Here is a 72089-nt window from a genome sequence, read left to right as displayed (position 1 = left end):
TAACTTTAATAGTAGCTTTAATAAGTATCAATGTATAAATTATACAGTGAAGTCTGTTTTGTTTTATTTTCATATTTGTTCATTTAATTACTTTCTTCAATGCTACTGTTAAATACACCTGCTGTAGCTGAAAACATAAAGCACTGTTTATTAAATCTGTATATTAGGTTGTGTGTACGTGTAATGTGTATCTTTGATCTTAATATTTAATAACAAAGAACATAATGAGAACTTTTTTATCTTCGCCCCTGTCTGCCATTCTTTTTTGTTTTACATTTTGTTACCTAAGGCTTTGAGCATTACAACCAAACTAATGTCCATATTTTAAAAACAGCCACAAAATAGTAAAACCAACATAAAAAAGAATCGTGATAAAATCATTAATCGTGATTTTCCTGAAAAAAATCTTAATATTATGTTTGCCATATCGCCCACCCCTTTATAAAGCATTTCTTACGTATTCTTTAATTTTGCACCTTAATGTTAAGAGATAATTGTTAAGTGTTCATTCAGATTTTAGACAAATTATTTGAGTGAGTGTTTTCCATGGTCGTGTTGACATTTCTGCCTTTATAACTGATGGGATTATAATCAGAAAGTTTAAAATAAAAAATCTTTAAATGTAATGTATTTGTCTCCTGGACTGGTCCTTATTTTAAATATGTCATAAAAAATATCAATAATTATCGATATCGACCGATATGAAACACTTATATCGTGATACAGTTTTCAGCCATATCGCCCAGCCCTAGTTAGTGTAAAGATATGCTTTTGAATACTGATACTTTGAATTTGTCTCTACATTGTCTTCATTTATGGAATAAAATGTCTTTTAATGTTTCCACCAAAGGTCTTGACTATAGCCAAACTGTTTCTAGACCGCTCATAAGAGACAGTTGGAGCGACAATGGAGAGAACAGCTTAATTTGGCTTCAACCTAGATAGATTAAAAATAGATCTTATGTAAGACCTTTATCAGTTATATAATTTTACTCATACTCGCGCTCAAATGAAAGTTATCTTGGCCCCAACGCTTTTTGCAAAACTGAGCAAAGCCAGTTCCTTTATTAAAGTGATCCGTGAGCACTTTTAAATGTGCATACACAAGAAGAAAATGTGCTTTAGAGCTTGGTATTAGTGCTATTTACCTCCATCAGCAGATAGAGAAGTTCAATTACAGTGCCAGGCTTTTGGACACTCTCGGTCTTCATCTTGGACTCTTTGAGGTATTCATTGTGTCAAACTGATGTGCGTGACCCAACTTTATAGGGTATTTCCCTTCCTGGCCCATTTCTATGGAGGAAGAGCTTAAGATGTGGTTAGTTGTTGTCTAGATGAATGAACAATGGAGGTTTATAGGCCTTCTTTCATGCCTGGGATTTCCCCTTCGATTTTGGAAAAACTCTGAAAAGAAAAAGTCTTTGGTGGACATTATAGTAATTTTATAGTAATTTATTCCTTTTCAAAGTTACCTTGTTCTAGTTGTTTGAATTTAAGTCTATTTTTGAACTACAGTAGAGTGCTTTCTCAGAGGCCTATTGTTTATATAGTATTATATCATAGTATTTTATTATAGGGCTGGGCGATATGGCTGAAAACTGTATCACGATATAAGTGTTTCATATCGGTCGATATCGATAATTATTGATATTTTTTATGACATATTTAAAATAAGGACCAGTCCAGGAGACAAATACATTACATTTAAAGATTTTTTATTTTAAACTTTCTGATTATAATCCCATCAGTTATAAAGGCAGAAATGTCAACACGACCATGGAAAACACTCACTCAAATAATTTGTCTAAAATCTGAATGAACACTTAACAATTATCTCTTAACATTAAGGTGCAAAATTAAAGAATACGTAAGAAATGCTTTATAAAGGGGTGGGCGATATGGCAAACATAATATTAAGATTTTTTTCAGGAAAATCACGATTAATGATTTTATCACGATTCTTTTTTATGTTGGTTTTACTATTTTGTGGCTGTTTTTAAAATATGGACATTAGTTTGGTTGTAATGCTCAAAGCCTTAGGTAACAAAATGTAAAACAAAAAAGAATGGCAGACAGGGGCGAAGATAAAAAAGTTCTCATTATGTTCTTTGTTATTAAATATTAAGATCAAAGATACACATTACACGTACACACAACCTAATATACAGATTTAATAAACAGTGCTTTATGTTTTCAGCTACAGCAGGTGTATTTAACAGTAGCATTGAAGAAAGTAATTAAATGAACAAATATGAAAATAAAACAAAACAGACTTCACTGTATAATTTATACATTGATACTTATTAAAGCTACTATTAAAGTTATCAATCAAGAGCAGTGAATGATTTTCTCTTTGCATTTTGTTGTTTTATTAACATTAAAGGGATAGCTCTGTTTACTGTTTGGATCCACATTCTTCAAAATATTAATATTTGAAAATATAAGAAGGAAATTAATACAGGTTTGGAACAACATTAGAGTGCGTAAATAATGAGCGAATTTTTATTTTTGGGTGAACTATCCCTTTAAGGACAAGCGGCAGCGTGTTTACTATTACTATACTGTCTCTTTAAGAGCTGCGCGCGACGCGTCTAATATACACGCATTTGACAAGCAGATTTTCTCTCAATTTTCTCAAGTTTGCTTTCACTTTAGACATATCCGACTAGTTTATGTAAACCTTGTGTGTATATAACAGTATTAGCACAATAAGACTCGAAATACAGTCCAGTATCCACAGGCGCTGGTAGACAGAGTGCATGTGAGCTTCACGTGTACGCGCTGAGAAACGCACACGTTAAAACAGCTCATAAGCACGCGAATAACAGAGAAACTGACGATGGTCTTGCATAATTTGCAGACGACATGGTCTGACTACGGTCAGACTTGAAGTCAGGCGAGCTGACTTTTCCTGTTTTATCAACAATCGCTATATCACTACACGCCGGTTCTGTTACTGAAGAATCCAACACGAGACAACAATATTGCGCAACCATACTGACTGGCTGTTGCGTGTCACCCCCTACGTTGCAAGGTTACCAGATAGTTGAGTGCCTTAATTTGTTCATGCAACCAAATTTGCTTTCGCAACCTCTGGTTTCTTCCGACGAAGAAAAAAAAAAAAAATTATCGAACGTTTTATCGAACGCATTTTTTATTGATATTGATTACGTGTCTATCGCGATACATATCGTTATCGTTTTATCGCCCAGCCCTATTTTATTATATATTTCTGCATTATTTGCAAATATTACCTTTTTAAACGGTTTGTATGATCAGCTTGTCTACCATCGGTCATAAAACTAAATGAAAAAATAGGTATACAATACGGACTCATTTTGGCACTTGAAATTGTGTGGGCCATTTTGACTGACTCTTCATTATTGTGATGTGTATATCCTTGATTCATCAAATTTGAAGAATAGAATCAAATGGTATTGTTTGGATTGTATAAAGTGGGCATTGCAAATGCAAACTAAAACTGTTTTATGTGAGTGACAGGTTGCTGGAGAAGAGGGATTGAAACTTGTCTGGCCATTGGACACAACCTCTGCAGTCTTCTATCACTTTTATTCACACCGACGAGGTTTTATTGCGACTGTGATGAATCAGAAATGTTGGGTTGCGGTCCTACAGTGTGATGAAGAACCGCTTAACTGGTGATGTTTGATGCAGTGTGTTTGTCAGAGTAAGAGAAATCTTGCATTCTCAACATTGCCTCCTTCGCACTAAAGAAAAAGCAGTCCATGATAGATTTCTACAGAAGAGGATTAAGGGCCAAGCAATAATCAAAAAATAAAACCATCTCGAGATTAAAGTCATTATGCAAAATTAAACTCGTTAAATTTTGAGAGAAAAAAGTCGAAATACAATCTTGAGAATAAACTCATTAAATATCGAGAATAAAGTCGTTGTGTTTCGAGAAAAAAAACTCGTTAAATTTCGAGAATAAAGTCGCTGTGTTTCGAGAAAAAAAGTCGAAATGAAATGTAGAGAATAACGCATTTGATCAGTGTTCATTGCATTGCCTACTGACAGAGGACATGGCAGAGTTGGATCACTTAAGGTCTGTTCACAACGGGACAAATTTCGCGCGCGATATTCGCCGACGTTTAACGCAACGTGACTAAACAAAGGGCGCCAATGTGAGTGTGCACACCGACGCGAAAAACGCCACCCGTAAAAGCGTCATTTTTTAAAAAAACGCCTCGGTTTCGTTTTTTTGGTTTGACGCGCCTCGTCAAAAACTATCCGACCAATGAGATTGGCGCTTTTGCTCACGTGTCTGGAGCTTCTGAAGTTACAGTAAAACACAACTTGGGGGCGCTCAAACACAAAACGGTCTTGCCGAGCACACATACGTAACGGCGAAGAAGATATACGCCGAGTAGCGTCTACACTGCCGGGAAGAAATAAGACGAGGAAGATGCAAGGCAAGATGAATGTAGAGCTGCTGGTCTCATTGGTGTCGGAACATAAAGAACTATATGACAAACGCGACAGCGACTACAAAAATCTTGATAAAAGAGAACTGTTATGGAGTGGTATTAAGCGCCATCTAATGTCAGGGAATGAATTTGCATGTTCACTCGGCTCATCGTCAGCGAAAATTGCTTGGGTGTGAACACAAAAAACGTGTTGAAAAAAGCTGGCGAATAACGCGCGCCGATATTCGTCCTGGTGTGTACGGCCCTTTAGTCAAGCTATATTTTAGACTTTCTTTCAGTAACAAAGAAATACTATCAACTTTAGCTAATTATGACAGAATAATAATTAGCATACGAACTTTAAAGAGAATTTGCAAGCAGCTAAGTCCAATTTGCGCGATGTACTCACTTTTGTCCAACATGAAATGACAACCAGTGGACAAATGCAAGGTTATCGCTGGCTTCACCTACGCGCGATTCATCGAGGTTTCCCAGGATACCATAAGACGCATTATTAAACTTGTTGATTACGATTATTTTGACTTTCGACTTTTTTCTTGAAATTTAACGACTTTTTTCTCGAAACACAACGACTTTATTCTCGATATTTAATGTTTATTCTCAAGATTGTATTTCGACTTTTTTTCCTCGAAATTTAGCAAGTTTAATCTCGCATTATAATGACTTTAATCTCTAGATGGTTTTATTTTTTTTATTATTGCTTGGCCCTAATCCTCCTCCGTAGATTTCAGACACTGCACAACATATTATTTTTTTCATTTGAGGATTTCATAAAGTGCAGTGATTTATGGTGTCATTGTTGTCATAAGATGTACATCATAGAGTCACTGCTTTGACTTCTACCCAAGATCTCAAGGCAGGCGACCTGAAAAGCAACGATCATAAAGGACTATATAATCTCCCCGTGTACACGTGGCTTTACAAATGATATGACTGAGAGTTGCTGTGTGGGTGTGCTGACGGAGGTGAGAGGCCCAAACGGAGAGACGCACAGCCTGCTGAGAGCCGTTTGTTGTTTGGGCTGTCGACTATTCCCGCCACCACTAACACGATGAGATCCTGCAGGCGCAAGCACATGAGTCTCCATCTGTCTCCACCTACACAGATATCTGCTGTGGGGAAGCGCACTAACTAGTCCATATGAATGTTCCTCAGTTCATTATTTCAGCTCATGATGACGTGTAGCGCTCTGTGAGGTACAGTGAACCACAATTACTTTTTAGTAACTTCAGTTGCAAAAAGTTTTGCTGTGCCATATTGGGAAGGAGCGTTTGAAAGTTTACACGTACAGTAGCCTTATAAATGATATGTGTGTGTTATGCGGAGGTCTGTTTGTTTTTAGCGAGCTGCGCCGTGTTGCTCGTGCTCTCTGAGGGAGTCTGTTCTGTAGGGTTCTCCGGTGGAGACAGTCATTAGTTTTCTTTGGGTTGCCTGGCAGCAATACTGAGGGATATTGACATACTTGCCATTGACTGATTGGACAAGCTTTCAGCAAACAGCAGAAGCTCTCGGGAGGAAAACTCTGTGGCTGACAGACCAAGCATTTTAATGGATAAGTAATGAGATCCCCTAAATCTTTGTATCAATGGCCCTAGTTAAAGGTACCTTTTTACCCTTTAAGTTTAAAATATTGTCTTTTGTATGGAAACAGTATCATTACCATATCAGCTTTTGGCCTATATTCGAATTTTTAATTAATCAATATTGTGTATTTAATTGTGCCTGCTAATTTCCATGATTTATTTTTACATTTAGATTAACTTTAAGTGAGCATTAGATGACAACAATGGTAATCTTTAAAAGCACTGCTAAAAGTAATATTTAGCTTATGTCTAAAACAATATACATTTTTCCTTACTGTACATTATAATGTTTTGATCATTGTTATTGTTAACTGAAACTAAAACAATTTGAATTGCTTTTGGTAAGTGAAATAAAGCTAAAATATTGTTAGATAGTAATATAAACAAAAAATATGAAAAAGCAAATAAAATTAGTAGCTAAAATTAAAACTGAAAATATAAAAATAAAAGCTAATTCAAAATATGAATAAATGCTATAGAAGTATATAAATTATACTAAAATCATATTATACTAGTTATACTAAAAAAAAACAATGGTTGTGATGCCTAAATTCACTTGTTGCATTTATTATTTATAATTTGTAGTGTTTTATTTTTAAAGATGGATAAAATATGGCATTTATTTACTGCTTTAGCTGTTTTTAAGACATGCTTTCTCTCTGTCTTTTAGTGTCCCGGATCGGCATACCATGAGCAGCTCTCGCTACGAACCCAGCTGGGACGTGGACCTGGCGCCGCTTCTGTCCTGTAAACTGTGCCTGGGAGAGTTTCCCCTGGAACAGATGACCACCATCTCCCAGTGCCAGTGCATATTTTGCAGTCTGGTAAGGACTGTGTCTTCAGTGGCCACTCCTGTGTGTTTTTCAGCAATGTGTCAACTAGTGTTACAAAACAAATTGTAATGCAGTCTCTTTACAATGTGAGAATACAGCAGTAATGTAATGATAGATAGATAGATAGATAGATAGATAGATAGATAGATAGATAGATAGATAGATAGATAGATAGATAGATAGATAGATAGATAGCAGTTGATTTTGCCATGCTAATAAAGTTTTTTTGAATCTTGATATGTTCTCTACGAGCAGCTCTTGAATGTTGTCTCAGCATGCTGTGATGGTCTGATGTTGGCTTGACTACAATGAACAGCGTGTTTGTGGGTGGAAACATAACCACAGGCAGCAGTTGTCTCATCATTTTTTCAAAGATGAAAAATAAGAAATCTGTCTCTTACAGTGTTTGAAGCAATATGTTGAACTGCTCATTAAAGAGGGCCTCGAACCGGCTATTAGCTGTCCAGACTCTGCCTGCCCGAAACAGGGACATTTACTGGAAAATGAGGTAAGTTCACTTAAAATGTGTCACTTTTGCTAGAGACTAGAAAGACTATTGAAGTTTTAAAGTATTACGACAGTCTCTCTCCCTGTCATTTGCTCCTGTCTTGCTCATATACTCTGTTTCTAGATTGAGTGTATGGTGGCTGCAGAGGTCATGCAACGTTATAAGAGACTCCAGTTTGAGCGAGGTGAGTTTCCCTGAGAGATGCATAAGTGCGTGGTCCTAAATAGTTTCATTTTTTACACCCATCTCTTAAACTCATCTACTTAAAAGCTCTGTTTTTTGCTACTGTCTATAAGAAATGCATTGCATTTTTAATGAATATTAATATAGAGTTTTCTGTCATGTGTAATATAGTATTTTTTAAATGCTTAATCTTCAACATCAGCCTTTTTTTTTGCAAAGCCTGCATCAAATTTTGACACATTCATAAAACTTTTACACAGAATTGTTGTAGATGTCTGTAGTAGTTGCAGATCAGACCAAATGGGTCATCATTTCAAGCATGCTGTTTGTTTTTCCTTACAGAGGTTCTTCTGGATCCTTGTCGGACCTGGTGCCCGTCGTCCTCGTGCCAAACGGTGTGCCAGCTGAATGAAGCAGAGGTGCAGTTGCCGCAGCCGGTTCAGTGCCCTCAGTGCAGTCTGCGTTTCTGCTCTGCCTGCAGGGCGGACTGCCACACCGGCCAGGCGTGTCAGGAGAGCCTGCCAATTACAACCTTCCTGCCTGGGGAAAACGGGTAAAACCTCAGCATCAAATCATGTAGCATTCACAGCAGAGATATTGCTCCTGTGGGTGTACCCCATTATGTACAGATAATAACAATTATCTTATATTCCCCCTTATTTAAGTCTCTTGGCCTATTTAAAGTCTCCTTTTGTGTCTTTTGTTAAAGTCTCCAGCACTGCATCTGGTATTCATTTTGGTTACAATTCTGTTTAGAGTCCTTTTGATTTCAACAGAAACACTTTTTTACAATACAAAATAATTTTTTATAAAATCGAAAGATGAGAACCGATTAAATGCATCAAAATTGACAGTAAATACATTCATATTGTTACAAAATATTTATTTAGTTATTTTGAACTTCCTACTCAAAGAATACCCCAAAATATTAATCCTAAAAAGGCCACAACTGTTTTAACAATTGATAAGAACAACAACAATTGAACAGCAAATCAGCATATTAAAATGATTTCTGAAGGATCATGTGACACTGAAGACTGCAATGATGCTGAAAATTCAGCTTTGCCCTCAGGAATAAGTTCCATTTTAAAAATGTATTAAAATAATAATAATAATAAAAAAAAGTCTAATTAATTGTAATAATTTATCACTATTACAGTTTTTACTTTATTTTGATCCAATAAATGCAGCCTTGGTGAGCATAAGAGACTTCTTTAAAAAATAATAATAATAATTCAACTCCAAAAACTGTAGTGTTTATATATAACTGTGAAGTATGTTAGCAAGTTTTATTTATAATCAGACTTCATAACATTAGCAACATGTGTCTCTCAGACCCTAAACAGAACATGAAGCTCAACATCTCTTGTGTTTCATGTTCATCTCCCCGCTTCAGTTTCAACATCAAGAGCCTGGAGGACGAGGCTCCGATCAAACGCTGTCCTAAATGTAAAGTGTACATTGAGAGAGATGAAGGCTGTGCCCAGATGATGTGTAAGAACTGCAAGCACGCCTTCTGCTGGTACTGCCTGGAGTCATTGGACGTAAGTTGTGCATATGACTTATTATTATTTTATTATTTCTATTATTTAAAGGAGGCCAAAAAATGTCTATGTACCATAAAGGTAGAACGCCCATAGGAATGTCTTATTAACTGTGTTATTGCTCCACTACAGTCATGCTTGTTTAGACCGATATATTGTGGGAGTTTTAAAGTGCTGCTTCTCCATGTAACTCATATTTATCTTTATTGACTCTAACATCTTTCCTTCACTTCCTCAGGATGACTTCTTACTGATCCACTATGATAAAGGTCCGTGCCGGAACAAACTGGGACATTCCAGAGCCTCCGTCATCTGGCATCGGACACAGGTATGTGCCACATGAGCGCATCCCTCCAGACTGCAGATCTGAAGTGCTAAAGACAAGCTGGACCACACATTTCACCTCAAATAACTCCCCAATGTTGTAAAAGTAACAGAGCATGATCTATCTGTGCAAGGTTAGAGATATTTTATTGCAGGGGTGCCCAATCCTGCTCCTGGCGATCGACTGTCCTGCACAGTTCATCTCCAACCCTAATCAAACACACCTGCCTTTAATTTTCAAATGATCCTGACGTGCTCTGAAGACCTTAATTGGTTGCTTCAGGTGTGTTTGATTAGGGTTGGAGATGAACTGTGCAGGACAGTCGATCGCCAGGCGCAGGATTGGGCACCCCTGTTTTATTGTATTTGAAATGGAGAGAGAATGAGGGGTGGCTGATCCTCAAAAGCACAACAGGAGGCAGCGATGCCATTTTAAATCTGCTTAAATGTGTGTATGCATATGATGCGTCTCTTTATTTAGTGGTAGATGTATAAAAGCCCCCCCCCCTCACGTACTGTATGTTAATATTTCAGACATTTGATGTAGAGGGAACTACATTGTCTTAATATTTTGTCATCACAACTCAACAAATCATCAGTTTGATAATTCAGCACTTATCTCAAAACTAATGGGCTATTCCATCAATTAAAAATAGGCATTTTAGAATGAGATCATTGTTTTATATAAACAATGTATACAATATATACTGATCAAATGTTTGGTGTCAGTTCGTATTTTTTTGGCAAGTCTTTTATTCTCACTAAGACTTACTTATTTGATTAAAATACTGTACAAAATAAAATCGTTTATTATTATTATTATTATTATTACAATTTAAAATAAGTTTTCAAATTTATACAGTATATAGTTTAAATGTAATTTTTTCCTGTGATGGTAAAGCTGGATTTTCAACATCATTACTTCAGTCTTTAGTGTCACATGATCCTTCATAAATCATTCTAATATGTTGATTTGGTGCTCAAGAAACATTTATTATTATTATCAATATTGAAAACAGTTGTGCTGCTAAATATTTTTCAATATTCTTTGATTAATAGAATTTATAGCAGTTATTTAAAAAGATATCCTCTGTAACATTATTAATGCCCCATGGTCACTTTCTAACAATTTTAAAATATCCTTGCTTAAAGTTATATTTTTTTATTATTATTATTATTTTAGGAGGGCACAAGTTTTTTGTTTTTTTTTAAAGCCAAGTGTTTTGCATGTTTGCTTGTTGATTTTCCATTTTATTTAGACGGTTCTTTAACATTTTCAGAACTGGAAAGTTTTTACATTCTTGATGCTCCCAAAACTATATAGAAGCTTTTTTCTGGGAAAAAACTAAATCAGTACCAGCAGCATAGAATATGATTACCAAGAGCCATTACTGCCCTCCCGTGGCAGAATGCCTTCTGGTTTGACATGTAAGAGCATCACAGACCAATATCCGTTTCAGTTTATAAACAACAGGAATGTGTACACACATCATGTTTTCATTGTGATCTTTTCATTTGTGTGATCAGGTTGTTGGGATCTTTGCTGGCTTCGGTCTGCTCTTGCTAGTGGCCTCCCCTTTCCTTTTGCTGGCTACTCCCTTCGTCCTCTGCTGCAAATGCAAGTGTAAACGTGGCGACGACGACCCTCTTCCTACCTAGAGCTCAGTTTCAGCTTCAGGAGGCGACTTGCATCTCGTTTGGATCAGCTGTGATCCCACCTCACCTGATTCTCCTGAGCACACTTTGCAGGGGCGTTGGTGAAAGACTCGGCTCGTCTGTCCGTGAGACTGCACATCTCCGTTGCATTCAAATGTTGACTTGCATTGAAAGGTGTTATGGAGGAGCAGAGAAGGTGATTGGATAAGCCATCGAGTTAAAGAGATGTTTGGAAGCAAGCACTTTTGTTTCCTGTATGACATACAGCTGTTCTTTTGTTACACACTGTCTTGTACTCTTTTCTCATCTTCACTGTTTCTTCACTTTATGTGGTATTATGGTTAACTAAGCTTTTTTATGATGTTGTTTAACCTGGGATATAACAAAAGACAAGTTCTGTTGATTACAGACTTGACAGGAATACACTTCTTAGCACTGCTTTCATTCTTGTAGCATATTCACACAACCTCAAAATTTCTGCCAGTTTTTCTAGTGTATTTGCAAATGCATGCTGGAGGCAGAGGATGTTACTTCCTGCAGAAGCTCTAATGAGCCTCAGTCTGCCATTTGCTTCTGTATGCTTCCTGTACACTCTTTCTTAGGACAGGAAAACCTTGTTCTTCCATTTGAGTTTACTCAGATACTGCACACACACCCCAGACGTAGCAGACGTGCCACCTGATGCCTTCTCAAAGCTTGTGGGTTTGGGCGTTGCTGAAATATTTCTTATCCTTCTGGTATCGGAGAGTTGGTCACATATCGATCACTGTTTATAATCACAAACGTATCATTAAAGCAAGCTAATATTTTATTCACGTCGTGAATTGTGCCATCTACATGCATTTTGTTAATTTTAGCAGATATGTTGGCTTAACCCAGAAGGGTCTTATCCACAACCTGTTGAAGATCCAAATGCAACCTGCATTACCATGTGCCTGCCAATTTAGGTCAAAGTATTCAGGCCAGTGAGGCTTAACTTCTTACTTTTCAGGTCACTCTAGGAGTTGCGTATTTAATTCATTCATTTTTTGGAGTCATACTATTGGGAACAATTTGCCAAATGTGATGTGTGAGCCCGTGTGTTCACTGTCTAGCACATTAATAATTGGTTGATTACTAGGGAACACCAACTGTAGTTTTTGTTTTTGTTCAGTTAAATATACCTTTAATTTTTTTCTATGTTTTGTACATTTTTTTTTTTAAGTGTTAAAACACTTTTTGTAGCTAACTGTATATACTGTGTATTCACATGTTTTTCATGTTTAAATATATTATGCTGCAGTGCACTTGGTTGGCTTTTCTTTCACAATAGTTAAAAATTAATAATTTGGCCCATCTCCATACTGCAATGTTGTTAAGTGAGAACAACAAAGCATATTTGCATTGTCATTGATTGGACAAATGCAAAAAGCGGACTGGAGTCTAGCATTGCTCATGCTCGATTTATATTATATTGCCCCTTTTTAAGACTATAAAGCAGGGGTGCCCAATCCTGCTCCTGCCAATCGACTGTCCTGCACAGTTCATCTCCAACCCTAATCAAACACACCTGAAGCAACCAATTAAGGTCTTCAGGATCACTTGAAAATTAAAGACATGGTGTGTTTGATTAGGGTTGGAGATGAACTGTGCAGGACAGTCAATCGGCAGGAGCAGGATTGGGCATCCCTACTATAAAGGTAAGAAAAAAACAGTTCACTCATAAGCAAGTTTTCCGTCACCATTTGCAAAATGTCCCCTCAAAAATTCCCCATGAAATCAAAATTGAGTTTTTTTTTTTTTTTTTTTTTGGCTTTAAAAATGAATGTTAGCCTTACTGTTATCTAAGCTAGTGTGCTCCAAAACAACAACAGAATTCCTATTTAGTCTCTCACTTCTGCCAATATGGATCAATGAGTTTGATGACATCCCGCTGCACCTCAGCTTCTGTCCAATCCAATGCTCTCTAGAATCTAAAGCTTCCCGCCCCCTACACTATAAATCAGGAGTGTCCAAACTCAGTCCTGGAGGGCCACTGTCCTGCAGAGTTTAGCTCTATCCTGCCTCAACACCCCTACCTGGACGTTTCTAGAATGCCTAGTAAGACCTTGATTATCTGGTTCAGGTGTGTTTAATTGGGGTTGGAGCTCAACTCTGCATGACAGTGGCCTTCCAGGAGCAGGATTGGACGTCCCTGCTATAAATGGACACTGAAGCTGCAGCTACAATCGGTCACTTGTTCACACATTTACTGTTTTCTATATAGTGAATGGCACATAGTGCACTATATAGGGGATGGGGAACGATTCAGACAGTGTAAATATGCTTTCCATTGTTGTGAATAAAGTCTGGTTTGGTTTCACACAAACTACAGCAGTGCACACACAGTCGGCTTTCAAAATGTCAAAATGTATCTGACCCATTTGAATTCTACACAAAATGCTGCTATGTTTCAAACTGCAATATGGAGGAGATTAGGAGGAAACTGCGGCTTCACCGAGCTCAACGGCTGTGGCCGAGCTGTGATTTAATGGTGCGTTCAAGTCATCTCGTATAGATCGTATTTACGAGTTGAACGCACATGAACGCCACCACAATGTCGTAAATACCAGTGGGGAGCTCGGGATTTTCTTTAAGCCCCGATCTGTACGAGTTGGGGGCGTGTCAGTGATTAACATGGCGGAATACACAATATGTAAAGGTATTTAGCTGTGATATTGTCAGGCTTTTCTATTTACAGAGCAGTTAGCTAATCACCAAGACAGAATATGATAGTAGGCATATTATAACAATGCAACATATAACGATGAGCTGGCAGTGGCTTCATAAATTAATTAAAAACATAAGAATACAAAGTACACCTGATGCACATTTCTTTGTTCTTCATTTTCTACAACAAGATTTTAAGAATCTTACTGTATTTTTGTGTAATTAATTAAGAGAAAGTACTCCGCCATCTTGCTCCGACGAAAGTGACTTGAACGCACATGCCGTTATAAGCACGACTTCCCACCTCGTACGTACGAACTTCCCAGGAGGACTTGAACGCACCATAACTAAACTCTATTGGCTATTTTATAAAAGGGGAGGAGCTGTTCGATATGTCCCGCCCTGTCTTCCCGTTTAAATCTAAATTACCTGTCCTCAGCAGTCAGCATATTGAACAATGCTGTGTGTTTCAAGGCACTTTGCATGTGAATATGAGGCACGCAGCTGTCATTTGCTTAGCCGTAACATTCTAACACTGCATCGTTTTACAATGAACAAGTTTGGCACCAAAGCAGAGGGGAAACACCGCAAACGCTGTGGTAAATGGTGCTCCCGGATAATAATAAAAAAGTGGTGCTAACCCCGCTTCTGAATTACAAGAGCGAAACGTTCCTTTATCCTGGGTTAAGAACGCAGTGTGAAAAGCCCTTCTGTGTTGCTACTTCTCAAATGATTGCAAATTTTAACATAAATTTTCCAAACATCTTAAATTCTATTAAACATGTGGACGTCCATCTTTTGAAAAGCGTGAGAGGTTTAGCTGGGGTTCTTTTGCAGCATCTGGTGGGAAGCCGAAGGTCCGTGGCTGACCGGGCAGAGGGGCTCTCGCGGGGCCAGTGGGCATCTGCCTCGACCCGCTACACTTCACCCTCCAGCATCATATATTCATGCGCTGCTCCCCTCGCACCATCTGTGTCCACGCGCGCTCTGGTGACACGCAGGACGGGCAGAGCAGGGGAAGGGCATGGCCACGCTAGAGCAGACTGCGGTGCGCAACGCTGTGCCAACACGAATGGAAGAGAGAGACACGAGCACAGCTGTCTTCCTGTCACTACATTCGCTTGGATGTTAAATTAGAGTTGTGAGCATGTGTTCCGTACGCTATAGTTTATAAGTTTCAAGTTAATCACGCTTCTTGTGCTTTTTTCAGTTGCACTACATGTATTTAGCCACAAGATGGTGTGATTGACTCAAATTTTTTTTTTTTTACCAGGTTCTTCCTGTGAAGTTTATCAGTCTAGAGCCACGGCACACACTTATAATATTGCAAAACAGCGTGCTAGTCTTGGTTTTCTGCATGTGCCCCACTGCTTTTACAATCTCTGACCAGAGCTCGCGTTCCTCCATCGCGTGCCCCATCCGAGCAGATGAGGCCCAGCGGCCCGCTGGCAGGTGTTGGTCCTCCTGTCGGCCGCAGCTAAGGGAACTTCACTGGGCCTTTGTGCCCGCTTCAGCCTGGCTCTGCCGTCCCGCTGGCAGATGGCATCAAGCTGCGGGCGCCTCTCCCAACTATAATTACCAGCTTCAGCTACAGATGGAGACAAGCAGGCGCGATGGTCCCTGTATCCTCTGTGGCCTTCACAACCTCCGCAGTCTGCCCTGAAAAGCCTAAACAGGCCTGCTGCTATAGGACAAACCACCACACACTTCACCAACTGCTAAAGTGTCTCTGAGCTTCCTGCAGATTAATAATGTGTAGATGTTCCATCGATAGTGTAATAATATATCACAGCTGATGGATGGATGGATGGATGGATGGATGGATGGATGGATAGATATAGGCTACTGTAAAGAGATCAAGTTTTTCAATCAGACATTCAATCCACTTTCAGTCAGCTTGTTTTGCATTTCATTCGTGCAAAATACTAAACTCAAGGTAAAAAGTTTATCTTGAAGTAATAACTGACAGAAATCTTGCTATTTTCTTAACAAGCTGAACTGATCTATTTGAAATAGGATGATATTGTGATAGGACTGTATTAATCCAGTCACTGAACTACAAGGAAGTTACATCCTCTTCATTCAGTAAAACAAAAAATATGAAACATTGTATTCATTGATTGAAATAAAGCTGTAATAAAATAAAATGCTGATATTAGATGTAACTTGTTTCAGGTACAGTAGTCAACATTTGAAGTGGATCAAAAAAGTTAATCAAAGTTGCCCTAAGACAAGAACGGGTATTGTTCAAAATTCATGAATAACTTTGCTGAAAGGTTTTGATCCACTTCAAATGTTGACCACTGCAGTTCAGTTAGGCAACATTTATAATTTCCATGTTTTTTAAGTGTAAGTTGTAACTACTAAATTTACTCAAACTAATCCTGAAATAAAAAGGTAAATAGAAATAAACTTTTTTTAAATGGCAAAACTAAAATGAAAACTGAAAATATAAAACTAAAAGGTTATTCTAAATATTAATACATAGGCTACTATAAAAAAATAACACTAATGTAACACTGTCATCTGTAAATTGTGGTTTCTTCTATTCTCTTTAGACCTTTTGTCTCCACCAGAGAAAGGTTACCATTTTAAGGCATCCTAAAATGTCTATGCTTATATTCCTCCAAGCTAAGCGCTCGCCACTCCATCTACTTCCAGTTTCTGTTGAAGGTCACGCAGTCATCAGCTCCTGGTGCATAGAAAGCACGAGATCTGTCTTTAATGACCAGCTGACCTTCACTGATCACACTGCAACAACTGCCCAGTCCTGCTGCTTCATCCAGGACACGGTATTTCCAGTTTTACTGCAACCTTATCCCATCTGACGTATTGAGGATTTGTTATCTCATGACTAGCAGGTTGTTATTCACTTCTCACTGTCTGCATGTTCGTTCAATCCCTGGATCCAAAATGCAGGGCTGCATCCCAATTCTTGGACACTTAAACTCTTATATTGCTGATGGGAAAGTCTGTCATTTTTGAATGTATAGAAATACAAAAGGTATACTACCATGTCACAAAATTGTGTCTTGATACCACATATTGTTTTTGCATTAGCGTGCAGCATTAGCATTAACAGTAGCCTACCTTTCTGTTTATTATAAGTGCGCTGCTGCAGTCATGTCTCCTGCTGAGCTCTTCAGAGTCATGTGGATCCTGATTGGCTGTCAATGTTTTTAATCGTTCATCAGCTGGAGAAAAAAAAACAATCTGAAAGTGATTCCAGTGATATTGTGTTGTTACTATAGTTGTGGACGACTCTTCTCATAGAGTCAGAAGGATTATTAAAACTTTGTAGTTAAAGTTTTCATTATAATTATTGTTCTTGGTGTGAACAGACCATGACTTAATCCAGTTTGGCAAACTGTTTTCTGGGTAATACTACTACTAATTATAATCTTAAGTTAAATTTAGGATGCATTTATGAATTGTGCACATGCTTTTTCTTGGGGTCTCACCTTGAGCTTCCTGTTGCAGCCAGAATCAGATTCAAGATCTTGTTTCTCTTCAAAAATGGAGCCAATGAAAAGGCACCTACGGTTATCTACAGGCCATGTACCAACCATACACCCCAGCTGGGCAACAGCGATCATCTAATTCTGGTAAGAGCAGCGTTTTCTTTCCTCCACATTTTATTAGTAATCACGCTTGTTAACCAAATCTGGTGGTCCTTTCTGATTATTTCCAGCTGTAGCGAAGGACTTTATTTTATATCATCTGCTGCAAAATGATCTCAATCTTTCTTAAGGTCGTTACGTTAGTAAAAGCTGTCCGAGATGCATCTGCGTGTATGTGAAAGTGTTTTAAAGTGTGCCTAGACTAGCGGGAGTTGGGTTAGTTCTCATGCCCAGCTGGTCCTTCTCTGAATCAGACATGGCTCTGCAGTAACAGATGGGTACTCTGGGGAGACGTACAGAGAAACAAGCCTCACATATCAGACACTCTCTGCTCTAGATCCACACTACTCTCAAGATTGCCCCTCAGTCCTTGTTGAAAACCGCTATTCACCATTACTCCATTAACTCTTTTAATATATTAAGTATGACATTGCTAGAGTTGCGTCAGCACTTTGGGGAGATTGCAGGGAGAGGGACTGTTCTATTGGGTTGCTGAATGCGGTTGTGCATCCACAAACACAATCCCTGAGCACTGTTAATCTCGCCAACAGAATTACTAATGGTAATGTTTGTTAATTATGGTTTTTTATATTTCATTAACCATAATGACATAGAAAATGCAACAACAACAAAAAATTACGATTTTAATTAAAATATTTTGTTGATGAAAGGACAGAGGAAAAATAACACTGCAAGATGTAATGCACTAATGTTGGAAAATTAATTTTAAACTAATCATACTCTAGAATTGAGCTGCACAAGTGAATGAAGACTCACCCAAGCACATCCTATACAGACTTCAGACATAAATAATAATCACAACATCTCACCTGGTGACACCTTCGTGTCTGACTCTGTAACCAATAGGCCACGACTGCCCATTAGCAACGAAGTTGTGAGTTTAATTACTTCAAAGTAGCGTTAGATTTTGGTGTATTTGGCCGAGCAGTGGTTTGGGTGGCTCGCCAATGTATTAGATTTCTCCAATACATAAAATAAGTAAGCTTGACCAGAGTTCTTGTGGGGAGAAGAATTTATTGAAGGTTTGTAGTGTAGCAGTCCTTCAGCAGCGATGTTAGCATGTCGCCCTTCAACAATCTTAACCCAAAGTTCTGTCTGTGTGACTGAACTTTATACATGAAGACAAAAGGGCTACAAACAAAAGAAAACTGTTAGGACCTCCCACAGGAGATCGATCTAACTTGCTAATCCACTCTGAGCAATGCTAATTCTTTTTAATCATTCACACCAATCAGTTTCAATGGGCCATACATCTGAATGGGCCATTTGGCACACACAGACAGAGTTGATTAAATCTAATGCACAGTAACCATGTAAATGCATCTAACTTAAGTTAACTGAAAATACACATAATCTTTCAATCCCTCCTCTGATCATATTTGATCACAAAACAAACTTCATTAATCATATATACAGCATGCTGCATACAGGCTCCATTACTTAAAATGACAGGATAAGAGTTCATGGTGAAACTTTGCATCCTCTTGAATGCTTGAGTCCTCTAGAAGATTTTATTTTGGAGTTGTGATCTTTTGGAGGTGGCGGATAGTGTTGTGTTCTGTGAATGTTCAGAAGTGTTCTTGGTGGCCAATGCAGTGCAGTCTAAATGTTGGATGTCTTTGCTCATCCTCTGGAACGCTGGAACACCTGCAATCACACAAAAGAGAAACGGGGAACGCATCTTTGCCAAGGAAAATATTTTAAACACATAGTTCATAACTGCCTGAAAAACTGTCCCTATTTAATATTGGCAGGACACTACTGTGTTTATCAGTGGCTGTAGGTTTATGTCTTCGTCCTCAGGCGACAAGCTAGGGCTTAAAAACCCTAGTCCCGCCATATCTGGACTCTGATAAACACTACTGCCGTCTATCCCTCATCTCTAGGCAGATGTTTCAAATCCCATTGGCTCACGTCGGTCCACTCATCTTTTCTCTGCACCTTAACTGCTTCATCAGTTACCATGAGATCATGAAGGCTTTCCCTCCTGGATTCTAATGGTGAAAATTGATTCTTGGCATTGTGTCCTACCAGGCTGAGTCTTTCATCAGTTTGGGCAAGGCTGTCAGATGTTAGGTTTTCATTGGACATGGGCCGGCCTGTGACATGTTCAAAAGGGCATAGTCCAATTTCCTTGTGGTCATCCTTACTGCATTGCTTGTCATTATGCAGTTTTGTTTTAGCTTCCGTTACTGATTGCATTTGTTTTCTGGATGCTTCATTTTCAATCAGTTTACATGGCAAAACTTGCTGAAGTTGTCTTAATGCCGCTGTATGTGCACCTCTCTCCTTTACGGCTTGTATAACAGCACCTTCTACTAGGACATCATCTTTGGCTTCAGTTGTTGAGACTTCTGTGTATGCTTTTACCTTTGGAGTGGTGGCTTCATTTGTCATTTTTGCATGCACATGGATTCCATCAGTGTTCTGATGAGATGTCACTAGTTGGTGCTGCAGAGAGAGGCTCTTCAGTTTCCCTGTGGCTCAACAGCTTTTAGCAGAATCTGTTTTTGTTCGGCTGTCAACTGCTGAAACCTCCTCAACAGGTTGTCCTTGTCATCGCTTTGATGTTTTAAACTCAGCTTGCAATCACGAGCCCAATGTCCTTCTTCGTTGCAATACTTGCATCTTCTTTGAGTTTTTGACTGTCTATTATCTTCATTTTCTTTATGCTCATTCCACATTGTCCTGTTGTTGTATGACATTGTCTTCGATCGCAATGCTCTGAGTTTGACTTCATGTGTTCTTTCAATCTTTGCTGACCACTCAACAATCTGATTAAAAGATTTTCCAACACTGTCCCAGTCATCATATTGGATTTTGAGGGCTTTTGAAACTTCAGGTTTCAGTCCATTAACAAAAGCAGTTTTCAGAGGCATGCTAGTGTTCTTGTCAAGATCCTCGCTGTCATTTAAACCAGCATGTTCCAACCAAATTTGTGTGAAGCGTTCTTCAAACTCTGCAACACTTTCTCCAGTCTTCTGCATGCATGAGGTAATTCTAGCCCAATTAACCTCTGCTGGTTTCAGTTCAAACAAGAATGTTCGTAGAGCTTCCCATCCAGCCTCAATGTTTTCTTGAGACTCACCTACCCTGTTTTCAACACTTTCAGTTAGCCTCTTTTGGTCATTGTCCCTTAAGTTCACATTAACAATCATCACACCATCTACTGGATGTAAATTGTAAATTTTCTGTAACCGTTGAAGAAATTGCCAAGCTTTCCTTGGTTGCTTGTACACGTCTGGCAATTCTTTTGACCATTTGTCAACTTGCTCTGGAGAAGCTGGTTGGTATGTTCTATGTGGAACATATTTCTTAATTGTTCTTTTTACGATGCGGGTTCGTCTTTCGCCTTCCTCCTCATACTCCTCCTCATTGTCAACTTCAATTTCAGTCCTTCTGTTCTTGACAATTACAGGAGCGAGTCTAACCTTTTTGTTTTTCTTGGTGACATAAGCATATGTCCCAGATTCAACATCACTGTCATCAGGGCTCCCAGTCGAGCTGCTGTTACTTTCTTCTAGCAGATAATGACGTTGTTGATCCTCAATCTTCTTGAGGTCTTTAAATGGGTAGAGTGATTCTTTCTGTATCTTGCTGCTAGATTTCATGGGATTTTTTCGTCCAGAACCGACTTTTGATCCCAGTTGTGTGGATAGCAACTTTAACAGCTTTTCTTTATCATTTAAGAGTCTTTCTTTGTCCTTCTCATTCTGCAATTGTTCAGCCAGTGCTCGAACCTTTGCTTTCTCTGCATTGTACTCACGCTGTGATTTGTCAATCTCATACTTCTGTCGATGCTGTAGAATTTGTTTTACCAAAATCACAGACAAGCCATCTCTGTTGGTGTTTGTCCTTAATCGCTGCATCTTTCCATAAGCCCTTTTAATGTCCGGCAAGGCCCATAGTCCACTCTCTGAGTGCTTGATGCCGTACTTCTGGCACATGTCATCATGGCACTTCTTTAGTCCCAGCCTTTTGCCCAAATATGCATTCAGATTGTCCATCATCTGATCAATGGTAACATTTGGAGGTTCTGTTCCATATCTTTCTGTTGTTGGCCTCAGTGCAGGGCCATTACCATTTTTTAGTGCAGACTCAGCCATGGCAAGTACAGGAGGAGTGCCCTCAGAGGTGTGGAAACAAAACAAAAGATGTTAGAGCCGTTAAAGGTGCTTATTCGGATTTAAATTCTCAGCCGTCTGAGAACTGACCATTTCAGTTACCTAGACAAATCATTAATTTACTAACTCAGCTTAGTTTTAAATCCTACATTCAAGACAAAACATTCACTTTCAGACTGTTTCTTTGTTTCATTTCTAGAAAAGAAAACTCCTGATTGATAAGACTTGTTCAGTTCTTTCTGAGTCCTAACTCAGAAGGCTGAATTAACTTGGTTCAAATTTGTCCCTTAGACAATATACTTTCAATCTTTCTGCATCTTTCATCAGAAGGCAAATAAACTTCTAGTTTCTACCACAATTAGAATGTTTAATTCAAAACTAAAATATTGGTTACTGATTTAGCACCCAGTCAAGAATTACCAATTCTTGCAGCAACATCAGTCCCAAAACATTTTAATCTTATATTGGCTACTGAATTAGCACCCAGTCAAGAATTCCCAATCCAATTCTTGCAGCAACATCAGTCCCAACTTTTTCTACAGTTTCTACAATCTCTGGACGAACTGACTAAATTGTTTCTTTAACAATTCCTACAGACTCCAGAGAAAGGACCAAACTTATACTTTATTTCAATAGCTCCTACAATCCCATGAGAACGGACCAAACCTCTTTCTTAAATGATTCTTAGAGACTCAAGAGAACAGGGCCAAGCTATACAACTTATTTCTATAGCTCCTACAGTTTCAAGAGAATTAACTAAATCATTTAAAAGGTTCCTACAGACTCATGAAAAAGGCCCAAGCTTAAAGTTTCTGCAATCTCTGGACGAACGGACTAAATTGTTTCTTTAACAATTCCTACAGACTCCAGAGAAAGGACCAAACTTATACTTTATTTCAATAGCTCCTACAATCCCATGAGAATGGACCAAACCTCTTTCTTAAATGATTCTTAGAGACTCAAGAGAACAGGGCCAAGCTATACAACTTATTTCTATAGCTCCTACAGTTTCAAGAGAATTAACCAAATCATTTAAAAGGTTCCTACAGACTCATGAAAAAGGACCAAGCCTAAAATTCTCAACAATACACAGAATGTGTGACTACACTACAAATCTTTACTGGTCTACTATTATTCTTTTCAGAAGATGTTCTTTTAGACAGCTGATAAGTTTCACTCACCAAATTAGGATATTTGAGACCGGATCCAGTTGATTCAAATAAATTGTGTCCACAGATGCAATCTTTTCTTTTGAACTTCAGATACTCGAAAACTATTCCGTTTACTTCTTGTTGCAGCTGGTGAGTTCTTGGTTTACTCCTTGTTGCAGTTGGTGAGTTCTCTTCTTGTCAGTGTCTCCTGGCTGGCTCTCGCCAAATTGTTAGATTTTGGTGTATTTGGCCGAGCAGTGGTTTGGGTGGCTCGCCAATGTATTAGATTTCTCCAATACATAAAATAAGTAAGCTTGACCAGAGTTCTTGTGGGGAGAAGAATTTATTGAAGGTTTGTAGTGTAGCAGTCCTTCAGCAGCGATGTTAGCATGTCGCCCTTCAACAATCTTAACCCAAAGTTCTGTCTGTGTGACTGAACTTTATACATGAAGACAAAAGGGCTACAAACAAAAGAAAACTGTTAGGACCTCCCACAGGAGATCGATCTAACTTGCTAATCCACTCTGAGCAATGCTAATTCTTTTTAATCATTCACACCAATCAGTTTCAATGGGCCATACATCTGAATGGGCCATTTGGCACACACAGACAGAGTTGATTAAATCTAATGCACAGTAACCATGTAAATGCATCTAACTTAAGTTAACTGAAAATACACATAATCTTTCAGTAGCGATGTAACCCTTTCTTTGCTGAGAAATAAAATGTAGCGATTCAGTAGCGAAGCCATTTTATTACTAAAAGTCATGGGCCAGCGTTGATAAGTTTCTGTGCTCTTGAATGTTTATGTGTGTGCGCAGCATGATCTCCCACTCTGTGTGTGTGTTTATGTGCGCTTAAAAGAAAACAGGACTTGGAACTACCTGTGCATAATTGCACACCTTCCAGCCAATCAGAATCGAGGATTCAGACAGACCATCGGTATAATAACGAACGCCCAACTAATGTTTTCCAGGTGCACTTAAAGACAGAATGCGTTTAGTCAGAATGACTAAAACACAGAATGAATAACTAAGGCTTTCACAAAATTCTATTATAATAATGTACTCAATGTTATTTCAAGGACAGTTTTATACATTTAAAATCAAATATTGAATGGTTGGTTTCATTTAGCATTTTTACTTAAAAGTTAATCACGGTAAAAATAACTAAAATGAATGAATCTGAAAAATATTGACAGGATATTTTCATAACAAATCAAAATAAAAACGGTGAAAAGCCATTTCGACAATGACCCTGAGGGAGTTTTCCCATCCATCCTGTCTGTCACACTTGCTGCTCGGTGAGGCAACAGCGCTGAGACGGCCATGGCTAATGGGGGCTGCAGCAGGTCAGGTCAGTTTGGAGAAGAGAACGGGGGGGGAAGAGGTAGAGGTGACCTTCTTACTGTACCATTTTAGCCTGTCCAGGCCAGTGCGGTAGAAGGGATGTGTCCGTGGGGAAAGTCAGACAGATGCTGTTTCTCTCACTCCCTCTCTTTTCCGCCCTGTGGGTGAGACAGAGTGCAGTCTGGCCCGTGCAGCTGCCACCCGCACCATCAGGAGCCTCTTCCGCATGCTTCTCCTCCATGACCTACACACTAAACTTCACTTTTGCTGGGACCACACCAGCTCAGACGAGAACATCTTTAGGAATGTAACCAGAAGTTCAAATAAGCATGTTTATATATGTATTGACCGACTGCGTGTTGACATCTGTGTGTGGCGATTGCGAGTGAATGAATGTGTGGGTGAAGGGGGTTGAGAGAAAGAGCCAAAAGCGAGGGGAGGCTTCATACCAGCTGCTAAACATGACATTTCCTGGCTGGGCCTTCGGTCCCCAGCAGGGGCGACATCTGTGTGCCTGCCTTTCATCCCCCTCTGCTCCTCAGGCAAGATGGCTGAACTACCTGCAACAGGGCACAGGCCCCAGAGACAGCCAGCACTCTCTACTCCAGCCAGCCAAAGCCTCTCCCAGCTGGGCTCCTGTTGCCTGGGGCCTGAAGCCTGAAGCCCAGGCACCCAGCTGCAGTGTCTACCCTTCCCTCGGCCCTGTTTGATCCTCCGCCCACCGTCCCTCTGTACACACACCAGTCACCTTCAGCCCTCGGAGGAAAGATCATGCTGGCTTCACACCTCTGAGCTGTTCTTGCTGGTATTAGAGCTTTTTGGTCTCGAGGGAGCTATATTTGTACAGAGCGTGGTTTCTTCAGTGCTAACTAACTATAATGGCACTATATTTTCAGTATAGCATGGATGACAGTTGCTCAAAACGATTGGTTCCTACTTTTTCCAACAAGCAGCTTTGTAGAGAGACTGTTATATCCCTGAGCAAGCTGAGTCAGTAATCAAATGCTATGATCAAAAGAATGAAAATTATTTTTTTAAACTCTTGCTGATAAATAGAAAAGTCTGATTCATTTCAGTGAATTCAGAAATAAAACGTATCAAAAAGAAACTGTTCACTAATTTGAGTCTGAGTTCTGTTGCTTTCAGAGTACTGCCAAATAAACTTCTTGACCGGTCTCGAATGTCAGGTGACCTACAATGTTAGCCACGTCATTATAATATATAAATGGCACACTACCATTCAAAAGAGTTTTTAAAATAAGTCTCTTATGCTCTCCAAAACTGCAATTATTTAAACAATAATACAGTAATATTGTGAAATATTATTACAATTGAAGAGTTCAGATGCAAAAGCCTCTAAGTGCCATCTGAAATTTTCTTCTAGAATGATCTTTTTTTTTTTATCAAGCTTGTATATTTAAATTCAGTAATTTCACTTAAATGGCAATGAAAATGACCTATTGTCATTTAAGTGAAATTACTGAACTTAAATATACAAGCTTGATAAAAATAAGAAAATTCTATAAGAAAATTTCAGCTCAAGAAACATTTCTTATTAATATCAAAGATAAAGGGATACAGTTGTGATGCCTAATATTTTTTTGTGGGAACCATAATTTTTTCAGGATTCTTTGATTAATTGTTATCTTGTAGTTTAGCTAACTAGCTTTTAACTGTACAGCTTAGCAAGCCACAATTTCCTAACAGTTTCCTAACTCAAAACTGGTTGAGGCACTTGAAATATATCTCATATCAATCCAGAACTGTGTGAACTGTGTGAAGTAGACATTTTGAAAAATGTTTTTGTCCAATGTTGTTTTCACTATCCTTTTAAGTCAATGACGAAGTTGCTGGTTACTGGAAAGTGCAGCATATCTTGTTCCTGTAACTGTGTACTTTCAAACTCAGCTGGTCTTGGTTTCATGAGGAGATTTAATGACTTTACAGAGAATGGTGAAGCCCAGTTATAAATTGGAAAAGATTTTTCACCTCAGTTCATTGATTCTTAGTTTCTCACAGAAAATATTGGCCATGCAGATTTTCCTCACAGATCCCAAAACTCCAGTTTAGATTGCAAAACTCCAGGAGCCACAGACTTATCAAAGCCACATGTTGAGGCGAAGACTCTGGTTTGCCACAGTGAACGCCTGGACAGTGCGGTTTTGGACAGTTCTAGTTACAGTTCTGGTTACATATGTATGCTGCAAACTTTCTTCATGGAAAAAGAGGCAAATGTATTCCGAGAAGGATGGCAGTGTGATTATTATTGTATTGTACGTCATTTTGTAAGCAGCATATACAGAGAATGTAAATGTAAATAAGTTTAAAGAATGTTAGTAATTGTTAAATAAATCATAGCTGGCAATTTAAAAAGTCACCATAATGGTTATGATACTGTGAGCATATTTAACATAGTCAGCATTTTAAAACTCTAACTCCAACACTCCCTTATGACTTTTAAATGATTCCCAAAATGATTTAAAACTATCAAAGAATGAACTTTGAATCAAGGATAGCAGATTTATTTCTAGTCGTTTGCATTTCTACTCATTAGCCAATCCTATTCTGTGACCATTTTCAGAGAAATATTCAAGCACATCTGCTTAGAGTTCTTCAGAATCTTCCTCTCTTCTACTTTGTTGACTGTGTAAGTTATCAGCAAATTTCCTAATGGAGCTGTTCGGATGTCTTTTCCTTGGGTTAATGATTTCCTTTTCTCTTTTTTTTTTTACCAGGCCATTTATTCATTTTCTTAAGAGAATTTGGTCCCGCCCTTCACTAAGAGACAATCACTTCTCTGTGAAAGCGATGGGGCAGTTTGGCAAGCAATGGATTTCCTCATGTCATCTCTCAAGGAAAAAGTGTGCTTGGCTCAGAATAACAAAATATAACACTGTCACAACGTAAGGCAAATCCACAGCCTGTGAAGAGCAGGCACCTAGCCAAGCACTTTTATGAGAGTGGAGGACATATTTATGCAGTACTTACACTAATGGAAGCACATTTAAGAGGTAGCGGCAGGGAGGGACATTTATGCATTTTGTTTTCTCCTTAAAGTTGCGTCTAAGAAAAATTGGAAAAAATTAACCAAAATTAAGTTTAAATGGTCCAAACTCTTATTTAAAAATGATAATTCCTCTTGAAATGCGAAAACAGGCCTATAACACCATGTTGTCAAAGAAGTGCTGCACAAATTATTGCAAATGATCCCCTTGCAAGTAAACACAACTTGGCATAAAACAGTTAAATTTCAGTAAAATTCCTGAATATAGTGTGTTCAGAACTAAACGTAACCTATTCTCTTCTGTAGAATGCAAAAGGAAATAATTGAATTAATATTCTGTTGGGTAAATTCAATAAAGTGATGCAGTTTTCCACCACTTACTGGACTGGAGTGTGAAGTGCTGTGTGTGATTGAGACTGTTTTTCTCACCACCTGAATATGAGAATTGTACACCATGCAGCTATAGGCAAAGAAGCTCAAACATTTACCTAGTAAACGTGTTGCTCAACAATAGAAGCTCACTAATAATCCTGGGCGGTTTGCATGTTATCCTCTATCTGCCCTTTCAGCCAGCCTGCCAGCCTCACTCTATCGGCAGATTGCACGCACACATGCAAAATACTATTGGGGGGTCATCGTGCAGCTGTACTGCTCTGGGCATTCGCGTACGGATATGCATACGAAGAAACATGCATGCTGTGAAATATTCAAATGCTGGGTTGGGCGTGTTGTCTGTGGCACAGTGCATTACTGTTAAGTGCTACAAAGAGTTATTCTTATGTTGCATACTCAACAAAACAAAAAAAACCTCCCCGCTCAATAACAGGCTAGTGCATAACTGTTTGTCTTGCAAATAACATGACAAGCTCTATGGGCATCAACTTCATTATACAGTACGAAAGAATTGGCTACTTAAAGTGATAGTTCCCCCCGAAAAGAACATTTGGTTGTGGTATAAATTATACTGCTGTTGCTGTTGTGTAAACGTACCCTGAAACTTTCAAGCTTCAAAAAGTACCATAAAAGTATCAAAAAGTAGTGCATACAACATTTGAGCTCTATTCCAATGTTACTGCAGTCATGCAATTAAAGTCAGTGAAGTTTTTAATTGATTGAACAAATGATTCTGATTCATTCATTTTGTGAATTTGATCAGCCATTCATTTAAAAGAGCTGACTAAAAAGTACAATTCATTGACAAATTGACTACTTCTCTCATGTACAGCAGAGACAGCTAGGTGGGTGTGAATAATGGCTTAAATTGCGATAGTATAATATAATTGTGTGGAGCGTTCACTACCTTTTATAGTGCTTTGTATCCTTTATGAAGCCTGAAAGCCTCATTCTCCATTCATTTTAACTGTATGGAAAAGAGCAACCAGTATAATTCAGCTTTTGTGTTTTACAGAAGAAAATCAGTTTGGAACAACATGAAGGTGAGTAAACGATGACAGAAGTTTTATTTTTTGGGTGAAGTATCCCTTTAACCAGAGCATATCAGACTCAATACACGCACGCACTGAGGAAACTCGGAGAGCTTTAAAGATGTGTCTGTTCAGGCTTGTCAGGCCTCATTTCAACACTGATGGAAATGAGAGACTGATTCCTGTGGTACACCGCAATGAGCTGTAAACTTCCAGAGATGGATGATAACCAGAATCCTTGAGGGACAGCAAGACGCTGTCTACCGAGAGCTTCCGAAGCACAATACACTGGCAGACAGTGAGTCTGAATCCTTTCACTGTTCTCTGGTCATGTTGTTGTCAATTGTTTTGGCACATTTTCTGCAGGCTTGCATTCCATGATTTAAGATAATTAGGGGAAGTATGCTGACTTTTTTCTAAAACGTGACTCACTGGTAAATTGATACTACTAATGATCATTTGTATTGCATGCCCTGAGAACTGTCTACTATCTGTAGAAATAACTGTGAAAGCAGTTCAAGTAAACACACTGGCTAACAAAAATGTTGTTATTCAGTTGTGGGCATCTTGTAAGAGAGATGTAAAAGGGTTATAGTTTTTCATTTCCAAACCTGAAAGACTTTCGTTCCTCTTCGGAAAAAACACAAATAAAGATACTTTTAATGAAATCTTTGAGATTTCTGTCCCTCCATTGACCCTCTCTGCAACTACCACAAATAAAGAGAAAACATAAAGAGAAGCTCAACTGAACCTGCTTGACGTGCGAGAACAAACCTCATTGGTTCTTGTGGAAGCTCAAACATGATGTGTAACACGAGAATGAATCTCATTGGTTCTTGCACGTCAAGCAAGCGTGCCTGAGCTTCCTTTTACCATAACTGATGTGTTTGTTGATATTAAATGATAATAATTATAATAAAGTATAATGTTTATATGTGAATAAAAGCCTAAATCTAGTGTTCATATAAAGCGATCGTGTCTCCAGAAAATTTGGACTAAACTGTTCAATTCATATGGATTAGTTTTACGATCTCTTTATGAACTTTTTAAAAGCATCAAAGTGGTAGTTGCGTACACTGTCAATGGAGGGACAGAAATCTCACAGATTTCATTAAAAGTATCTTCCTTTCCCTTCCGAAGATGAACAAAAGTCTTGGAATGACGAGGGTGAGTAAATGACAGAATATTTATTTTTAGCTGAACTATCCCTTTAGATTTCAACCAGATTCATTTTTCTGGCAGTAAAATCCAAAAACGCAGTGGTAAATGGACTCTTATCTATATTTTTCTCAGAACATTGTTCATTGTGTAGTCGAAATGGATGCCAATGGAATGTCTTGCTTTTGTTAATTGGAAGATGTAGAAGGTGAAGTGAAAAGGCAGTTTTCACTGTAATGGATCAGGGACCGTTAGTTGCTGGAGGAGGTCCATTGCTCTTCGCTGAAATACAGATCTGGAGCACCTCTTCTGCTCGGGATGAATCTGCTGATGGCAGCACTTGATGTGCCAGCTATCAGATTAGAAACCTGAAGCCACAAAATGCTTTCAGATACGTGTATGTTTTACAAATGATTTAAAACCAAATGGGATACCACCATAAAATTTCATTTCATAAGTATAAACAACTATTAGTAGGATATTCATAGATTGATTCCCACCAAATCTGTAAACACTGTGGCTCTGTGCTCTCAAAACATTATTCTGTTTGATTGATTGTTCTGTTTGTTGCAACCCAACCAGCCTGAGACTGAAACACTGGCTAACCAGTGGTGTGAGTTTGGGGTAGAACTATTTGTTTACCCAACTAATGATTTACTTTTATTTTTATATTTTCCGTTTTCATATTAGTTTTTGTATTTTTTTTATGTACTCATTTTATATATATACATAACACATTTTGTTTTAGTCATTTTAATACTTCAACTTAATTTATGTCAGTTAGTTGCCAAGGCTACATTTCACATTTTATGTTTAAGTTTAAAATTTTCATCTGATATTTATACTTTATTTTATTTCAGATTTATTTCAATTAACAAAGTTTTCGTTTTAGTTAACAATAAAAAAAAACATTGATGGCAGGGAAACCTGATTGAATACTGTCATTATTTGTGCAATTCCATTTGGTGACACTATAAGTTGTGCATAATTTAAACAATAAATCATTTTCTATCTTTAAATACCTAAACATGTAACCAGACCTGTATAACAACTCTGAAACTGTTGACTCTTTCAGGGTACACAGAAAAGAAGGAACAAGGAAGCGCTCTTGGAACTGACAGAAGAAATAAAACCTAAGACACTTAACATGAAAAATGTCTTATGGAATAAAAGACTGATTTTGTGGCTGAGCTTAAAGCCAGTGAAAAATGTTCATCACTTACTGAGTTTATCGGATCTGCAAATCATTACAGCTCATTAAAAGCCATTAAAACAGGTTTTCCTTAAATAGGGCTTTGTTTAAGGGGAAACTTAAATTTGCTCAAACTGAGATGCTGTGAATTAGATCTGGAGGAAGCCATTCTTACACCATTAACACTTAAGATTATCACGTTACCTGTTCAGACAGGTGTATACAGGGCCACATCTGTCCCAAAAACAGTACCAAAACTATAACCTCAACAATTTGAAGCAATAGCATTGCAGGAAGACTAATCCTAACCAGCCATTTCCTCACTTTGTTCACTTCCCTTCATCCGCAGATAAGAGGCACATGTACGCTGAAACATGCAGTTCTTCGACATCCACCATAGTTGTGCTAAATCTCAGGAATGTGAGAGACAGTCTGTGGATGATAAGCAGACAGAAGATTACGAGGTCTGAGGGAGGAAAAGAGTGGACGGAGTCTGTTTTCAAGACCCCTGAGCAAACAGAGAAGTGAGAAGATGTGATTGTTTTCTGTTAAAGGAATACTCTACTTTTTTTGGAAATAGGCTCATTTTACAACTCCCCCAGAGTTAAACAGTTGAGTTTTACCGTTTTTGAATCCATTCAGCCGATCTCCGGGTCTGGCAATACCACTTTTAGCATAGCTTAGCATAGATCATTGAATCGGACATGACCATTAGCATCTCTCTCAAAAAATTGACCAAAGAGTTTCGATATTTTTCCTATTTAAAACTTGACTCTTCTGTAGTTACATCGTGTTCTAAGACCGACGGAAAATGTAAAGTTGCGACGCGGCGCCTGAAAATAGGTCTAATAGGTTAGACAAACTTAGTCCCGGTCACGTTGGAAGTAACCTAGCTGGGGACTATTTTCAGGTGCTGCGTCATATCATTACGCCTGCTGGACTCATGGTACGGCAGCAAAGTTTCTTGATTATTACGCAGGAATGAGAGTATAGTTCCTAGCCATATCAGCCTAGAAAATCGCAACTTTACATTTTCCGTCGGTCTTAGTACATGATAGCTACAGAAGAGTCAAGTTTTAAATAGGAAAAATATCATTATCTTTGGTAATTTTTTTGAGAGAGATGCTAATGGTCTTGTCCGATTCAATGATCTATGCTAAGCTATGCTAAAAGTGGTACCGCCAGACCCGGAGATCGGCTGAATGGATTCGAAAACGGTAAAACTCAACTGTTTATCTCTGGGGGAGTTGTAAAATGAGCCTATTTCCAAAAAAAGTGGAGTATCCCTTAAAAGGGATAGTTCACCCAAAAATGAAAATTCTGTCATTTACTCACATCACTTACATCGTTAAAGAAGATATTTTGAAGAATGTCAGTAACCAAACTATTGACAGGCACCATTTACTTGGGCTCGGTTACCCATATTCTTCAAAATATCTTCTCTTGTGTTAAGCGGAAGAAATAAATTCATACAGGTTTGTAGCAACTTAAAGGTGAGTAAATGATGACAGAATTTAAATTTTTGGGTGAACTATCCCTTTAATAAATTCTAATATCAGTCGCTTACAACATCCATACAGGTTTAAACACTGTAAAGCAAGAGTATGGCAGAACTTTAACACCCTATGATGGAGACCTCCCTCCTTGCACTCGGTGGCAGATTAGATTATCTGTCTCAATGCCTTCTGCACACACATTTGCGGATGTCCTTGCCCAGGGAAATGAACGCACTATTCCAGGGTGGAGACCAATCATCCTGGAAATAAAAACAGATTTGAGATAAGCACTCTACAGCTGGACTCTATTACAGTATGTCTGAGCTGCATTTTAAAATGACCTCACCTTAAAGACGGTTAATTAGAAGTGATTTTCATCAGGGCCTAAGACATCTTTATAGAGATCCACGATGCCTCAAAATGACCATCTCCAGCGCATAGAGATGATTACTGCTCTGTCATGAACCTAACAGTGAGGGCAACACTGAAATATGAGCTGTTGTCTCATGATCCAGTGTCTCCTGTGCAAGGTCGCGCCCATAAAACTCGCTCCTAAAAGTCCACAGTTTTTAAAGCAACCTCCGCTTTCTACCTTAGATATATCTTGCAACCAGAATATTTCATTTGTTAGACTTTTACTCCCGGTTTCACAGACGAGGCTTAAGCTAGTCCCAGACTAAAATGCATGTTTGAGCTGTTTTAACTGAAAGCAACTTGCACTGACATATCTTAAAATATGTCAGTGCCATTGTTTTGTCTCAAGATGCACACCAGTAGTGTTTTTTTTCTTATGCACGTTTATAAAAGTTACTAAAATGCCCTAACTAAACTAGTCAAGTTAAGTCAAGTCACCTTTAAGTATATAGCGCTTTTTACAATACAGATTGTATCAAAGCAGCTTCACAGTGATAACATGAAAATAATACAACAAAACTAAGGGCTAACCCTGGCTTAATCTAAGCCCTGTCTGTGAAACTGGGCCTTATATATTTTTAAACTTCACTTTAGATGCATATGTTTAGTTTTCTTCCAGATATTTAATGTGATTGTAAGGGTTAGTGTTAGGTAAAAAAAACATACCAATAATTTGAGTTAAAGCTCAATGAAATCCTTTTGCACCTTTAAATTTATAGACGTTTATAACTACCCCTTTTCAGCCAAAAGCAATACAATGGCTTTTTGTAGTTTATATGTGGCACTTACATTTTTATTCGGTGTAAGCATAGCACATTGCCTTTGATATCATCTGGCAGTGATGATGCAGTAGAAGTGGATTTCAGACAGTGCTATGATTTTTGGAGAGCAATGACAGACGCTCAATGGCATAAGGACAGAGGAACCTCACAGATGGCTTCTAATGGCACTTACTCAGGAAGCGAGAAGCTTCTGCTTTCACCATCATCGCAAGACCATTAACAAATTATGACAATGGTGAATCACAGGTGCAGAATATGACCTCTTGTCAGTGTAAATCTCTAAAATGGCACTACACCAACAAAAAATGGGTGAAAATTATAGAAAATATAATGGCTGTATGAAGCTTTGTAATAATGCTCAAAACAAAGCTTACTTTTTAGGGATGAGGCTGTTGACTGCAACATATTAATCCTATGTGTTTGAAGACTGATGTGATACTGCAAACTGCAAAAACAAGATAGTTTTACTAGATAACATAATATTATATTTGTTAGATTTATGCTGTAGAAAAATCCCAAGGAGTTATGAAAAATTCAAGATATATTGTCTGAAATATTCTTGGCTCTTAGATTACCTTGTTTCATGGATACTATGATATTTTTACTGGGGGGAAAAAAAAGATAAAAATACAAAAATACAAACAAAAAAAAAGTATACCATTTAAGTTTGTTTCAATGGATTATGACATCCACAGAAATCATCTTTGCTTTGTTTTCCATCAGATGAACAGTGAGCTACAACTTTTCCAAGATTCAGTGAGCCAAGTTGGTGGCCGGAATGTGCGATTATTAGTTTTTGTTTCCAGCTGCATAAATGATGACTGCATGACAGAGAGACACCACATATCTGGGAGAGTTTAACATTAACGTCATCTCCCAGCAATCATCTCTGCTAATAAACTTCCAGTGGCCCATACAGCCACTCCTGCCATTTTTATTCATTCACACCCAGCTGAAGAGCCCTCGTCCTGTTGCTGTAGAATGAGCAACGCTGCTGCATTTCATTCCTCCTTGTTCATACACAACATCGTTAGATGTGAAATCTGCAATGTTGCACTAATACTATGAGTACTGTGTGCTGGTGTGTGAAAAGAGCTTGTCCTGGAATAGTGTGAAATCAGTGAGAACGCTGCAGAGCACATACTTCAAAACCGCAAGAGTTACAATTCAAGGTTGGTGCCCATCTGTTAAATGACCTCTACTGTAAATGCTGGAGGAGAACAAAGGTGTGTGTGTGTGTGTGTGTGTGTAAGAGGAGAGGAGAGGGTTGTTATGGTGTAAAGAACAATATATCGTTGCAGGCTCTAATGTCATATGTTTAGCCTGCTGTTGACCCTGTACTGTTATCAGCAGTAAAGGTGACCTTTATCTGCCAGCTCAATTCCACAGAAGCCACCTACATCAAAACCCACACTGTCTGACATTCAAAGCCAGGTAATAAGTAATGCTCAGTGACACATAATTTAGAAATTATTGTTGAATATTTGAAATTAACTTTTGAAAACCAATGTGGAAGGACACTTCATTTCCTATGCATTACCTGTGTTTTTGAATAGACAGCAAAGTCAGTTTCCAGAAGTACTTGATTCATGGGATTGAAGTTATTTTCCTCATTAAAGGCGTACAAAGTACTTGTACCTTTTGTCTTTTTTGTCCCGATTTTCATATACTTTTTTGCTTTAAATCAAAGATTGTAATGTTATGATTCACCCCGTATCTGGTTGGTTTGGTTCTTTTTATTTAAAGGAACCGTATGTAAGAAATGTATTTCAATTAATCATAAAATGGCCCTGATATGTCACTAGACATTAAGAAATCATGTTCATTTCAAATACTTATATCACTGACAACAGTAGTCCGGCCAGGATATTGTCATTTAAAAGTGAAGTTGCAGCCCTCAACTGATGTTGATGTTGTCATGTTGTGTTTTGGCCTGATGCCCCACCCTCCACCGATCTACCAAGTGTTTCGGCATCCGGGTTGCCAGCTCTGCTCTAGTTACCACAGCTGCAGCTACAAACGTGTCGGATAAAAAATGTCTAACGTTACGAAACCTAAAAGACCTCGTTATGAATCCGAAATACGTTGTGATAAAGTCCGAAATAAAACAAGGATTTATATAGGAGATGCCTTTGAAAGATGGAGACGGCTGAAAACGGAGAAGAATTTAAAAGACAGACGCCAACGTTGCTAATTTTCTCCTGGACAGGTAAGATTCATCTATGTTTGGCTAACTTGTACTTAATGTAAATGGACATTTCAAATATTCATGACATTCGAACAAAGTTATGCATGTTCGTGCAAAGTAACGTTACGTTAGCGCATATGGAGGAGGTGGGCCATCGAATTGAAAAGGTAAGGAATTGTTTGGGAAATAAAAACGGTGAGTCGTCATTGCTAACATTAGGAAAAAAAAAAACTTACTGTGTAGGACTCGTCACTTGCCATTGGAAGCTCCTTGTAGCAGCCTACGTTCCTGCTGGATCCTGCAGCCTAAAGGCCTGTTCACACCGGGACGAATTTCGCGCGCGATATTTGCCGACGTTTAACGCCTCGTGACTAAACAAGGGGCGCCAATGTGAGTGTGCACACCGACGCGAAAAATGCCACGCGTAAAAGCGTAATTTTTTACGCGGCGCGTCAAAAACTATCCAACCAATGACATTGCCACTTTTGCTCACGTGTCTGGAGCTTCTGAAGTAACAGTAAAACACAACTTGGGGGCGCTCAAACACAAAATGGTCTTGCCGAGCACACATATGTAACGGTGAAGAAGATATACGCCAAGTAGCGTCTACACTGCCAGGAAGAAATAAGACGAGGAAGATGCAAGGCAAGATGAATGTAGAGTTGCTGGTCTCGTTGGTGTCGGAACATAAAGAGCTATATGACAAACGCGACAGCGCTGGAGCTACTGGTGCTTGAAATATCCATGTTTTCTCTGTATGTTTTCTTTGTATGATTTTGGATTTGTATGACTCGGCTCATCGTCAGCGGAAATCGCTTGGGTGTGAACACAAAAAACGCGTTGAAAAACGCTGGCGAATAACGCGCGCCGATATTCGTCCCGGTGTGTACGGCCCTTAACTGGCAACCTCGAGTCAGGGGGGAGGGGATACACCGCTCTACAGTAATTTGAAAGTGATTGCAGTACCAGTTTTGGCCACAATCTTACATACGGTTCCTTTAAAAATCACCATGTGAAAATGAATAGGAACCAAGGCCACTGAAACAGTGGACAGGCACTGTTGCACTCTATTGGAATTCAGTAAATTCCTTTTCCGGTCATTTCAATTCAAATTCTAATTCAACTTCCTGTGGGGTGTAGCTACATCAATTCAAATGCTAACTTATACATTTTTTTCATTTTTTTTCATTTTGCCTAACACTGCTACAGTATGTGTGGATTTAATGTCAGTTCTTCCATTAAAATGTTAAGCAGTGTTCTTAAAACTTCACCTCGACAAAGGACAAAGCAGGTGATCCTACAGCATGCAGAACTTAAGACTGATGAAAGACATAGAGTCACAGTGGACATACTGGTGAGCTGAAGACAGGACAGATAAATTAGGTCAAGCCTTTTGTGGTGAGCAGCCAGCAAGAGTGACAGCTCCATTACCCAGAGGTGGGCAGATGCCCGCAGCATGCAGCTGGGGCAGGTGGGGGAGGGGGGCGAGAGCGGGGAAGGGTAAGCAGGTGTTCTCCCTGTGGGCAACACCCTTTCCATCCTCAACAACCACCAGCAGCCCCCCAGCTAGCCACACTCCCCATGACACCCACATATGGGCTCCCCACCTGGACACTCAACCTACCACACTCAGCTGAGCTTCACAACCACGGCAAGCGCACCTAGAAAAAGACAAGTACTGTTTGACGGGTTGTGTTCAGTCAAAACATGATATAACCATGGAGGCAACTGAAAGGATGACAATTATGAGGCAGTTTCCTAAAGTTTTGTTATAATCGTGGAGTATTTAAAAGTTGTTTCGGATGGTTTAGGGATGTTGTTGTTGATGACATAAGTGGGGCCCAAATAGCCTTAGGTGTAACTGGCATGCGTTTTAAACACCTGCAGAGTTTGTTTGTGTGCTGGGAGTAGCTAACTTAAGGTGGTGACTCTACCACCTTAACCATTTTTCTGCAGCTGTTTTCAAAAGAATGTCGTTTTTCCAGCGACAACCTAATTTTCAGAGGAGTCACGTCGCTACATTGATTTTTTAAAGCGCTCACCTAAACTGATTCTCTCTCTTTTTCCTCTGTCTCTAGTGAGTCTCAAACCGACTCACTAGAATGAATCAGACTTTCCTATGCATGTTGCATTGCAAAGTCTGATTCATTCTAGTGAGTCGGTTTGAGACTCACTAGAGACAGAAGAAAAAGAGAGAGTCGGTTTGTATTAAAAGGATCTCCTCTTACACATGTAGCATTGTACAGTCCAGTGAATTGGTTCGTCCTAAACCAGGGATGCCCAATCCTGTTCCTGGAGATCTACCAACAGAACCAGCTAATTAAGATCTTCAGGAGCACTTGATAATTACAGACAGAGGTGTTGAACTCTGCAGGGATGCAACGATATGAGAATTTTGGCCGATAACGACAATTCCTTATATTTGAAAGCCGATAACCGATATATTGTCCAATCACAATGTCCAAATCTAAATCCAAATTTGTATTGAATTTTTGAGAGCCTGATTACAAAAACAAAAGGCTTACCATTAAAAGTTATTATAACACAATTATAATGTTCTCATTATATTTTATGTAGCCTATAATATGAGAGACTTGCGCTGCACATGCACCCTTAACTGTCCAATCATATTTCAAGCAATTCAAAATCAACAGTGTGAATCTGAAGTGTCTCAGCTGAAGGAAGTAATCCATTATTTATCGATTTTAATATAACGCCAAATTTCTTATCGTGGCAATAACGATAACATTAAAAATGAAAAATTTTTGAATGCCGAGACCGATATAGTGGCTGATATATCGTGCATCCAAATTAGGTAGATCTCGAGGAACAGGATTGGGCACCACTGTCCTAAACCTTCCTGTCTCTTAAATGTAGCTTTGGAAAGTCCAATTAATTTTAGTGAGTCATCTCATCCTAAACAGTCTCATATGTAGCGCTGGACAATCCTTCCCTGGCAATCCAGAGTTCTCGCGAGAGCACAAGTTGAATTTGCTCAGCGAGTTACTCTGGTGTTGAGTAATGATGCTCATTAAATATGCCCCTCTATCCAAGCTGCACCAATCACATCGGGTTATCTGATATAGGCGGGCCAGAGGCGAGATGATGACAGCGCTGTGACGTCGAAGTCATTAGTAAACATTGCAAGATGGCTATGGATGAACACCAGTTGTTTGAAACGGCTTTGGCCGCTACAATGAAAGATTTAGACGTTTTCTCTAAAAGAGGAACAGAAAACGCCGCTCGAATCGTTCCTTTGCAAGAAGGGCGTTTTTGCTGTTTTGCCGACCGGATACGGCAAGAGTCTAATCTACCAGTTAGCTCCGCTGGTAGCTAAGCGATAACTTGTTGTGATTGGTCGTAGTGTTATCCAATTGCGTGCAGTGAGATTTTCAAATGCACGCTTGGTGCCGCCCCTCGAGCTGGCCGATTTTCATTAGTTGACGCCAGACCATTAATCTTTTAGATTTAGGTCTGGATTTCCAGGCTAGGACAATCCAGTTCATTCTAGTTAATCGGTTCATCCTAAACGGTCCTCTTACTCTCTTATACGCAGAGTTGAAAAGTCTGAATCATTCCAGTGAATCGGTTCATTTAGATGGTCTGTTCTCTCTTACATGTATTATTAATTCTTTTTCATTAAAGAGAACCGCTTCATTTAGACGAGCAGATTACAAAAAGATCCACCAATTAAAGTCTCTGTACTGTTTTCAGTTGTTGTTTTTCATTCACTATTTTAGTTTGATACTATCCCACTGATTGATGGATTGTTCATTCGTTTAAAACCCCTAAATGTTTTTGTGCCAACAAAACTATGGATTTGATGAAATGATACATTATATCATTGCATAGTTGCATTTCTTTTATAAAAATATTATAAAAACACATTGCCCCCTCAAGTAAGTTCAATGTAGTTGAACATTGGTGTGTGTGCACGTATTGATTTGCTGTCATTTGGAGGTCAGCACTAATTCCTGGTATAGAAAGAGACTGTAGCCACAGCTCGATCCATCATCTGTGATGAAAGCCACAACTACATTAGCTTCCTCTTGCATTCTTTACTAACAGTCAGGTGTGACCTCTCCCCTGAAGTGTGAAAGTATATTTCCACATGAGGCTTTTTGAGCAAACCCTTCCCTGTCTTTCTTCACATGGCATCTATGTGTTTTAAGCACATGGCTACCTGAAACAGGTCTGAGGTCAATTCAGATGTAGTATCTAAACCTCTTCTTCAACGATCCTTCTGATTCCCACCTTTGATGTTTCGGCACAGTTCTGGGGCAGCAGGGCAAACAGCACCTGTCCTGTGAAGTCATGCCTAAGGCATCTCTCAGGCTCAAACTAAAAGAGCATGTAAACGACTGCACCTGAGGGCATCACCACTGGCTGGATCTGATGTGACAGATGTAGAAACATGCAACTGTTGCTTTTAGAAGTCTCTGCTGAGGCACGTTATCAGCAAATGCATGTTGATATGGGTACAGGCACAATACAAAGTAGCACATCCTGTTAAATTTATGTCAAAGGGATAGTTCACCCAAAAATGAACATTTTGTCATTTACTCAACCTCATGTTGTTCCAAACCTTACTATGGAAGTTAATGGGTGCCATCAACTGTCTGAAAAAACATTTTTCAAAATATCTTCTTTTGTGTTCAACAGAAGAAAGAAAGTCATACAGGTTTAGAACATGGACTGTAAAAAAAGATGGACGACACACCTTCACTCTCTTCCATTGAAGAAAAGTGAAGCCACCAATATGTCTCAATATGGCGCTGACATACAGTTAAACAGTTATGGGAATGAAAAATGTAAAGTTAAAGCTCCAATCTCCTCCTGAAAAAACTCCGTTGGTGCCTCGGTGGAAATATATACACATATATTATATAAACACAAACTTGTCTGTTTGATGCGATTAATTGCGAGTACTCGATTTGACAGCACTAATTTTTAAGCAGAAATTACCATTTTAATTTAATTATTTTTATTTACATAATGAGGCCTATCTACTTCAAATACTAGTAAACAGCCTTTGCAAAACTATCTTAACAATAAACTAATTCACACTGCATGAAAACTAATGTTCAGTGCAGTTTGTACAGTGATCACTTATTATTGACACTCAACCTCATACAAACACACACAGAGGGTACAGAGCCAAAATGTGGGGCCATAAGTTGATACTGGAAATGACTGTTTCTCAGAATACACACTCTGAAAATTGGCATGACTTCAGGAGCACTCTGGATTGAGAAAACATGTTCTTCTGCTCACATTTCCCTGAAACAGCTGAGAAAAGAACATTATCCTGAAACTCTATTCTTTTTGGCTTGTGTACTTCAGTAATGGGCACAGGGAGAGCCAGAAAGCCTAGCTCTCGTTCTGTGTGATGCTCCAAGGGATGCCATTCATTCATGTAAAGTTAGACACATTCCTTTGTGTTTGCACCACTGATGCTCTCTGGAGGAAAAGGTCAAAAAACACTCACCGCTGTGTAATTGTAAGATACTAGTACATCATGATGGCTCACAGACTCTTCCTTTGCATAATAAAATCAGAAAACATTTCCCATTCTACTACTACAGGAATCTTTGACATTTTTAAACGTTAGGTCACTGTGACATAAATAGGAAATATTCTATCATATGAATAACATGAAAAATGAAGCAAGTCAGATTGGTTTTAAATGAACCATGCTCAGAATGGTAATGAAATGTGTGATGAAAAAACAGTGTTTAGGTTCAGTCTCAAGTAGGGGTGACCCAGAGAGCATTGCACGTGACCTGCTGTCAATTACTGTGCATGGAAAGGTTTCTGCGGAATCCCAAGCCAATAAAACATTGTTTATTTGATTGTGCATGAGATGGCAATTATCAAAGTCTTAAAAAAAGAGACCGAGGCGAAGATGAGGAAAAGATTGTCCAATGTCCTGCAGGTGCGCACAGGCAGCTCGAGAGGACAAGAGTACGCGCGTTCACACAGCCCTGACTCTTGTTTGAAAGTCAAAGAGGCAACCGAGAGTACAAGCTTGGCGCCAGATAGTCGCGAGGACAGGGGAGCGCGTTCACGAGTGATGGGCAAGGGCACTTCGGTTCATTTCCGGGACTTGGTTCTTGGTTTCTCAAAGAATCGGCTCACAGGAAAACAATTCAGAGGTTCCAATTAGCCTACGTCATGTAATTGCGTCATCAAGTGTTCCATCCAATCCGGTTAATTAATACATTTTATTTCATTAATAAGGTTGTGTATTGTAATTTATTGTGTAGGCTATCTTTCAAATCTATCTTTCAGCTATCATTTCACATAAATGTATTGTTTTTATGTTGTATAAATTATTATATATATTTTTTTGTAATATGGACCATTATTCACGTGTCTGAAATAAAGAATAAATAATTTCAGTTTGTTAATTCATCTCTCGAAAATTCATCTCTCGGAAACATAGGCTAATAGCCTACATTCAAAACAATTGCTTTGTATGGTGTGTGTTGATAAAACTGTAATCTGGTGTGTGATTTTTAACCAGTTCGCCTCATGATTCCTGGTTAACCCCATATGACTTATTAGTTCACAAATCAAAAGCAGTTGTTCGCAAGCTCATAAATATATTTACGCTTGGCTTGTTGAATCAGTGAAGCATCCTGCATTAACTCGTTTGCAAGTCCATGAAATGGCTGGATAAGAGTGGCAACAAAACGTGTGTATCCCTGGCAAAATCAGTACGTTCCTCCAATATAAACATGTGATGTGATGTTGTGCGTCTGCTCTGCGCGCGCACTTGCACAGATACTCTTCAGCACGAGTGAAGAATGCAGAGGATGGAGGAGGAGGCGCTCACGTGCTGCAAATTTGGCCAATGTTGATGCCCCGGTTCACAGAGTGACGTCGTCTCATCGACCAATCCGCTTAATTCTTTATGCCTTATAACAAACCCAGTTCGGTTGCTATATAAACACATTGACAACAAGCTTCCAGCGCAGATCTGCGGGAGAATCGAATGCCCTGAAAAGAATCTTAACATCGGTATATCCACTATGAAGGCAGTCAGTCCGGTGAGGTCCATAAGGAAACCCGCCTTGTATTTTTCGGAGCATAATCTCGGGATCTCGCGGAGCAAGAGCTCCTCGGACGACCCGCTCAGTCTACTGTACAACATGAATGACTGCTACAGCAGGTTGAAGGAGCTCGTGCCGAGTTTACCGCAGAACAAGAGCGTGAGTAAGATGGAGATCTTGCAGCATGTCATAGACTACATTCTGGATCTTCAGATCGCACTGGACCAGAACCCGCAACAGCAGCAGGTCCACGGACAGAGCCCTCCCAAAACGAGCGTCAGATCACTCGGAGCTGATATCAGCATCATCTCCTTCCAGGTAAAGCAAGTTTGTACAAAACATTTCCTGGAGGTAAATAGCAAAGTGATTCATTTTGGTTAAGAAAAAGGAACACATAAAAATAACATCTGAATGACAGCACGCTGCAATCTGTAATTTCCGCATTAATGTTGCTCATTAAAATGCATACACAACTTGAAATGTAACGTGCTCCACTGAAAATCATTGTTTACTTCTGTTAATTAACAGCCCAGTAACCCTCCAACAGATGACCTCTTAACCCTGTCTCGCTGAAATGGTAAGTTGGATGCTCTACTACTCTTTGCTTGAGTAACTGAGTTAAACTTTTTGCACGTTTGTCAGTGTTGCGGTGCACCTGCACATATTTATTATGCCAGTTACACTTTACTTCAAGGTGTCATTCTTAGTGTAATTATATATTTAAGTAGCTTACTGAGTAATATTAACTAACACCTTGCACTTACTATAGGGTTAGGGTAGGATTAGGGTTTCTTGCATGTAATTATGCATAATCTACTGTTGTTATTAGTTACTATGGTAAGTAACAAAGACAATGTTACCATTATGCCTTATGCACTATTTTCAAGCATGATAGCCTCTTTCGTTACAATATTTTGAAATATCAATAAACTTTGATAGCTATCATAATGTACAAGATTAGCTAATCTGTTAAAGTTATGGTTGGTTCGCTCAAAAAAAAAATGTTATCTTTATTGTTTTATACTTTTCTAAACCTTTTTGACCTTATTCTTTGAGGCACAAAAAGTTAGTCAGGACTCCTTTTGTGTCCATAGAAACCAGGGGTTTTAACAGCATGAACGTTGGGACTCTTTAATAATACAATGTTTTCTACGTTATTTTAATGTGTATGTCAGAGGCTCGTGTAGACTGGCTGTATGGGATTGCCCGGTATTTCACTAGTGTTTGGTTAAAGTCCGAGAAAAAAGTCCTGTGGCTTCCTCCCTGGCGCCAGTCTGTCCGGAACTCCGGATCTCTGTCCTTTTGCCTTCTCTAAACACTCCTCTCCCCCCCCCCCCCCCCTCTCTCTCTCTCTCTCTCTCTCTCTCTCACTCTCTCAAACACAATCTTTTGCAGGTGTTTCGGGCATGGAGCAAAAACAGGGGCTTTTTGTGTGTTTTTTTGTCCCGTGTCATTCGCCTGGATTTCGTCTTGAATGACAAAGGACTTCCCTCAAACGGACATAAAAAGTTTCTGGGTTAGTTATATACGGACTTTCATATTCTTTCTTCCAAAGGAAGATTAAAAAAAAGACTGGAGATATTTTAAAGGAACCCCGTAATCAAGCAAGCAATCTCAAAAAGCAGGTTTTTGTTGTTGCTTTTATGTTATCAAGATGAAAACGAGCGCGCATTTTAACTGCTCGAATCCAGTTCGTCAAAGGATGCGAACTCTGTAAAAATGTACTTTTTTTTGTTTCCTCTTTCTGCTGAAAATGTGATGTTTATAATATTACAGAATTTTTTTATAATTACAACGTAAATGGCACTTTTATACTGTATATAGTTAAATGAGAAGTATGAATTCAGTGTCCTTGTCTCAGCTATAGATGCATTGTTTTTGTTGTTTTTCATTTTTGCAAATGCATAAAGCGTATTAACTTATTACCGTTCACTGGCTGTGTGTGACGCTACTCTCTTGTCATTAAGTTTGTAATGTAAAGACTACACGGTTCAGATTATAAGGGTTTTGGAGGGTGGGAAATAAATATGTATACTGTCATTATGAGTCAATGAATAACACATTTTATTTGATTTAAAATGTTTGTCTAGCGGATCTAGGGGCACAGAAAACAATTAGATTGTGTAAGACGAATCTTACCCCGAAAATGTATGCAAAGTCAACCTCTGAGTCATTAAATAATTCACACACTCAAAGGCCACTCACAAGTGTTCAGGGTGTGGGATATAATTGTAATGCATGAACTGGTGCCACCCATCTGTAATTCAGAGTACTAAAATAAGTTTGCTCTTAGCAAATCATCTCGTGGGAACACATTTCTGCAGTGTGTAGCCTTACAGAACAGCAAAATGTTTATTTCAGTACTTTCAAACAAAAACTCAAGAAACATGGTTACTGTCAATGCAGGTTTATTTAATTTCATGTTGAAGACAATCATCACAAAACACGTTTTAGTTTTCAAGACGGCTGCCAATTGTACACTTAACCCTAAGACTAACATCACATGTCATGCAATTTCTACTGACTAATTTATTACTGCAGTCTGACACATGCTCGTCACTGCTTATGTACTACTGTAACAATCACAGCATGCAGGACAACTCAATACAACACTGGATGCTCATATTCATACTTTTAATGGATTTTACACCAAGTTAAGGTAGCTTTATCATGACAAGGTACTATAGTATTTTCCTTTACTGATTATTTTCCTACATATGTGATTCCAAAATGCTTTAGTCATTCAACTGGAGACATCAATATGTGATTAAGCTAATAATACTGTTTGGGAACTATACAGAACAATACAGAATATATAAACAATACAGAACTATATAACAAGGTAGATGATGAGTGGGTGATGGAAAACCACTTCAACTACACTTCACATTACAAAAAGGTCACAATAACCACTGTTACACATCTTTAAGCATTACACCAAACATGCGTTGACACCACAAAACATTAACCAGATAAGACCAGACAGCAATAGATCCAGACGTCACCTACAGGATGCTTTCTCGCTCTTCTCCGAAGGTGACTGTTTCAGAGGACACTTTAAGGATCTCAGGGGGATCTCCAGGGTTAGGTCCCCTCTTCAGATGCACCACACGGATGTTCTCATTTTGGGTAGTGGCGGAGGTGGTGCTGGATCCAGGAGTTATGATCACATCACTTCCAGTGGTCATGGAGGTGGTGTTGGAGCTATCTCTGGGTTGGTGAACGTTGTTTCCTTGTTGGGCGTTTGTGTTGTTGTTGAGGGTGGTGTTGCTGGGTGTACGGTTGAGGTTATAACTTTTGGAGGAAGGCCAGCTCTCTTCAGGGCTGCTGGCCAGAAGACTGCACTGGTCCTCTGAGCAGATGGACATGCGAGCGATCGCTGGGTCTTGGAGGCCACTCAGACTACTCGGCAGGCCTCGCTTTGGGGCCGAGTTCTCCTCGTCTAGCTCAATCAGATTAGCCCTCTCAGACTGTGACAGGTCGGCCTCTTCGTCTTGCAGGGAATGGTTGGGCGAGCTTTCATTGGAGCGGACGCCCGAGTCAGAAGAATCCTTCTTATCTGAAAGGTAATCCTTACCTTTGGATAGAGATCGATCTTCAGCATTGGAGGTATTGGGCTCAGGTTTCTTTCCATCCTTGAGCAGAGGGGCATTGTCTGACTCTTCAGACTCTTCGTCATCACTAGTAAGTTTCTGGTAGCGTAAACCACCGCCAGCCTTCAGCTTCAGATCAGCACCCTGGAAGAGGCTCACCTTCTCTCCAGACGTCTTGCGTCCCAGAAGGGACTTTGATGACCCGTGGTCAACCTTCTCATCCTCTTCTGTTATGGGATCTAAAGTGGCTGTGTCTGGCGAGGCGTAGTCGGTATTATCGGTCGTGGACTTGCTGCTCCCTCGTTTTGAAATGGATTTGCGCGAATCCTGGTCACCCCCATCCTTCTTCTTGTCCTCAGAGATGGATTGCATCATCTGGGTAACAAAAGGTGGCACGGGCTTCTCCATTCCTACCTCAATCTGAGCCATGGAGGCAATGTATTCCTCGTAGGCATTGCGATACTCTGCCTGCTGCTTGTCTGTTAGCTTGCAAATTTCATTGGAGGATTCCTGAGAGTTGAGGCTGGACATGCTAGGTGTACGATGAGTTGTGGCCTACAGAAGACAAGAGATGTTGAAACAAATGGCTTGAAAAAAGGATTGCAAGAACCTGAGAAGAAACGCTTACCATCCATGTAGGGTTGGCTTGTCTAGGAGGCTCCTCCAAACCTACATTACTGAGCTCCTCAAAGCTGAGATTAAAGTTGTACATGGGTGAGGTGTCCGTGTTACCAGTTCCTCCGAGAGCGGATGCTCCCGTGTGCCTGCAAGGTTCCACATGGCCAGCAGTGCTGCTGCCTTGCTCACTTGGAGCCTCCTCATGCAGGATCTGGCTCTCCACAAGACGGAGCTCCAACACCTGCAAAACATCAACTTCATTACACCGGTATCTAGGGCCAGTGTGAGAGTGTATGAGGCCTAATAACTGTACTCAGGGTTTTTCCTGCATAGAGAATTATGAGGCGGCCGCCTCCGTCAAATTTCGTGCCGCCTCCGGCTCTCGACAAAACTCGGACAGACAGTCATGTCAGATACACTTTTTCCACCGTGATGGTTTTGTTGCGGTTACCGCTTGTGTCCATTCTCAAACCGTATAGTGCTGCTGCTGCACGCAGTGCGTGAATAAGTAATAAAACATTCAATTTCCAATTAATCGAGGGTGGATGACAGATAAATAATTTTGTGTTGAGTTTAATAAAGACACAGAACTCTCATCACGGTAAAACGCAATGAACGTGCGTCACTTTACTTTCGTTTTCAACAACGTAATTCTCTTCATGGAAAACCAATCAAGGAAAACACATCAGGAGGACTCGACAATAACGCTTGTCTGGGACCATATACTTTGTCCGGGACACGTGTGTTTTTTTCTTTCTTTCTTTTTTGAAGGGAAAAGTGAGAGAGAATTGTAGCCCATCCGGACAAATGCCCTGATTAAAAAAAAAAAACATTTAATATAAAAATATTCCGAATCACCGAAAACGTGAGGATGATTCTGTTTATTTAATTTAATGTAAGTGGCGATTGATAGCCTATAGTTGATAATAATATAGGCCTACTGTACTGACGGTAACAAAGTTGCGCTGTTGAGGCTCGTGCTGTTATTTATAACATATTATAGTTAAGAAACAATAGCCTTGGCTACACACGACCAGAGAGCCGTTTTCCTGAATGCCATCAAGATTGAAACCCAGACTGATTTCATAATCATAACAGTTCAATAAACAAATAGTTAAAATTAAGTCACTTACATTTGAGACGCAATGACTGTTTTTGTTCTGTTTCAGCAGCGAAAATAGTTCCAAACAAAGATCATAGCAGAACCACCGCGAATCTGACAGCAACACTCAGCCGTGTTTCATTACTGAATGATTCAGCGTTTTGAACGAATCGATTGAATCAAAGATTCAATTACCTATTCATAAACTGCCTCATTCGGAATGAATCAGCCTTTTGAACGAATCGTTTGAATGAATGACTCAATGACTCGCTCATTAAGACGGTCGCCTGCCGCCTCCTACTGGCGGTTTAGTTTTAAACATTTTTAACATTCCTTATTTGTATTTTCAAAAATATTTAAAATAATCTAATTTAATACAGTTATAATTTTTCAATGTAAATTATTTAATTTGATTGGAAACAGCCTAATGTCTTATTATTTTAATTGAATATATTGATCAAATTTAAGAATTTGAAATGAAAGATGGAGCAAACATTTAATAAAATAAAACCTTATAAATGGTACAAAAAATTATTCTGTTTTCAAACAGCGATGTAATGAAACATTGACAATTTAAGTCTGAAGGGAGAAAAGCCTCTGTTTAGGCTATTAAGGAAATGTAATTTTGCCAAAAGAAGAACTTTTATTTTGAATAAATGTTAATTTTTAATTAGCCAACTTCAGTGTGATATGTTACCATATTATCATGCTTAACACTGAGAATTTGAATAATTGTAATGTGATCAGATGCAGATATCTAAATCAAAGAATATGGGTGGTTTGCGGGTGGATTTTTTATTTTTAACAGTGGATTTGGGTGACTCAAAGTGCACCAGATTAATGAATTTATCTTTAAAATGTACAAAAATTTCTTACGGGGGGGCATGCCCCCGGACCCCCCTAGAGGTACCAACCTCCGCCCACAAAAATATGCCGAAAACACATTAGGCTATATGATGATCTATGAAAAATAACATTTAATTACCGTATTATTAAACTACATTATTAGGATTTTACCACCTCCGCCTCATTTTGGGCCAGGAAAAACCCTGACTGTACTGTACTATATCTTAAATTTATTGATCATGCACATGTATTATGTATGCCTCGCAAGCTTAAACGTTTGGTTTTGTCTGAGATTTAGTAGTGAATTCTGCTAGGTAAAATAACTGAACTGGATAACATGGATGAGGTTTTGTTAAATTCGCAAGAATGATGTGTGATTGTCTGGAGCATCAGTAAGAATGGTTTCAAAATGGCAAGCCAATCTGTAATGGTCAGCTATGGGTGCCATCTTTTTCCAGCAAAATGGTTTATGAACTCGTTTCAAGCTATTGCATTTTTTTGTATAAAAAAATAAATGTATGTGTGTTACAAATGTATAATAACAAATAAATATAAAAATAATTGTTAATATTATACATTTAAAATGAGAAATTTTGCATTTATAATAAAAATAAGAAAATTACATTTCTACTTTTTCTGCCAGGGCCAATGAAAATCTTGCCAAGGCATATCTAAATCTGAAGTCCTGTTTATATGAATCAAAGAAAACTACTCACTGTTGTCCTGAAAAGCTGCCAATCTCCAAAATTCATGTTCATCTCTTTCTTCAGCTCGTCAATGTTACATTGAGACAGAACTCGGCCATTTATGTTAGCCTGAGAAATCACAAAATCAGAATGTAGTGCAAAACAAGATATTTTCTTCTCAATGTACACTTTTTCTTCTTCACAAATACACACCTTCTTAATAGTGGCTGTATACTGAGAAAGCAGGTTCTGGTCGATGCCGTCGATAAGTCTGACACGCTCACAGACAACATCTGTGCTCATTGAGCTGAGCAGCATCGATGGGGTGCCTGAGACCACAGAGGCAGAGCCCTGGTACACACACAACACAGAACCATTAGTACCACTCAACTACATCACAACAGTGTGCATATGAAAGATCTCAGAAGCCTTCAGACTGCTACCACAAGAGATAAACCATGCAGATTTTTTAGAAAACAGTTGGAAGGGGTTGCAAAAGGTCTTGAATTAAAATTCAAAGAGAGGGATCAAAAAAGGTACTGCAGAGGAAAGTATGCAATGCATTTTTTATGTATTGCTGCCAGCAGGATTTCAAAGAGGCTAGTGCAAATCTAAAGAGATAGGATAGTAAGAAAAAGTTAGGGATACAAATAGTTGTACTCAGAGTTTGTTAGTGCTGGAGTGTCATATCTACCACCACACTTAGCATTAAGTGTTATGTAGCTTTCAAATAGCTACGTCTAATTATAACAAAACCAAACATTGTGACCTACACTACATGGACTATAAATACAGATCTCTGAAAGTCAGAGTGGCACCTGGGTTCTATACTTTTAAAGTTTTCTGACAGAATACTTGAAAAGTTTAGCATTCAGGCCACGCTTTGTGAGATGATAATTTCAATGGCTTTTGTGTAAATAGCCATCATTGAAACTGCATCATCACAACGGAAAGGGTAAAGAGACACAGATTGGTTTACTTTCATTTTTTATGAGGACAGAAGCTTGGAAAATCTAGAGGGAAAAGTCAAGTGAGAATTCTGGGGAAGGAGAAGATCTCAAGTTTAATGTGACCAACTAAACTGTACATGTTAGCATGTCACATGAGTAAATGAGCACTATGTAATGACAGTATTTTTTAATTGGCATATTGTACTTTGACTTTAAATTAGGGATCTAATCTCAACTTAATTCCTCCTTCCCCACTGAGAGTGTTTAAAGAAATTTGTCCCATAGTGCATGCCGGGGTGTGAGTGTTTAGAGCTCTGGAGAGCATTAGCATGTGTTTTTGCGAAAATGTGTGAGGAGGGGCAGCATTAGCAGAGCAGCAGAACTTAAGCCGAGTCTAAAAGGATTCAGTACCTGCTTCTTTTTCAAAGACGGTACCTTACCCTGCTTGAGGAGAGAGAGGAGAGGAGGGAAGAGACAAAGGAGGTGGAAATCGTGAGGGAACCACATTCATGTTGATGAAAGAAAGATGGAGAGAGCGTTTAAACTGGGAGCAAATTAGTCTTTTTTTTTCAACAGCATGTGGGAACTGGTGGACTGCGAAAGCCTCCGGTGAACATTAAGGCAGCTGGTGCTTGACGTCACTAGTGAAGTGTATATTTAAACACTGGCACATTGCTTCTGTTCTCACACAAATAAAGCGTAAAATGGACTTAATGCCAAACATTAGGTATGAAGCACTTTCTACAAAAAGGGTACAAAATAGGGCCTTAAAACTTGATTTTAAAGTTTTGTCGAGGGTTTGGGTTAGGGTTATAAAACATCAGAATTTAATAGTCTCAAAAATCAAAATTGTCAAAAATATGACAAAATCTCTATTTAAAGGGGGCAGACAAACATTTGATCCATTTAAAATATTTGAAAAAAATCTTTTGCTAACAGTTCTCACAGAAAAAAACATGGGGTTTGCACCATTTGTGCCTCTAACACACTACACTGTAAGAAAAAGCATCAAGTATATCTGGAACATGAAAACAGTAAAAATAAAACGATAATGACACACAAGACAAGAGTGAAGAAGAAACTTTAAATTCATGTTTATAAAAGGAAACACCTGCAGAGCAAAGTGGCACCATTAAACATTAGATGAGATAGAAAAGTATGTCAGCAAGTGAAACCCTAGCAAGAATATCTAACACTAGTGCTATGCTGTTATCTAAAACACAAAGTCTAGCAGCTTTTGTTCATGACTAGTACTTACAGGTCCAATGCTAGGGTCCTTGGGATAGCCAGTTTTAATGAATGGACGTGGAAGAACATGAGGAGGGAAGGAGCTGCCAGCGTATTGCTTGTACGGCAGCTGGTAAAGATGTTGGGGGAAATATGGCTGAGTGACCAAATGTGGAGGAAACAAAAGTTAGGGAATGAAAACTTAACAGAAAATCATAAATAAATACTTGCAGGAATGTTCCAAGTTCAATACAAGGTAAATCAATAAACACCATTTATTGATAATTTCGACTTGCCCTTCCATTTTGAGAACCTTATTGTATCACAATTTTTTCCTTTTCTTTAAGAAAATGTTTTCTATGGTATTTAACATTACGCCACAAATGCTGTCAATTGAGCTTAGCTTTATTGAATCTGAAAGATTCATTTACATGCAAACATGAAAAATAATGAGGTGTCTAACACTCAATCTCTCTCACACAAAAACACACATTCTCTCTAACAGGTACAAATGCTTAAAAAAATAAAGTTCATTAGGTGGAAATGTGCACAAACGTGTAGCCTCATAAACAGTTTTCAGGCTGAACTTAAGGAAACAAGGCTGAACGCAAAACAAAAAAAATATAATGAAGCTAAAATGAAGTAAAACAATAACTGAAACACGAGGACAGGGAGATGATTGAAAAATTGTCTGGGTGGGCATGTGGAAATGTTTGGCACTGAGGCTGGAATACTTTGAGAGGTGTGTGCTCATCCAAGGGACCTCCCTCATCAGTTAAATGAGCCGATGTGCCTGGTAGAGCTCAGCTCCCTGAGGAAAGTTACGTCTAAAACACAGCTGAGTCATCAATCTACACTTGACACTATTTATCCGTTTTAACTGAACCCAATTCACCACAAATGTCCCCCAAAGAGATGACAATAATCTAATGATATGTTAAAACAAAAACACAGTTTCTGATTCAGTTTAACCTGTCAGAAGTTTCTTTTGTGCGTTATTTGTGCAATTACACTCACCCTGTTGTAGAACGGGTGTTGTGGCCCAGCCATGCCGCTGAAATAGGCGCTGTGGGGCTGAGAAGACACACCCGGCAGGTTATACGGGCCGTTGTAGGAGGCAGTAGGGGAACAGGTCGAAGACTGCTGGCTGTAGACTGATATAGGACGGACCTCCTGCAAAGGTAGCGTGGGATAGGTGACACCACCCATGTTCACCTGCTCCCGTGCAGCACGCACATCTGACAAGAGGATACGGAGATAGAAACTGTGAAATACATGCTTTACAACATAGAACGACGGTGGAAAATATAAATATTATATGAACTAGAGATGCACCGATTGATCGGCTGGTGACCGGAATTGGCCGATTTTCACGTGATCGGCCGTAACCGGCGACCGGCCGGTCAGTCTGACAAATGCCGGTCAAATGCACTCGGGCGCGGCATAATTCGCTCCGTGCACAAAATGGCGACCGTTGACGTTTCGAACTTGAGTGTGTGGGCCAGTACTTCCGGTGAAAACTTCCGGTGATCTGACAGCGAGAGCAGGAGACAACAGCGACCGAGTTCCATTACCACAGCGATATTTTTCACATTGAGTGTTTTTAGGATTCAAGGAGGTGACTTGCCTTTCAGAGGGTGACAGCCTCAGCACTTCATTGTTGTGTGCCGTTATGTACAGTTTCGTCACGTTATAACAGAGAAGTCAGTTTTCATGCATTCCCCGTTGACGCTGCGGTACGGGCTGAGTGGATACAGAAGATCCGGAGGGAGGACTTCAACCCGACCAAATTTTTAAATGCATATCATTTTCAGTGTATTTCACCTGTGCGTTTCTATGCTTTCTATTACTGCATTTATTTTGTGCAAGTGAGATGAGTAAAGAAGACCATCTGTTTAATAAATAATTATCTGTCTGGTGTTTATATGCAGCACATACAGTATTGTACTACGTGTAAAATATACACAAACTTACCCATATTAAATTGTTTGTGGTACCTACAGTTAAAAATGTAAAATATGTGATAATAATATATTGATCGAGCAATTGATGTAAGTAAGTAAAAATATATGCGCAGAATTGAGAAAATAGTATTTATGGAGATAAATTGTAGGCAGCCTATCACAGGGCAAACGTGAATGTTCACGGTGCATTTTATGCAAACAACTCTAATCGTAGTTATAACTCTATATTTGGGTCATTGACGAATAAGGTTTTTAAAAGTAAAAAAATAGAATGGAGATATAACTATATTTGAAACCATTTTTTAGTTTACTTAGTTTTTTTTAGTTTAAGATTTTGTGGTTTGTACAATCAATTAACAAAGTTTTTTGTCATTTTTTACAAGATGGAAAAAATGTCACCAAAAAAGTCGTTCGGTTTAACCACTGATTTGAAAGTTAAAAACTGATTTGACATTGATGTTGAGATAGTATATAGTGTGTACCACAGAAGAAATGTTAAAACAAAATATCACTGATCTCATAAATGTAATCATTTATTGGACTACTCTAAACACTGCAACATATAGGAGAGGAGAAGGAGAAAGGGGGAAATGTAAAAAAAAAGCCTTATCTGTTTAATATTTGTATTATTGTAGTTCCTTTAGTTATTAAAAGCAATATTATTCCATTTAAATATTTAATATATCGGTTTTACCGAATGACTTTTTGACACTTCAAAATCTTTAAAATACCTTTATATGTAGTTTAATATAATTAAAACCTTTTTGATTCAGTAAAAGAGATCAAGTTGTACTACCTTACATACTTTGGATGTTATATATTTGTTTTTTTTATTATTATTAAGGCCTTTGGACAAAAAAAATGACCCGTCACGTCATTGACCCATTTACAGTATAGGCATAATTGTTATTGCGTATGCAGCATGAGTCAAATACAATCTTCTGTTCGTGAACAGTTGTATTTCGTTCATTAATCTGACTACTGTTTTTACTTACATCAATTGCTCGATCAATATATTATTATCACAGATTTTACATTTTTAACTGTAGGTACCACAAACAATTTAATATGGGTAAGTTTGTGTATATTTTACACGTAGTACAATACTGTATGTGCTGCATATAAACACCAGACAGATAATTATTTATTAAACTGATGGTCTTAACTCATCTCACTTGCACAAAATAAATGCAGTAATAGAAAGCATAGAAACGCACAGGTGAAATACACTGAAAATGATATGCATTTAAAAATTTGGTCGGGTTGAAGTCCTCCCTCCGGATCTTCTGTATCCACTCAGCCCGTACCGCAGCGTCAACGGGGAATGCATGAAAACTGACTTCTCTGTTATAACGTGACGAAACTGTACATAACGGCACACAACAATGAAGTGCTGAGGCTGTCACCCTCTGAAAGGCAAGTCACCTCCTTGAATCCTAAAAACACTCAATGTGAAAAATATCGCTGTGGTAATGGAACTCGGTCGCTGTTGTCTCCCGCTCTCGCTGTCAGATCACCGGAAGTTTTCACCGGAAGTACTGGCCCACACACTCAAGTTCGAAACGTCAACGGTCGCCATTTTGTGCACGGAGCGAATTAACATCGCGCAACATCAGCATCACACGTGCACACGGAGCACATGTAGAAAACCTCGTGAATTACGTCCGTTCAGACCGCAAGCGCGTATTTTTTTTTCGGCGTGCATGTTAATCAATGAGTGCATTCACAACGGAAGCAGGAGCAGCGCGTGAGCGTCAAGCAGGAGCGTCGCGAGCAGTGAAGCGCGTGTTTCGGCGCCGAGTCTATTTGCTGCACTGCTCGCGCTCAATTAAAGGGAAAGCACACTTTTGATGGAAAATAGCCTAAATAGGGTTTCACAAAAAAGTGCCCAAAATGCACAGAATTTGTGTGTTTTAACAAGAACTGGAGCAGGCTATGTCAGAAAAGAAAACAAAGACTAATATTTATAGAAAATGTACCCTTTAAACTTGTTTTATTATTCAGTTTGTACAAGTGATTGCAATAGGCCTGTGTGTGTGTGCTTTGAGAAATATCTTTATACTGCAAGGCTATATTTATTTTATTTTTTATTTATATAGCCTATTATTTTATTGCCATTCCCTGTTTTCATACAGACGTTTCGTTTGCTAAATATATATATATATATATATATATATATATATATATATATATTGGATATTGAATGTGAAAAGGAAATGGTTCTTCCACAACACTGCACTTTAGATGTGTGGGAACTATGCAAATTGTAAAATGTTCTATTACAGAAAAGATATAAAATAAATATTTGTGTGTGCTGTAAAGTGGTTAGAAAAAATGAAATCGGAATCGGCTAAAATCGGTATCGGCAGGTCAAACTTAATGAAAAATCGGAAATCGGAATCGGCCCAGAAAATTGTAATCGGTGCATCTCTAATATGAACTTTTATTTATTTTCTAAGAGTATTGCCATTTTCACAAACCGGTTACCAAAATTTGGGACGTGATCATTTAAATAAAGTGTACTTTTTTTTTTACATGATTTTTAAAATAACTTTAGTAAATAAACTAAAATTCTTTAATACATATTTTATTAAAATTAAATACATTAAAATTAAGCCAAATTTAGCCTAAAACATTATATTACTGTAATTATTTTATTAAAATGAAATTAAATACTGCATGAGTACATGGTTAAACCTTTATTAAGTAGTAGTTATAGTATTAATAGAGGCCAGCTAATGTAGTTTGGAATCAAATGTGGTTAGTTTTAAAGAAAGATATTTACCTGCAATAATCTCTCTGAGTTTGGGATCTAAATTAACGGTGCAGGGGAGAAAGGTGCGGATGTCTCGAACCGCAAGCACTGGAGTACGGGAAGACAGGAACACCTCAAAGCTACGGACATCCCCATCTATCTCCAACAATGGCTCCACGTCTTTAGTTGTTGGAATATTCTTGGAGATCCTGTCAGGCAGTACGTGAAAGATACAACTTGAGAAACATGAGACAATACTAATATTTGAAGGTTTGTAAAAGTTACTTTAGCATGTGTGGAGCATCCATCACGTTTCCACTAAAACAATGCAGGCCTTGTGAGAATGACTGTTTTATCTGGCAAGGCTCGATGTAATTTATGCCAGGCTATGTTAAAACCAAAGACATGATGGTTTTACTGAAAATGAAAATGATGCTGATATAACTCAGCATTAGCAGCACAATATCTTCGTTTCATTTTGTGTTTCTGGGGCACAAACTGCTTTAAGAGTGGAAGAGTGTGAAGACAGCCAGTATCAACACAATACAGCAATATTACTGATGGTTTGGACGCCAAACCTCTTCATAAAACCACAAACTTCATATGTTTTCACTTAAACAGACCTAAGGGTTTTCAAAAATGCTCTATAAAACCCCTCAAAATGTCAGAATACACCCATGCCGCGAATGCATTTAATTCTCCCTTTATATTTGGGCACAACAAGAACTGCACAGTGATGGTACGCTGTGTGTAAGTAAACATGAGTGCAGTCAGAACATTCCATAATCATTTCATATCCGACAACGACACAAGTCTTACATGAATGGCATCATCTGACTAATCACCATAGGGAAGCCTATCTAATGATCTGGGCCTGCTTTCCTTGGCTTCATCTGACATTCTGTGGCCTCCCATTATTTGTTTCCAGGAAGCTTCCCAAAGGAGACATTTTTCTCTAGGACCCTAATGGGCTAACGAACAAACTACATGCAAAAAAAAAATAAAAAAAATAATCATACATGACAAAAACAAGCATTACATTGCAGTACTCTGATTAAAATACTTTTTTGTACAGATCAGCAACGCTCTCAAGTTGTTGATCTCAAAAGTTGTTGATCTCAATTTTTGTTTTAAAAAGGCATGCATGATGTTTCTGACAATCTGATGGCATTTTGAAAGGGTTACAAAACTACTGTGATAAAGCCTGTGGTGAAAATTAGCATAGCATCACATGATAATTAAAATACTTCTTTAAAAGCCCATACCTTTCATTGATGGTTTTCAGAGTGTTCTGATCTGGGATGCCGTCTGTCTCTTCTAGGTACAGTATGAGCCAGGATGTACGATATGGCCACTGCTCAGTCAGGTTGATCCAGGACGCAAGCCGGTCCCAGCTAAAACTTATCTGATTGGCCCTTAGCAAGCGGCCTAAACAAGAGGAGAGCATTTCATGAGTACTTAATGTTCAGATTTGATGATTTCATATCTAAAAAGTTCCTATTATTAAAAGTTCCATTATAGTGACTACAAAAGTTCAAAAGTTTGGGGTCGGTAAGATTTTAAAAATGTTTTTGAAACAAGTCTCTTATTGGGGTCGTGTAACCAAGACTACATTTATTTGGATCAATACAATAAGATTATGAAATATTATTACAATTTAAAATAACTGTTTTATATTTTAATACATTTAATACAAATTTAATTTATTCCTGTGTTATACTGAATTTTTTCAGCATCATTCCTCCAGTCTTCAGTGTCCCATGATCCATCAGAATTCATTCTAATATGATGTTTTATCATTTTTGTAAAATAATTTTTTCATATTTTTGTGGAAACAGAACAGGATTTTTTTTTTTTTTTACATGATTTTATGATAAATGTAAAGTTCAAAAGAACAGCATTTTTTGTAACATAAATGTCTTTACTGTCACTTTTGATCAATTTAATGCATCATTGCTGAATAAAATTATTTTTTAAAAATCGTCTGACCTTAAACTTATGAACGTTAATGTAATGCTGAAACATCTGTGACTAGTTTTGCCTCTTTAAAGTGACATATTTCAGAGTAAAAAAGATATTCAAAAAGAAAAAAAATAGGCTCAATAAGAAAAAAATAAAATAATTTGGATTGTGAAAGGTGGCCATTACTAACCAGACTAAACAGACTAAAACAAGACCTAAATAGCCATTTGGTTAACATGATCTAATAGCTCAAGTGACGTCTGCAGAAATGGAAAGTTATTTCAGAGCAAGAGCAAGTTACTAAATTTTTATTAAAGATTACACCGAGAATTTATTTTCTTTGTAATAACATGCAATGATAAATAATTTTATAAACATGATCAAATCTGATTTCATGTTGACCTTAAAGCGTGAATGCTGACCTGTGACTGAAACAATGTTGAGCAGTCTCCTCATAGTCTGAGGGCTGATGTCACTGAACCAGTCCTCAGTGACGAGCAGTTTTGTGAGGTCAAAGGACATCTGACGCGTAACTGACCTCTGCATCTGTCGACGGCGATAAGTATCCTGAGGAGAGATCAGCTAGATTTAAATCAATAGCATCAAGGAATACAGGGAAGGAAATGTCAAGGGAAAAATTTGGAAACATTTTGTGATATGACCACATCATATGGTGGAACATTACTCTCATTGGATTAGTCAGACAAACTGCACAAGCGTAGACTATGGGATTGCCAGATAGGATGAACAATTTAATTTGTCTTTGGAGTAAAAGTCATCATACTATTGAAAACATCAGATAAAATTATTATCATATAACTTTGAATCATTTTCATAATCCCTAATTATTATCATATAAGTAGCTCTCTGACAGCATATTTATCAGCTTACCCTGCGGTTAAGTGCAGTTTTACTGCCAAACTTGGTCTGGTCGCCCAGGCTGTTCTGGGACAACTTTCTGTCCAGCTCCTCATGCCAACCTATATCATTAGAAAATGTTAAGAAAATGGCTTTGCGATTGGTTGTGATTTTCGTCATGCATCATTTTACTTTCAACGAGGATAGAAAAACTACTTTGAAAGTACATGTTGGTCAGAACAGGGTTAGAGCAACCATTATTGGTTAGACAATATGTTAGCATAAAACACACAATATATTTGGCATACACTACCGTTCAAAAGTTTGGGAGCAGTAATTTAAATAAAAAAAATATTATTCAGCAAGGATAAAAAGTGAAAGTAAAGACATTTATAACGTTTCAAAAGATTTCTTTAAAATAAATACTGTTCTTTTTAACTTTCTATTCATGAAAAAAATACTTGAATACTAAAATAATATATCATGGTTTCCACAAAAATATTAAGCATCACAACTGTTTTCAACATCGATAATAAGAAATGTTTCTTAAGCACCAAATCATCACATTAGAATGATTTCTAAATTCAGCTTTGATCAAATTCAGCTTTGCCATCACAGAGATAAATCACATTTTAAAATATATTAAAATAGAAAACAGTTATATTAAATGGTAAAAACAAAAATCTCAATATTACTGTTTGTACTGTATTTTTGGTCAAATGTATGCAGCCTTGATGAGTCATCCTAAAAAAAGACAATTAAAAAAACCTTACCGACCCCTAACTTTTGAACAGTAGTGTATATCAAAACACTGTGAAGACTAGTTAGTCACTATTTGAAACAATAGTCGTTTTATTTATCCGATGGTAATACAAACCCTCAGAGTTCCCAGTCTCTCCATTAGCAGGTGCTGGCGCACACATCTTCTTTGCACTGCTGAGGCCGCGGCTGTTGAGGAAGACGGGCAGGTGGACAATGTTGCGCATGTAGTCATGGCCGTTGATGTTGGAGTCACGCAGCACGCTATTAAGATTCTGGTTAATGGCTTTAATGATGATGTGAGGATCACTGGCGAAGACGGAGATGAAAGGACCCTTGGAGAACAGCACTCTCACCTGATCAGGACAATTTTGATAGGTTTTTGATATAGGTGATTTGCTCAACACTAAAAACACATTTTATAGAAATGACAGGCGCCATCTTAAAAATGAACTCAATCTAATTGACTTCACATGCACTAGATTCTCAATCAGTATCCAAGTATTTCTTTAAATGTATGATCGCATGCTATTTAGAATAGGTCTGCTGAGTCTTGATGCAATTGACTAACAAACAGTTCTAGGGGACCATTTTCTTTTCAAAGAACTTAAAGGTGCTCTAAGCGATGTTGGGTGACGTCACTTCTTGTTGATGTTCGAAGTATTGTCAAACAAAACAGAGGCTAGTTCGACCCTCCCTCCTCCTCATCCCGTCCCCTCCCCCTCCCTTCTGTGCTTCCTGAAACAGGCTTTTCCGATGTAAATTCAGGACTTTGCGCGTTACTTCTCCTTTTCCCTCTTCTTTGCTATTTGTTCATCAGAACGTCGTCTCTTTGGTCGTGTGTCGGCCATATCGAAATTCAAGAGAATATAATTCTAACGTTAGTCGTTGTCTAGGACATCTCCCCTCTAGGTAACTTCCCTCTTAATGCTTCTCTCTCCTCCACTCCCCACACCCGCCTTCATGTGCACACGCAATAACCCCCAACCCCCACCCACAAATCATTCTTGTCGGTTATTGGCTGGAACACTGTTTGTTGTGTTTCGTGGTGCAGGTTGGCCCAGTTTGTTTTTGTTGCCGTTTGTGGAGCCTGGGCTGTCCACAGCCTGGGCTAGTGAAGAGATGTTTGCTGTATGTGACAAAAAATGTTTCAGCCAAAAAAAACGCATGACACTGCTTAGAGCACCTTTAAACAGCCTGAAGGCATCGCTGCACGAGAAATCTGATTTCAAGTTTTGTGAGAGATTTCATGGCTGACAACCAGAAATAATGGATGATGTTTTCCCAAACATTTACCTTTACATTTCACAAACTAACTATTATAGTATTTATTAATATTTTGAAATAACTTTTATTTTAAAATTTTCAGTTGTCATTTTAATTTTAGTAATTTTGTAAGTGCTTTTGTTTGTAAGTGCGACCTGGAGTGTCCAGAAAGGAATTATTATTTTGTAATTTTTATAATTTTTTAGCTATATCTTTATTGCATTTCGGTTCTAGTAATTTAATATTACTTTAGTACTACTGCTTAAACTTACTTTATTTCAGTTAATTGCCAATGCATTTAAATTAACGAAATTAGTATCTAATAGTTTTAGTTAACATCAACAACATGTTTTGCGCAAAACTGTTGGTGCTCACCGTGTCTAGCATCTGTAGCACTTTGTCCTGTTCACAAGAGTCCAGACCATCAATGATGACCACTAGACGTGTCTGGTTCTGGGTAAAGCCATCTATAGTCTTGGCCATCTTAGCCATGAGCTCCACTTCATTCTTCAAGACCTAAGAAAAAAGTATTAAAAAGACTAAAATGTCAGAATGGGGGTCATTATGTTAGCATATTCACCCTTTGTGACACTGTGTATAAACACCACCACATAGCTCTGTGTATAGGTTACCCAGAAACCTGTCAACTAACCTTCATAAAGCCCTCACTTTTCAGCTTGTGCATCTTGTTGGCGGCACTGTGCAGCCTCTTCCTCTGAGAGTTCAGCACTGAGTCTGTCACCTGCCACCATGTGCGACAGTTAAGCAACAGTGCCAATCCAACAACACTCGCCATGGAAACCAGCACTGCGTTCACGGTCTGGTTTTGCCCATCCACCTTGAAGACAGCCAGCAGGGCCATCCCCACGATCAAGCAGCCCAGGATGAAGAGGAAGATGACAAAGGATGGGATGCAACATGTCTTCTTCCACTTCTTTTTACCTGAGGGTAGACACGGTCACAACAATAAATTAATGTAAAAATATATATATATCAGTTTCCCTATAGATCCTGTATAGTCGTGAATGGTTAGGTGGTCTTTACCTTTAGTGTCCTCAGTTTTGAAGACTCTAAAAAGTCTGGTGGCCAAGAAGCCAAACTCTCTCTCACAAGCATCCGAGAGAGTAGCGATCATTTCAGCCATGGATGTCTCCCCACCCACACTGGATAACCTGTTATAGTCTGTGAACAGAAACCTGACAGAAAAAAAGTGTTAATTAAAAACACTCATGTATATATGTATATTTATATATTGTGACAGGACGGCTGCCTCCCACTTATTATCACGCCACCCCGTCACTTAAATCGCCAATGTGTCTGTCGTTTGCTCATCCCACCACAATATATATATATATATATAGCTCTTGAGCAGAAAATGGCAAATGGGACACCCTAAAGTTGGGTGCACACTGTGCAATTTCTGACCATGATTTGGCCGTCTGAGACAAATTTTGCAAATACTAAAAGATTTCTCTGATTCTAGGCTAAAATCTGAAGTCTTTGATCGTTAGTTTGACAATGTTCACCGACAGCTGATTAATGAGCGCTGCGATCAAATTTTAATACTGGCAGTGTCAGAAGATTTGACTCACAGTCCCGCAGTGTGACTTCTCCAATGACGACTGTCAAATTGTCTTTGTTTTTCAAGACAAGCTATGACCAAAATTAACGTTAAAGATTTCTTTGTAGCCACCATTTCAATCCAGAGTGTAATGCAGCTCACTGTCACCGAACTTGTCATTGATTGATGATGTACAACTCCGCACAAGTTTTCTTGTGCGCCCGTTTTTAACGCGTCTTGACTGTCTGACATTAATGACAACTGAGATCTTACAGAGTGACATGGCTTATAGCAATCATCATGTTCATACATTCTGACAAGCAACAATCGTAAAGGACTATTATAAATCAGGCAGGGGTCCCAAACTCAGTTCCAGGAGGTCAAAAGCCCTGCAGAGTTTAGTCCCAACCCTGCTCCAACATGGACACCTGTAGTTTTCAAAGAATCCTGAATGACTTGATTAGCTTGATCAGGAGTGTTTAACTAGGGTTGAAGCTAAAATCTGCCGTGGCCCTCCAGGAACTGAGTTCTGTACCCCTGCCCTCTTGTGGAAATCAAGGACACACCACATCCACTCTTTAGAACAGGTCACAGGACCTTATTTTAATGGTTTTACAGTTTTATGGGCAATTACCTGACAGGCAGTGCACGGGTGGTCTGTTCCGGCAGCTCTGGTGGGTTGACGAACATGAGTTTGAGCAGAAGCTCCAAGTATCCAATGTGTCGGGCCAGACGGGTGCTAATGACCCATGCCCAGTTCCAACTCTCACCCTCACGCCTGCTCCCAAAGTACACAACCACTGTGTAGAGATACAGAATATACACACATTCACTCATTCACAATACCTTTCAATGGTTATTAATTTAATTTTGTTTCATTTGATATCATTCATAACTCAATTATGACCAAAAGTTCCGATTTTTTAAGAACTTATGTTGAAACACTGAATAATGGACCAGTTTTTCTTACCAAAGAACACATAAAGTAGTGCTAGGATGCTGAGAGAGATGGAGATAGCCAGCTTGGGATCCACAGTGAAGCCGAGCACAAGCGCTACAGAGCCGCACAGCAGGACAGATAATAACACAACCAGCCAGGAAAACTGGAACAACGGCTCCACCTGCTGACCTGCAAATGTCTTCATCTCATCTGAGAAAGAAATATGAAGATTTATCCACCAATAAATATACACCACATGCAGCGAACTGAACTCTAATAAACATTCCAAGCTCAGAAATAGCTAAAAAGCTAAGTGGGTACGTGCTGTACATGACTAAACTTTGCTTTAAAATATCCTTTTCAGGTCACTTTCCTTGTTTAAGTTGAGTGATTTTAAATAACGCTCACCCTCTAGTTTCTTGAGCAGGAAGGACTTGCCACTTCCCCACTGGGCGTACAGACCCACACAGATGGGCGGCTGCATGGTGGGCTCACTCAGGATGTCTGCCAAAGCACTGCTGTACAGGTCATAGCCCAGCATGTCCCCATCTGACTCTGTGGGGGACAGATGTCCTAAAGGGGACAACATAGAGAGGGGCAAAAATACACACAGGTCATTCATAACATACACAGTGAATGTAGTATAATTTAATGCTGACATGCAACTAAAGTAATTCTAAACATATGTGTACTTATTAAGATTCAGAACTACAGAGAGCAAGTCTCTGGTTATTGTACTGTAGATCAATAAGACTGTGGACCACAAAGTGGACAATAAAGAAACAAACATAAAATGCAGCCTGTTCGGTCAGATTCATGAACAAATTACTCTTACGTGTCAGTTCTTTATATTGAAGTGAACTAAAAACAAAGTGCAACTTTAGTGCCAAAATGAATGACTCTGAGTCGGTTCTTTAAATGAACAGTTTAAAAAGATGAGTTAATGATTTGGAAAGTCTAAAAAACAGCCCTGTATTTGCAGAGAGAGAATTTATATGCAAGCAAAAACATTATAACTGAAATAAACCCAAATGTATGAGAATTTAATCAAACACAGAATAAACTCAAATGAATCAGAATGGAATTAAATAGAATCTTGTGAATCAGAATGTAATTGAATCAGGAAATCTGTATTGATACCCATTCCCAATGATGAGTATTAATCAATAGTTGAGCTCATGATGGAGATCAAGTCCCAGACTTACGGGCTCCAAAAATCTGGGTGAGGATGCTCTTCTGGTGACTGCAGTCGATGTTGTAGGGTGTCTCTCCAGCCTTGTTGGGCCTGTAGAGGAGGCGGCCATCTTTAGGGTTACGGAGGAGGAGCTCAGCCAGCCTGCGGCTCCGTCCACGTATGGCGATATGAAGAGGGGTGTCCCCTTTCTGTAGCCAAAGAGAGCAGAGACTTAAAGTGCAATATATTATGTAAGTAAATTATGTACATGAAATTGTGACTGATGTTTTACCTTGTCCACTGCAGAGACTTTGGCCCCTTTGTCCAGCAACAGCTCCACTATATCTATGTTTCTCATCTTGGTGGCTTTAATTAGTGGTGTCTCAGAATCCTAAATACACAAAAATACAGACTCAAGACTAGCTCATAACAGTAAAACGATCTCTTGAACATGAGTCTTGATGTTCTTTACTTTAGTGGTGGTCTCTGTGTCTGGATTGCACTGCAGTATGTCTCTAACCATGGTTGCATTGCCTTTCTCTACAGCCCAATAGAGAGCAGTCTTATTCTCCTGTAAAAAACAACAACAGTACAGTCATTTCAATTTCCCATAACTTTTATACATCTCTCATTTGGTGTTTATAGTAGGGCTGCACGATTAATCATTTAAATCCTGATCACAATTTCTCCTTTTCTCGATTAAGCAAGCATAATAATTTGCGATACTGAACCGCTGGTAATGAGCATTTCAATTATCTTGCACTGGAACCAAGCCTACACAAGCTTTTAAACTTGGGGTTGCCAGATGTCAAATGTCTGAATCCCCCAATCAGAGCATTTCACTTAAATGGATTATTATACATTTTCCAAACAGTCTTTGATCATCTGAAACATCAACAAACAATTATGTTGGAGTTTACTGATCTCCACAGCGATATTCTGCTCAAATGAAAGTTTAATATAGTCAGTATTTCCTCACAAGGCCTCGACTACATAGTTTGCGAATGTGTTTGCTGAATAAATGCTCTTATGCATCCTCTGTGCTATAAAATAGTTTTTGTTGTTTTAATAATAAAAACATTAACATAGTTTGTAATTATTGGAATGAATAAAAAAAAAATGTAAAGAGTGTGTTAATGTATATGATAAATATATTAAAGCAAACTAGGTAAAATTAGAGCTGTATCTGTCGTAACTGGAACTGGCCAGTTTTTGCTCCAAACACATGATCGGCAACCGGACATTTTAATTTTTTTGGACCGATCTCTGTTCCGGTCTGTTCCCTTTAATGTTAATAAAACAACCAAAAACAAAAAGAAAATCACTCACTGCTCTGAGAAATTTAATAGCAGCTTTAATAAGTATCAATGTAAAATTTATACAGTGAAGTCTATGTAGTGTTTTATTTGTATATTTGTTCATTTAATTTCTTTCTTGAATGCCTCTGTTAAATACACCTATTGTGGCTGAAAAAATAAAGCACTGTTTATTTCATTTGTATATTATATGTTGTGTATATGTAATGTGTATTTTTGTTCTTATCTTTTAATAACAAAGAAAATAATGACAAAGATTTTTTTCTTCGCCACTTTGGCCTAAATGTCTAAATAAGGGACTATGTTTAAATAGGGACATTAGTTTGGCTGCAATGCTCAGTCACTTGCAAAGTAGTAAAACCAACATGAAAAAGAATTGTGATAAAATCGTGAATCGTGATCTTCCTGAAAAAAATTGTGATATGATATTTTTGCCATACTCTCTTGTTTTGTACTTTCATTAAATTGCAATAATTCTGATGAAATGTAAAAGGAAAATTCTCAATAATCACGATTTATCATTTTTGAGCAAAATAACCGTGATTATCTGTTTAACCATGCAGCCCTAGTTTAAAGTATTTTAATGTATATGATGTAACAGGCATGTTACCTGGCCTCTAATGTCGATGTCTGCATACTTATGCAGTAGTGCCCTCACAATCTCAACATGCCCACCTCTCACAGCTCCAATCAGCACAGTGTCTCCACTCTAGAGGTTTAAAACACAACACACAATGAAAATACTTTCTCATCCAGTACATCCGTTTTACAATATCCGTTTGTAATGTTTATTGTGAGGTTCAACCCACCCTGTCTGGGATGTTGACGTATGTGCCGGCATCGAGCAGGTCCTGCACAATCTCAGTGTAGCCCTCTTTAGCTGCGATCATGAGAGCTGTGTTTCCATCCTTATCAGTCATGTTTACATTGGGGTTCCTCTTCAGAAGCTCTTTAACCACCTCTGTGTATCCTCCCTTCACAGCTACGATCAGTGCCGTCATGGAGTTCTGAGTGGGAAAGATTAACAAAATAAGACAAACAGTCCCTTTGGCTATTGATGTAATGCTTCTAAATCAACAGTACGACAGGTTTTCTAGTTAAAACAAAAGCTCTAAAATATTGTATACGGTAGAAATTAAGGGTAAAAAAATATTTATTTATCCTTATCCAGTAAAATCACAAATTGGAAAAGTCATATGGCCTTTGAAAATTGTTGTGGACAAATCGGGAGCCTTAGAGACAAAAAGGCTGAGTGAATGATGAGCACATACCGCCCCCTCCTGGTCAACATCAGCTCCGTTCTCCAACAGGTGCATCACGCAGTCGTAGTGGCCCTTTCTAGCAGCCCAGATCAGTGGGGTGGTGCCATACTAAGAGTACAAAAGGTAAAAAATGCTAGTTAAAATTAAATCTATCAACAGCAACTGTGGCATGCTGTCGATTACCAGAGAAAGTAATGTTGACTTCGGCTTGTAAAAACAGAACAATGCACTTACAATGGAAGCTTGTTTTCAACTGGGAATATTCATTTAATCGCAGTTAGGCAGGATTGGTTTAGCTCACCTTATCAGAGCAGTTGACTTTAGCTCCATGCTCCAGCAAGAGTTTCACAATCTCTGAATGGCCTCTACCGGCTGCCCAGATAATGGGGTAGACGCTGTATTGCTAAGGTAACCACATCAAAAATATGATCAATTTTAATCGATGATTGCATATATTACATTTGGATTCATTATATGATTTGTATGTCTGTGCTTCTCATATGTGGAAAGGCAATTGATAAGTTTTTGCATCTTTACCAGTCCAGTGGTGATTGGGTTTGCCCCAGAGTCCAGCAGGACCTTGGCCACCTCAACTCTATTTTTATATGACGCCCAAGTAAGGGCGGTCCAACCCCCCTGCACGACACAAAGCCACCTCATTAAGTTGATAACGTAAGAATGTGTTCTTTTTTTAAATGTGATTATGGTACTAAATAAAGCAGATGTATTCCTTTTTGATTTTCTCACCGAGTCTCTGTGCTCAATATAGGCACTGTTTTCCAGCAGCTCTTTCACCACCTCCACATGCCCCTCTTTAGCTGCAGAGATCAGCGCGGACCAGCAGTCCTATCAGGGAAAGGCACAAAGATGGGTTGCTATGGAAACTATTGAACCACTGGCAATGTCGCCATGGGAACAGTGATGGAGCTACACTACAAAAAACAGACCTATGGCACAGTTATAATGGGCACTTCACCTTAACAGATTATAAATATATAACAAAAATAAGTATGAAAATAAAATAAGGATATAAACAGGTTTCAAGATATTTCAGGATAGTTTGTGACATCTACTATGATCAAATTATTAATAATATATATATATATATATATATATATATATATATATATATATATATATATATATATATATATTAGGGCTGTCAATCGGTTAAAAAATGTAATCGTGATTAATCGCATGATTATCATGAGTTAACTCGCGATTAATCGCATTTAATCGCACATTTTTTATTTGTTCTAAATGTACCTTAAATTAATACTTTTCTCAAAAAGTCTCCAAAAACTATTTTCCTATAACATTATAATGAGCTGCTGATATATGGCTATCCATAATATAAACATCAATATACCATAATGTCATAATGTATAACTTCGGTCACACTTTAGTTTTGCCTCAATTAACACCTAATTACTGCTCATTAATAGTTGGTAAGGTAGTTGTTAAGTTTAGGTTGGATTGGGTAGGATTAAGGAATGTAGAATAATGTCATGAAGAGTAAGGCATTAATATGTGTAGTACTATTAAAGTACTATTAAATAGCCAAAATCCTAGTAATATGCATGCTAATAAGCAACTAGTTAATAGTGAGAACAAGACCCTAAACTGAAGTGTTACTGTAACTCTTATTGTAAAGCAGTTACGTGGGCATTTTCTCACCACATCATCCAAGTTGACGTTTGCTCCCCTTCGGATGAGCTCTTGAACAATCTCAAGACTGCCCTGCTCCGAGGCCAACATCAGAGGAGTCTGTCCATTCTGTCAACGACACAACGAGAAAGATATATATTTGATATCTTAACAATGTAGCTGAACATCTTAAATCATGTTTGACTTTTTTCAATGCAACTTACATCGCTTCGACCATCCACCTCTTTGAACTTATCTAGATGGGCTTTTACAGCAGCCAGATTTTCTTCTTCCACGTAGCTGAAGAGGTTCTGGATGGCCAGAGTGGTCATCTTGATGGAGGTTGTGGTGTCCATGATTGCTAGTACCTAGGACACCCTGAGTAGAAACTCATTTAGTCACTTTCAGTACATAAACTGTGAACAGAGACCTAAACTGCATATCACAATAAGTTGTTGGAGAATGAAAGAAAAAATATTGATATGAAACTCTTTGAGATTAAGTGCTAGAGATGTTAAATTGAGTTTGAATTCATGTGACAGGTGATACCAGAGCGTTTGTTCTCAGTGCAGGCCCAGAACAGACGCAGGCAATGGACTTTAAATGTCATGAGAAAGGAGGCTGGCATAGATAAGCATAACACAGAATAACATTAATTTTGTCCAAACATCTCCACAGACACACTCACTAATAGGTTTTCCCATTTCCCAGAGTTATGTTGAAAATCTAGGTATGCCTTTTGAGTTGCGGGTCAAATTTACCCTAACTGGTTTCCATGCAATTCACCCAAAATCAATGCTACCAAAAAAAAAATTAAGATTTAAGAAAAAACTGATCTTTTTTTTTTCCAAAATTATAGCTTGTCGGTCCAAAAAAAATATATAATTATGACCTTTTGTGTAATGCCAACTTGTAGTGATTATTTGCACACTGAGGTGCAAATAACAACAACTAAGAATAAATATCATGTACTTTGTATGAACAGCCTAGTATTTATTGCTATTTGTACTTGGTGTGAAACTAGCCTCTACCTTTTTGTGTCTGGTTCTCAAATCTTTGACTTTGTGAGGGTAAATATATTAGTCTTTAACAAGCTACAATAAAGGTTTTCTTTTTTTACACGACTCTCTTTGCTGTTTTTCAAAGTGCTGAATTGCATGAACATTTGGTGAATCGATGTAAGCTAATCAAAATGTTCAGCCTTTCAAAAAACACATTTATGACCCTAAATGACAAAAAGTCACAAAATGTTAAAAAATGTATAGTTTGACCAGTGTTTCAAGCAGTTTAAAAATCGAGCGTAGATCAAACTGACCTGCAACACCGGGGCTAGTGCAAATAATTGTCTAGCGAACAGACAGCATACTCTAATCGATTGCTCAATAGACCACAAACCAATGCAAATATGATTATATTAATATAGATATTTTACAGCATTTGACCATTATTTGATGTGCGCCAGTATGTGACCCTCAATTTAACCTTCAACACAGGCTGTATAAAAGAGGGGTGGGGGAAACAGACGGGAGCAACATACAAACAGACAACAACAAAGAGAATATGGCAGCTGACTTAGGAATCCAAGCAGCTTTCAAAGCTCTATCTATGAAACATGACACCAAAGTTATTCTTATAAACCACTATGTGACACAATGCACCCAGCACAGCGTCACACTGTCCTCTGCTTGTGTCTGAATGCCAGCAGATTGCTGGCTGTGACTTCTGTCTGTCTGCTCTGGAATGGCATCATGCGTTATTTATGGCGACCAAGAGTGGTTCACACCTAGTCTACACAACAAGATGCTGAGATGATTGACAGCCCCTGCAGATATAAATTATAATGGTGGATAGCACACTATATTACATACATTAAACTAGATAGATAGATAGATAGATAGATAGATAGATAGATAGATAGATAGATACATAAATAGATAGATAGATAGATAGATAGATAGATAGATAGATAGATAGATAGATAGATAGATAGATAGATATGGCTAAAAATAAATACATATATATTGTGAGATAAATGGGACCTGGGTGAATAAGAGTCCAAAAACAGTACATTATATCTGCATGGTAATGCCTATTTATTCTGGTATATTTGACTAGATATTAATTATTGTACTTTGATATGAGAATGTATTACTAGACATAAATAGGACGGGCAGTGCGTCTTGTCGACATATCTGCATGTTGATGTACTGACTCCCTATGAGAGACTAGCCAATTAATCGCCATCAAAACAACCCTAAACAGATTAACCTTATCAGTATCACATAAGCATTACAAACTACGTTACATATTATTCGCTGTGAATGTTCAAATAACAGCTAAGTTACGCTCAATTCTACAGCTTGATGCTCGTTACTATCCAGCTTATGAACTGTCAATCATACGCGGCATCAACGGCACAAAAGCGATTTAAACCTAACGTCTGCCTTCAGCTACGAGACGTACCTCACAGAAAAGAAACGTTGAAATGCCCTGCTGTCAGAAGATCCGTTTAGAAATGCGAATTTCTCTCTTGTTTTTCGGTCTACGGAGCTTCTTTCTTCCTATTCACCATCTTTAACAACAGCCATTTTGAAGAAGCGAAGCGCTGCGCGAGCGAGCGAGTCTTCCCGGGCGAGTCCCTGACAACACACTGTGTGACGTCACCGCTCAGGACACGAACGCAAGTGATAGTAAATTGTAAATATATATGTGTGTGATAGTTTAGTGTATAGACTAGTTATATATACACATACTGTTATATATAATGTTAAATTTAATGTCAGTTATATATTACTAATATTGGGGGTTATGTTACATTACACAGCAGTTGTAGTAGCCTAGCCTAGTCATTGTTATTA

General features: G+C 38.5%; 3 protein-coding genes across 7 annotated transcripts in view; 2 read left to right on the top strand and 1 right to left on the bottom strand.

The window, feature by feature from the left end:
• Nucleotides 1-12360, top strand: part of rnf144ab (ring finger protein 144ab) — an 18734-nt gene extending 6374 nt beyond the window's left edge. Inside the window, exons 1-8 of one of the 3 annotated variants that reach the window (XM_081378336.1) lie at nucleotides 4358-4433; nucleotides 6702-6855; nucleotides 7268-7372; nucleotides 7496-7556; nucleotides 7898-8108; nucleotides 8952-9099; nucleotides 9338-9427; nucleotides 10951-12360. In XM_081378336.1, coding sequence (XP_081234462.1) covers nucleotides 6721-6855; nucleotides 7268-7372; nucleotides 7496-7556; nucleotides 7898-8108; nucleotides 8952-9099; nucleotides 9338-9427; nucleotides 10951-11082 — 882 coding nt within the window. In that variant the 5' untranslated portion in view covers nucleotides 4358-4433; nucleotides 6702-6720 and the 3' untranslated portion in view covers nucleotides 11083-12360. Of the gene's footprint in view, nucleotides 1-4357; nucleotides 4434-5356; nucleotides 5645-6701; nucleotides 6856-7267; nucleotides 7373-7495; nucleotides 7557-7897; nucleotides 8109-8951; nucleotides 9100-9337; nucleotides 9428-10950 lie in introns of those variants that run through there. The other 2 variants (XM_081378335.1, XM_081378334.1) reach the window with 2 other exon arrangements.
• Nucleotides 12361-42478: 30118 nt separating this feature from the next.
• id2b (inhibitor of DNA binding 2b) lies at nucleotides 42479-45553 on the top strand. Its single transcript, XM_081379122.1, has 3 exons — nucleotides 42479-43063; nucleotides 43274-43322; nucleotides 44141-45553. The coding sequence occupies exons 1-2, from the start codon at nucleotides 42725-42727 to the stop codon at nucleotides 43316-43318; spliced, it is 384 nt and encodes a 127-aa protein (XP_081235248.1). The 5' UTR covers nucleotides 42479-42724; the 3' UTR covers nucleotides 43319-43322; nucleotides 44141-45553.
• Nucleotides 45139-71887, bottom strand: kidins220b (kinase D-interacting substrate 220b). 3 transcript variants are annotated; one of them, XM_081379119.1, is made up of 30 exons: nucleotides 71695-71842; nucleotides 69456-69609; nucleotides 69262-69360; nucleotides 68332-68430; nucleotides 68122-68220; nucleotides 67886-67987; nucleotides 67594-67692; nucleotides 67132-67329; nucleotides 66933-67031; nucleotides 65479-65577; nucleotides 65299-65397; nucleotides 65038-65215; nucleotides 64241-64405; nucleotides 63863-64042; nucleotides 63527-63692; nucleotides 62376-62527; nucleotides 61984-62273; nucleotides 61707-61847; nucleotides 60184-60421; nucleotides 59340-59428; nucleotides 58871-59015; nucleotides 57752-57914; nucleotides 56517-56695; nucleotides 52785-53005; nucleotides 51799-51924; nucleotides 50952-50984; nucleotides 49804-49941; nucleotides 49621-49719; nucleotides 46967-47197; nucleotides 45139-46893 (listed from the first exon to the last, which is right to left on the bottom strand). In XM_081379119.1, the coding sequence occupies exons 2-30, from the start codon at nucleotides 69585-69587 to the stop codon at nucleotides 45751-45753; spliced, it is 5202 nt and encodes a 1733-aa protein (XP_081235245.1). In that variant the 5' UTR covers nucleotides 69588-69609; nucleotides 71695-71842; the 3' UTR covers nucleotides 45139-45750. The 3 variants fall into 3 exon arrangements, with proteins under 3 accessions (XP_081235245.1, XP_081235246.1, XP_081235247.1); XM_081379120.1 differs by having other exon boundaries at nucleotides 50952-50981; XM_081379121.1 differs by lacking the exon at nucleotides 50952-50984 and having other exon boundaries at nucleotides 71695-71887.
• Nucleotides 71888-72089: the final 202 nt, after the last annotated feature.

Source organism: Scardinius erythrophthalmus (genome assembly GCF_964197995.2).
Source record: "Scardinius erythrophthalmus genome assembly, chromosome: 11".
In the NCBI taxonomy this organism is placed as follows: Eukaryota; Metazoa; Chordata; class Actinopteri; order Cypriniformes; family Leuciscidae; genus Scardinius; species Scardinius erythrophthalmus.
Note: the sequence above shows the minus strand (reverse complement) of the source record. Positions and strands in the feature narration are given on the sequence as shown.

What these genes read in the sequence shown, in the direction of transcription:
- id2b (XM_081379122.1), top strand. Translation starts at nt 42,725, where the DNA reads ATGAAGGCAGTCAGTCCGGTGAGGTCCATAAGGAAACCCGCCTTGTAT. An exon ending in TCAGCATCATCTCCTTCCAG is followed by an intron (nt 43,064 to 43,273) that starts GTAAAGCAAGTT and finishes GTTAATTAACAG; the next exon opens with CCCAGTAACCCTCCAACAGA.
- kidins220b (XM_081379119.1), bottom strand. Translation starts at nt 69,587, where the DNA reads ATGGACACCACAACCTCCATCAAGATGACCACTCTGGCCATCCAGAAC. An exon ending in CTGAAAACCATCAATGAAAG is followed by an intron (nt 56,696 to 57,751) that starts GTATGGGCTTTT and finishes ACTGCCTGACAG; the next exon opens with GATCTCCAAGAATATTCCAA. An exon ending in AACACCCGTTCTACAACAGG is followed by an intron (nt 51,925 to 52,784) that starts GTGAGTGTAATT and finishes TTGGTCACTCAG; the next exon opens with CCATATTTCCCCCAACATCT.